We start from the raw sequence: 72089 nt of genomic DNA, 5'->3' as shown, positions 1-72089 counted from the left end.
CTTCTTCTTCATCCTTTCGGCAAATTGCTGAGAGGTATTTGCTTATGTGTTATAGTTGAATATAAAGTTAGTAAATGGTGATGGTTGAAAGTTTGGAATACATGCCGCCAATGATGCATTATATTGTTGCAAATATTCTTGCATTTGTTGTGCATCAAATTGGGATTAAGAGTGGGGTTGAGATTGGGATGATTTAGAAGTGGAAGGTCGTTCATTTGGAATTAAACCGAAGTTGGCAGTTGGTCTCCTACCCACCCCGCGAGCATGTCAACGTCTTGTCCCAAGGTCATGTTCTAAACATTCTTCATCGTTTACTTCTCCTCCTTCCCCAACCTCATTTTTCATTTTCTCATATTCCTCTTGAATTTTCTCCTAAATAAAAAAAACAATTAACATACGTTTATTAAAACAAACAACTAAACTTAAACATTAAAATAATAATAATATTCCTTAAACAGTAAACTATAATTAATAATAATATATTTAAATAACACATTCATTTCGTTTATCACTTACCCAATCTTCTTCTGCTCGACTTGTACACCAACCCGAACCTTCTTTGTAGCGCATTTGTCCCTAACCCTCAATATGTAGCGGCTTGATTCCCATTTTATCCTATAATAAGTGAAAAAACAATAAATATATTTCTACAAATGTTAATAACAATTTTAAATAATACTAATGTATTTTATTACCTCTAAATAACAGCGTTGAGCATAGGATCTATATATGTGAGCACTTGTGTGCGGAAGAGAGACTTCTTTGATCTTTTACCTTATTATAGTAATTCAGTGCTACCGAATCACCTTCTAGACAAGGATAGTGAAATAGGATCCATCGCCTTGGAATAGGATCAAAGAGGATAGAGTGAGTGGAATATGTAGGCGGTGGTAAACTCCTCTTTTCGGTAATAGAAGGGAAGCTCGTCCTCTTATTGTTTGTGTCAATACTCAACTTCGTCAGTCTGGTTGAACAACCTCCCAATGAGAGCGAGCCAAGACTTTGCTTGCTGTTTGTGTTTTTCACCACGACTGCTCAACCAACTGCATTTCAACCTAGTAACTTTATTTTTGACTGGCGTGCATATGTATTTCTCAGTCAAGAACAACAAATCAATCATATCATTTCAAGCTTCGGTGTTCCAATCAGACGGTGGATATCTTCTTGCCATTTCCACATTATGATATCCACAAACTCTATCAAAATGTTTTTTTATCGGATACTTGCACTCTAGATAAGCTCTTTGCGTATCTGCTTGGATACCCACTCGAAGGGGTTCCCACAAGTTTGTGCCCCGATACCTATTAATATCAAAATAAGTCTGCAAAAGGAAAAACATATTTGATTAGTAAATAATATTCAATAAGTGTACAATTCAATACATATAAAATATATTGTATACTTACTTCTAGCTTAGGATATAAATCATCTTTGTACTTGGTAGGAACACGACGCGAAGTATGATAATGCAATGGTACCTGTGATCCCACCAGATTTGAGATCAGTCTGACAAACATTTTCCCGTTGTCCCCTATAAATCGATACATCCGCCAGGAGGTATCAATTCTCAAATCCAAAGGCCTACACTTGTTTTTTTCATACTCATCGTACAAATTTAAGTTCCTCCCTTTGCCACGCACATTCACATTCACATTCTTCGCTTGTGCTATATTTACATATACAATTGGAAACTTAGAAATTTAAAACTTTAATATATCTAATACTTAAAAATTTCATATAACTTAAAAGATTGGCAACCCGATGGTACACCGTGTACGACCTCGTGTGGAGGTCTATCCCCACGGTCTCCTCCATGTCCCCTCGCGACTTCTACCATTTGTTTAACAAATATTATAAACATTCATAATATATAATAAAGCTACAACTAAGCAACATTTCAAAATTTAACAAATATTATAAGCAATCAGGATATATAATAACAATACCATACCATCAATCAGATTCATCACTAGAACAATATACATGTACAACATCATCATCACTATCATACTTTTCATTATTTATTTCTTCATCTGAAGAGTACGTATCATCATCGTCATCGTCATCGTCATCGTTTATAGTAGGAGCAACATTCCTCCTAGCAACCACACTTGATTCACCAACTTCACCTAAAGTCGTCTGCATAGGCAAGGTGCCTAAGTCGACAACCAAGTTAAAATCAGTTGATTGAGTGTTGTTCATGAAATCTATCTCATTCAAAACACCGATACTTGGATGATAACAAAGTTTTCAATGATGAACCTCTTCCGCAACTCTCCAGTTATTGTTTTGAGTGGGATCTTGGAGATAAAATACTTGTTTAACTTATGTGGCTAAGATGTATTGTTGATCACCATACCATGTTTTACCGACATACCATTCATGACTGGTATCGATAAGAATCATATTATTTATAGTCTTTAAACGTCCATTACATAATGACACATGAAACTGTTTACCATGAAATAGTACAACTCATTTATCATATGAATAATGCAACTCTATGATCTCCTCTAATTTACCATAGAATGGCGTACCATCTTCTCCGAATGTAACAACACCACTATTTTAAGTAGTGTGTTGGAGATCACATCTATTCACGAAAAATCAGACACCGTTTACTATGCATGTAGTGTAAGAATATGCATGCAACGGACCATATGCCAACACCTTTAATTCGCTAGTACAGTGTGAAGGCATATCTTTTTGGAGACAATAAATTTGTAAGGAAATATAAGATTGTATGTTTAAGTAATAAATTAGTTTTACATTATAAATATATAACATACTTACCTTTTCTTTGAACCATGAAGGAAATTCCTTTTTGAAATCACTTTCAGGCAATTCTGATTTGAATTCACTGAATATGGGACAAAATAATTAGAATAGTTAAAACACTATCGAAAAGGTAGTTAATAGATCAGAAACTTACGATTTGTAGTTTCTCATCTCATCCTCATTGCAATTGTTTAGTACAAACCAATGCAATGATTTTTTTGGCTTCTTTACAAAGTTTATTGATTTTCTTACCCGACATTTTCGACATTGTGATGAGAACACAGAAAATTGCCTTTTTGGATGGCCGGGATCTTCATTTCTATCAGCACGGTTGAATTTAGTTTGCATACCCTCAAGATACATAGAGCAGAATGTCAAAGCTTCGTTTGCAACATAACCCTATGCTATTGAACCTTCTGGTTTGGCTTTGTTTCTGACATAATTTTTAAGTTTTTTCATATATATTTCAAAAGGATACATTCATCTCATGTGTACAGGCCCTCCAAGAATGGCTTCATCAAGTAAATGAAGAATAAGATGAATCATTATTTCGAAAAATGCTAGAGGATATATCAACTAAAGATTGCATAAGATATCCACCACTTCTGTTATGGCATTTCTCATGCCGTTAAGATCCAATGACCGTGCACAAATTTTTTTAAAGAATGTACACAGGTCAATGATTGTTCTTGAAACATTTGGTGGGAGACATGCTCAAACCCCTATAGGTAGAAATCGTTGCATTAGGATGTGATGATCGTGAGACTTCAACCCAACTAAGTTTGATTCAGTATTATTAACCTTCTTCTTAAAGTTCGATCAAAACCATCGGGTAGTCTCACTCCTTTAATGAATTGACAGAAACATTGTTAATCAATTGGTTTGAAAGAGTCAAAAGCATGTGGGAGTATTTCTTTCTTCTTGTTTTCTTCCTTGTTTTGTTTCTTCATCTTCTTGACTTTCTGTTTTAGCCATTGATCTGGTCTAATGCCCATATTTTTCAATTCAATTCTTGCTTCTTTTTTTGTCTTTGCTTTTATCGTTCATCAGTGCAGTATTCAACACACTCTCATTCACATTCTTTGAAACATGCATAACATCGAAATTGTGTTTTAGGTCGAGGGAATACCAATACTCAAGCTCAAAGAAGATACTTCATTTCGTCCAATTTAACTCTATCTTTTTTCCTTCATCGACACACTTTCTTTTTTTGCCCCATAATAAGGATGTTTCCCTGGAATTTGATCAGATAGACAATTTACTTGCTTTAATATAGTTGCATTACTGAATCATCTAGGATGCGGTCTTGTCTCAGGTTAACCATCAAACAATAGACTCTCCCTCCAACTATGGTTTATATTCAAGAATCGTTTGTGACCAACATAAGACATCTTAGTGGTCACATAAATGGAAGATGTGTCTTCGTTAAAAGTAGGGCATACTGAATAACCTTGATCACTCCATCCAGACAGACTGCTACGTGCTGGGAAATCATTGATAGTCCATAACAACATCACATGCATATTGAATACAGTGTTGGTTGATGCATCTCTCGTTTGGACTCCTTTGGCCCACAACATTTTCAACTCATCCACCAAAGGCCTTAAGTAAACATCAATGTCCTTTGCAGGTGATCTAGGGTCAGGATTCATCAAAGTTAGCATGAAATAAGACTCTTTCATACATATCCATGGTGGTGTATTGTAGGTAATCAATATAACGCCAAATACTATAATTCTTATTAAAGTTACCGAATGGATTAAAGCTATCAACAACTAAACCTTGACGAACATTTCTACGTTCTTTGGCAAACTCTAGATATCTCTTATCAAATTCTTATCATGACTTCCCATCTACCGAATGATACATCATACCATCAATTGATATTCAAGTATTATGTCAAATCATATCTTTAGTTGTGAATATGGAACTATACACCCGTCGAAGTCTTGGAGTTAAAGGAAAGTAACACAACACTTTTTGTGGTACTCGCTTCCCCTTTGTGGTCGTGTCCACCCATCTACTCCCGTTACAAATCGGGCAATTCTGCATGGAATCATTCTCCTTCCGAAACAAAACACAATCATATTTGCAAGCATGGATGGACTCATATCCTAACCCTATCTTTCTCAACTTTTTCTTAGCTTCATAGTGTGAAGTTGGAATCTTGCTCTTCGGGAAAGCAACTCTTAACAACTCTACAAGTTGGTCAAATGAACTATTTGTCCATTTATTAATCACTTTAATATGCAACAACTTCGCCAAAAAGTTTAAAGAAGACATCTCACAATCAGAGTATAACTCGGTATTGGGTCCATGCCTCGTCCTTCATCATCTATATTTTGTTCATTTGTATTTTGTTCCGCCATAACATCATCAGTTACATCAAACATCTCATTAGTTGTTCGAATGTTTATTGGAGTCGAATTGTAGCCCAAATCCAAAACATGACGCTTCTCACTGTGATAAATCCATATAGTATATGATTTTAGAAACCCACAGTCATGTTTGTGGGCATAAACCGTACTCAACAATTGTCGATACATATTCACACACTTTACGCACGGACAACGCAGTTTGCCTTCAAATTCAACATGTTTCCTAGGAATCTCCTTAAAGTTTTTAAGACCTTCCAAGAATTTTGGGGATGTTCGGTTTTCACAAATCCAACTCTTATCGATCGTCATTACTGTTTCATTATTAAAAATTACATTGTATACATAGTTAAATTGTATTTTGGCTATATGTGAATGTGTATTGCATGACTTTTTGTTTAAGAAAAAACGGACGGAATGGATAGACTATTCATAAGTATATTAAGAAATATATACCTTAGAAGTAGAAATCGGACAGAATTGATAGAGTATTCATTTCGGTAGGCTTCTAAACCCACAATGAGTCAATGTAATTTTATAGCAATGTACTTTTATTAGTTTGTTTAAAGTATATATACATCTTATTTTTTTTCAATTACAGCATTGTACTTTTAATATTATTTTGTTTTTTTTTGTTTTATTATAGCACCATACTATCAAATAGAAATGAAAATAAAATAATTCGATAAACAAGCCAAAAAAAAAGTATGTTGCTATAAATAACCTTTATAGTTTAAATATTTTTTACTTAGTAAACTATATTCTCAATAAACATACTTTTATTTGTTTAAATAAATTTATATTTTGTTTTATGTTGCGATTAGTAACGTTTGTTCTTAATGACAAACATTTTAACTTAAAAATTAAACACTTTATCACTTCATTCACTCAAGCTAATAAACTAAACAAGTAGCACAGTCATACATATTTTACATTTTATATATAAAATTTCATATCAACCAAAACAAAGAACACAATCATACATTATGTTATAACTATCAAATAGAAATAAAAATAAAATACTTCGACAAACAAGCCAAAAAAGTATGTTGCTATTAATAACCTTTGTAGTTTAAATATTTTTTACTTAGTAAACTTTATTCTCAATAAACATACTTTTATTTGTTTAAATATATTTATATTTTGTTTATGTTGCTATTAGTAACGTTTGTTCTTAATGACAAACATTTTAACTTAAAAATTAAACACTTTATCGCTTCATTCACTCAAGCTAATAAACTAAACAAGTAGCACAACCATACATATTTTACATTTTATACATAAAATTCAATATCAACCAAAACAAAGATCACAATCATACATATTTCACAAAAATATAAAATTTTGATTTCATATAAACCTAAAAAAGTAAATTAACATTGTATACATACAATTTCAATTTCATATGTACGTAAACAAATTTGAATTTCATATAATATTTTAACCACAATTTCAATTTCATATAACATTAACCAACTAAATTAACATTTTATACATACAACTTGAATTTCATATAAACCTAAACAAACAACATACATATACCATACAAACAACACAATCATACACATACCAAACAAACAACACAATTCTATAATCATAAGAGGATTAATTTCGATTTCAATTTCATATAAACTTATACATATATACAATTTCAATTTCAATAAAAATTAGAAAAAAATATACTAACTTTTTCGTTTTTCTTGTTGTGATAGCGGGAATCTAATTGTCCAAATTGATAATGATCCTCCAATGGTGGCTGGTGGTCACCCGGAGAACTCAAAATCATAAAAAAAAACACACACACACACAAAACCCACCAGATTACTTACTTACATACTGTGGCAGTGAAGGAGAAGCTAGAAAGAGATTGGATTCGTCGGTGGGAGGCTGAGGGTGGTGGAAGACGGTTGCGGAAGACGGTGGTGAAGCAAAACCTCTTCACCACCAGTGGACAACTATAACACCAAAAAAAATCCCAAATTTTGGGTAAAAATCTTTATAACACAACAATAAACAACAAATTATGAGTAGAAAACATGTTACCCGGAGCAAATCATCGGTTATGGAAGGTAGAATACGATTTTTGTCTGAGAGAAGAGAGAGAGTTGTGTCTATGCGAATGAACGGACTGAATGCGTCTTTCTTAGGGTAAATCCCTATGCCGACGACTTGTCGTCGAGATAGGGTCCATACAAACGATGTCGTTTCAAATATGCTGAAACAAAAAAAAAAATTAAAACCATATACAGACGGCTTGTCATGGGGATAGATTTTTCATGCGGATTTCCATGTGGCTAGCCCACGACATGTCGTCGACATAGCTTACATAAAACGACGACGTACTGTATTTATGGAACATGTATTTAAAAATAAATAGAAAATCTATTTTTCGATACCTATCCCAACGACAAGTCGTCGGTATAGAATTTCAATCTACCGTGAAAATTTTTGTCGTTCCTGCCAGACGTGTAGCGACGACTTGTCGTGGGCATAGATGTCCTGGTCAAAAAAATTTAGTCAAAGTTTGCAAAGAGTGTGCAGACGATTTGTCGTCGGCATAGATTGACTTTTAGCGACGACAACCGTCATCGGCATAGGTATCGTCGGCATAGATTCGTATTCTTGTAGTGTTTTAAAACAATATATCAAATAAGAAACACGTACTTGACTTGTTTGTAGCGAAAACGAAGGAATCTTTGTGTCCCTAACTCGTATTCTGTCTTTTTAGACATATTTATAAACTACATCCATAACAATTTTACTACATATACGATAATAATTGTAATAGTTACATGCCACCGTCATACTATTGTCAAATTTCACAATTCCCATATATTTTGTTTAAAATATGAATTTATTTTTTTTATACTTATTAGGGCATCCACAATGCATTGAAATCCATATAGTTCAATGGATTGTCACATCATCATTCTACAATCCATACAACTTTATAATATTTTTCTTTATGGTGCATTGAACTCTATAAAGTTCAACAGAATGTTACAAAATACAATTTATAATAAATATTTAAGAATTAAAACTTTATTTTTTCCCATTGAAGAGTTTAATGGTCATTGAACTCCAAATCCATTGAATGCCAAGGTGGCATCTCACAATGGATGAGTTTCATCCATTGAATGACGCATCGATTTGTCGTCTCATTCAACTTTCCCATTAAACTCACAATTGTGGATGTTTTTAATGGCAAATTAATATAGTCCTAACTACTATTTTATATGATGTGTAGAAACTAGGCAATCTCATAATCGATTTATTTTTTATATGTTTTTTTTATTCAGTTAAGTTCCAAAAATCGAAAATTGTATTCATTTTAACTATTTACAAAGTTAAAAGGTCATCACACTTTTCAAATTTATATTTTTGGACAATATTTTAAAATTTATTTCAAATTTGGTTTAAATTTTACACATTTCACCCAAACTTCAAAAAGATTAGTTACAAATTCATCTTAAATTTAGTGCTTTTACATCATTGTTCATTTTAAGTTTGTTTTGAATATATTTTTTTCTGTATAAAATCATATTTATATAAAAAAAAAGCATATATTCACATAAAAATCTTTTTTTCTATATAAAACTTTTTTTTAAAATCAATTTTGAATGAGAGATACCTATTAATGATAAAAAACTTTTCTTATTTTAAATAATTGTCTATAAAAACATAGTTACGTGAAAATGTTTGAAATAAACTTATGTAAAATAAGTTACTATACACATATACATCTTTAAAAACTTTTAAAATATAGGTATTTATTAAGTAAGTAAACAACATTTTATGTGCATATAAATACATAAATATATACCAATCTATTTTTATAAAATAAAATATAAACACGTATTATATATATATATATATATATATATATATATATATATATATATATATATATATATATATATATATATATATAGGATATAGATCCGGTAAGAAATTTTTTTTGGTAGGAAGGTAAGAAGTTTTTTTTCTACATATTTTTTTGACGAACAAAATAAATGAATCACTAGATGATTCATTTCTAAGATGATTCACAAGAAAAAATTCTCAAAAAAACATCTTTATGATTCATTTTTAAGTAAATTAAGAAAAAATTCATTTTTATGATAATTTTAGTGAATAACAACAAAATCATTGTATAAATGAATCATAAAGATGTTTTTTTGAGAATTTTTTCTTGTGAATCATCTTAGAAACGAATCATCTAGTGATTCATTTATTTTGTTCGTCAAAAAAATATGTAGAAAAAAAACTTCTTACCTTCCTACCAAAAATTTCCTTCTTATTTGATCTTGACTATATATATATATATATATATATATATATATATATATATATATATATATATATATATATATATATATATGTATGTATGTATGTATACACACACAAACACCTATTTTATAATAAATGCATTTGTATATAAACACATGTTTTTATAAAAATGTGTACAAATGTGTTTTTATTATATATATATATATATATATATATATATATATATATATATATATATATATATATATATATATATATATATATATATATATATATGAACAAAAATAAGACACTACTAGAATATATGTCCTTAATGACATGCAAACTATGACACGCACTGATTTTAAGATACGCAAAAATGTGTATCCTAAAAATAATGTCATCTCTCACAAAAATTAAAGGATTTAAGACACACATCTTTATGTGTCCTAAAATTAGTGTTAAAAAAACTTAGGCATCAATAATAAAGCGAGTGTCGTGTAAGCATGTCGTTTTATATTTATTTTAAAAAAAATGTGTGTCCATGAATTCAACAGCACAAAATTGCTACTCTAAGGCTTCTTCATACATCTCTGGTTCGAGACTATCTCCGTTTATCCATTAATGCTATCTTTTAAAACATCAAACAACTAGAAAATATTCGAGATGGTGGCTTGAGGGAAGGTAGAGAGCAGAGATGGTGGCTCCAAAGAAGGAAGACGCCACGACGGTGGCTTCAATGAAGGAAGATGGCATTGATGGGTGGGTTTTGCCCCTTATATACGCTTCTAATCCCTCCTCCTTGTCATTTAAGCATTGCTTCAGATCGATCATTTTAGGTGCGTTTTTTCTTCAAATCGATTGTTTCCTCTTATTATGACTTTATAGGTTTTCAAACCGATTGTTTTCAAGTCGTAAAGTTTAGAGGTTTTCATCCAACACGTGCTAGGGTTTTATTTTCTTCTAAGATTATGCTTTTCTCTTTGTCTCACAACTGAGTACGTACGAGGGTTTTTGGTGGTGATTGATCAGCAGTGAAATGATTCAGGCCTTGCTCCCTCTCCATTCCCTCACTTCTCATCAAAATCGAATGGTGTTGTGCTTATAGGGGAGAATGACTGTAACATCCCAAATTCCGAGGCCAAAAATTTCATTTTTTTAATTACGAGATTCATAACATAGTTTACCAAACATTGCCAATGTCATGTCAATTTAAAAAAAAAAACCCATAACAAGATGTCTAAAAACCATATCATCAAAAGTAATAAAAATCAGAGTACAATCCCAGAAATCTCCATGCAGAAACCATATATGTGTGTGATGCGTTGCTACACCGCCGGCTCCTTCCCCTTAGACGAAGAGGTACCTTAAACCAAAACTGAAACGGTAAGCACAAAGCTTTGTGAGTTCCTCCATCATACCCATACCAAATAATGCATAATTATCGGTATCTTTCAACCGATAACTGGGAACTACCCTCCCCTTCGGTATCTTTCAACCGGTAACTGGGAGCTACCATCCCTTTTGGTATCTTTCAACCGGTAACTGGGAACTACCCTCCCTTTCGGTATCTTTCAACCGGTAACCGGGAGCTAACCTCCCCTTCAGTATCTTTCAACCAGTATCTAGGGACTATTCCATCCTTGCTATAACTAATAAATATCAAGCACAACAAGCATATCAGATACAATGATCATATCAAGCACAGTAGTCATATCGCACATCAATCCTAGATTATTATCACAAAGACAACCATCTACGCAACACCCTTGCTGGTGGGTCGGCATTGTGGCCATAGGCCCACCCTACTAGAAGGAAACTCACCTCCAAGTCGTGTAGTGTCTGCACTGTCCTCAGTGTGAAAGTCGGCTCTCCTCGACTCCTCAATCCCTACAAAACAACCTTCATCCACATAATACTACAAACACGTCCCCACTCGTCGAATCTAGCAAGAGCTCGATGAATTTGCCTTCAACAACACTTCAGTCAATCTTCAACCAACTCGGCGAGTTCTTCCTTGAACTCGTCGAGTTCATCTTCAGCATATGAATGCGCTATGACTCGTCGAGTTGAGTTCATCTTCAAAAATTAGGAGATTGCCTTGGAATCATCGAGTTTTCTCGAGCACTCGTCGAGTCCCATGATTCCCAGGTCCCTTATGAGCCTAAACAACCAAGGGACCTTCCACACTATCATCTGGTCCATCATCGGAAAGGATTTGGTGGTCATTACACCCCGACTCGCCGAGTCCATCCTTGATAATTACTATACAATCGATTTAAATGGGTCTTAACGCATCAAAACCATAGATCTGGCCTCCTAATGTCCATTTTACACGTAAAGTTCCAAGCTTGGTGCACATGTAGGGGGTATTTGGCTCAAAAAGCCATAAAAGATGTTCAACAAAGTACATGGGGCTCTCATGGCCATAGATTTGGCACCTTTATGCCATGAGACCCCTCCAATGACCCATATCTAAAGTCAAAACTCCATATAACCCTTCACAAATCCGAAAATGGCTTAGAAATCCCTAAAGATACTCAAAATCCAATCCCTAGGGATAAATAAACACATGAAAGACCAAGACAGTGGCATTTTACCTTGAATGAGATGGAAATGGAACAAAATATCTAGATCTCCAAGCCCAACTTGAATCCCAAGCTTCCATCCTCTTTTCAAACTTTACAATCCACCAAAATGCACCAAAATGGCCCTAGGACACTCACACAAGGCTAGGGTTTCGAGATAATGCTTTATGGGAGTAATAGGGACTTTAGAGGCTGAGATAAGTTGTTTAAATAGTGCACATATCCTCAAAATTAGAGTTTCACCCAAACAGCACCTACTTGCCGAGTCAGTCTCCCAACTCGTCGAGTAGGTCATTTAAACTCCCTGCGGGTCACGACTCTACTCGACGAGTTAGGCCACCAGCTCGACGAGTCCCAGAGAAAAACATAAGAAGTACTTGAAAGGAAGTATACCAGGAGCGGGTGTTACAATGACTATATTGCCACGCATAGTGTGTATAAGGAACGAATCATGAAGTCCTACCATAATTCATTGCCAAAAAAGGAAGCGGCTATCCGTTCTCTTCTCGATTGAGGTTTCAAAGGATTAACATCAGTATCTCAAATGATTTCTCCCCTTCTCATGGATTTCTTCCCATATGATTTTATGATTTTTGATATCTTCTATCCCACCACCTGATTTTGATTTTAGATTGAGATTTCTATAATCCAGTCTCCATCGGCTCATCGCCGAAACCAAACTGAAACTCGTTCAACCACGAATAACATGAAATTTTCTAAAACGCTATTACTCGAATGTGTAATTGACTGAAAATATATAACTCGTTGAAACTCGAATGTCTGATTTCGATTGAGATTTCTTATTTTTGGAATCCGAGTCCTTGATTAATGAATTAGATTTCCCTTAACCCCCTTTACAGATCCAAGTAATTTTTTTTTATAAATTCTTGAATCTTGGTTTCTTATAAGGTTATTTTCTTTCAAAGATCATTGTCTATGATTAATAGTTTTTATTTAATTCTTAAATCTCTATTTCTTTTCTTTTTTCTTGTTAATTGTAGAATCGTAGATGAGTGGAGTTTTTGATTGCTTATTTGCTTTCAACAATCACGTTAGCCCACAGACAAGTACTTTCACCCCTTAAAAAATTTATAATTTTGGTTCTTGTTTCGTTTGTGTTTGTAGGTGTTTTTATTATAGGCAAATTGAAAAGAAAGTAACATGAAAAAAAAAGTATTTAATGACAAAATCAGACAAAGCAGAGACAGATAGAAGAAATGACATACTATTAAGCTTCATGTATGTTTAAGTATGTTTCTAATTCTTTATTTGTTGGTGGTGAATTTTTATAATCTAATTTGAGGTTTTCGGTTCTTGGTTTGCAATATGTTCTTAGTTCTCTGTTGTGCTTTTTAATTAGGTGAAACACATATGTCTCATTTTTAATTAGAAGAAACACATGTCAAGAGTGTTTTTTTAACTTCAATTTGCTTATACAAGTAATGTTCTTCTATTTTTTGTTGATATCCTCGACAATTAAGTATAAGGAAGAAGGATACCGTGCTTACCTAGCTCAAATGTCTCTATACAAATTTTCATTTGAGTTTCAGCCTTCTCTCATGTGCTATCAATCTACTTTCTTTATTTAAGTTATTTTGATTTTATTCAACTTGACTTGTTTTGTATTGTATAATGATATGTATGTTTTCTCAATGCTTGATACATATAGTGTGTGCTATGTTGTTAAGTTTTCATATTTTCAATAGTATGTTATTGAACCTTTGTGTTTTGCCAACATTGACTTGCCTATAATGGTCCCTAAAGTGAATTGTTAAAAATGATGAGTGAATCAGTTGATTAAGAAAAAGTACAAGACACCTAAATCTAAATAAAATTTGTTTGGCTTAATTTCATGTCTGAAGAGTACAAGAGAGAGAGAGAGAGAGAGAGAGAGTACAAAATGTGATTTGAGAATGTTCCAATCGACACTCTAACCTAACTACTTACCCTATTTATAGGGTACATCAGTCGTACAAAATTACAAGGACAATACATGACATATCGAAACTACAATTCCTTGTAACTAGATACAATATTAAAAGTACTAAGTTGTAGATACTCACAGACACTTAACGAAATATACAACTTTTGACTCTCACTATCTACTTTCTACCCTACACAAAGTCAACAATGGTGTGTTGTCTACTATGATTCATTGAGTTGTAGGTGCTCTTAGGTAAGATATTCGATGTGAGACCATGTGTATTAGACCAATGTAATCTTAAAACTAACATCACCCGATAGAATAAATTTGTGAAATGATTTAATAATTGATATGGTTTTGGTGTTAAACGCTTCAAAAACAATTTTTTAGTAGATAACTTTGTAAATATTTAATTATGTATATTTTTTGTAGGGGGCATTTTGTCTTAGTTAATAGTATTCATAGTTTTACCACATACATAACAAACAATTGGGGTATAATTCAAAATCTAGTGAATCATAAAATAATTATTGTTCACAAAAAGTGTTTTTGTGGTTTTCTTTTCTTGAGAAAGAGCCAAGAGAAAATTTCTTAAGATATGTAGCTTTTGGAGCAACGTTACTCCCAAACACTCATCTTTTTTTCTATTCTTAAGATGAGTGACTTTTATTATTACTAGTTGAAGCTTTTACTCTTCGAAGTGGATGTTACAGCCTCTGAGTTGGATTCTTTCTAGGTGGGAATGGCCAAAATATGTGCTCTATTCTATGATAAGAGTAAGATTATCAACTTTTCCTTAAATAAATAAGCCATATTCACTTGAAAACATCCTATTTTGATAATACAAAAAACAAGTCATTCGAATTAATCTATAGACAATGTTGATAGTATTTAAAAAGCATGACAAATATCCGCCCCCAAAATTGATGGAAGATTTCTAAATTCAGAAAAAACTAAAAGTACATCACAATTTCATGAATTGATGACAAATTTATAAATGAAAGTACATTGCCTGAATCACTAAAATTTTCAATGCGAATGTTGTGATATTCTAATACAAAGAAATGAATGTATGATGCTATAATGCACGAATAAATGAAAGTGGAATGTTATTTCTTGGATCTAAGCCTAGATAATATTATATTATTGAAACATCCCGGAATATCAAGAGTAGAGTTGAAGGACTAAAAGTGTAAATTTGAAGGGCAACTCGGCGAGTCCATGGGTGGACTCGGCGAGTAGAGTCGCGACTCAGGTCGTGTGTTAATGGCCAACTCGGCGAGTCCAGAGCTGGACTCGGTGAGTAGGCGCTGAGTGGAGAAAACCCTAAATCCGGAGGATGAGTCCTATTTAAAGGACATTATACCCTCTCCCCAGCCTCCTTGATCTCCCTTGAAGTCCAGAAACCCTAGATACGTGATTGTGGAGGATTGGAGTGCATTTGGAGCTTGGGGAAGTGCTTGTTGAAGAAATCTTGAAGGAGAAGAGACTTGGATCAAAGGGCTTCAAGGATTCGGATTAATCTTCTCTTGGAGCTTCCTTTTGAGGTATTATTTCATTGTTTGAGTTGCTATTATCTAGATTCATCATTGTTGGAGGTGTTAGAGATCATATCTTTTGATGTATTGGAGTTTAGAGGTTGGATCTGAGGTTGCTACCTTAGATCTAGAATGGAGAAGGGGTTTGAATGCATAAAGGTCCCTGTTGTTGAGAGATTGATGGAGCTATCTTGTCCCAAACCCAAACCCTAGAGTGAAAATGCCTAGATCTTCTTGGATTCACTTAAAGATTGCCACTTTACGTGATGGATGGCCTAAAGAGGGGTAGATCTATGGTTTGGATCATCTGCATGGCTTGGAAAGCCGGTATGGATTCAGACCCGGTGGTACTCAGCGAGTCACATGGGTGGACTCAGCGAGTTGTTTGAAGAAAGACTGGAACTCGGCGAGTTGAAAGAACAACTCGGCGAGTAGGTTGAAGATAGTCGTAGACTCGGCGAGTCTGTTCTTGGACTCGGCGAGTCTGGTCGTAGGGTCTAAGTTTATTTTAGGAAGGCTGTGACTCAGTGAGTCAAGAGATGACTCGGTGAGATAAGTCGCGAATTGAAGGAGGTTCTGTGTATGGGGACTCGGCGAGTCATCGGGTTGACTCGGCGAGTAGAGTCAGTCAGGGGCAAACTTTGACTTTTGACTTTGACCAAGGGTTGACCAGTTGACTTCCAGGGGTAATTTGGTAATTTTTGGTATTTATTGGATTCAGTCTTTTGGGTATTGACAGTGTTGGAGTTCGGGTCGGAGGTTGCAACAGCGTGATCTTATCCTTTCAGTCAGCAGTTGCAAGGTGAGTTATCCTCACTATATCGACAAGGTCTAAGGCACCAAGGCCGACCCTTTTATTGGATTGAGATTCGGATATGGTTGTTATGTTATTGCTTTGATATGTTTGCATCCTGGTAGCTAGGATGGTATATGCTAGAGACCTGGTTAAGGTCGATTTCCCGATATGTGGAGTGATGCTATGCTAATGACCGGTTAGGTCGGTATCCCGGTTAGGGTAATGATATGTTATGTGATCTGTTTGATCGGTTTGTGGATTATGAATTGTTATATGATTGTATGTTATGTGCACATGGTTGTTGAACTGGAGTTGGGTTGAGGCGGGTCCCGCTTTGTGCTGTAGGCCAAGATACCTAGGGCGGACCGGTTGTTCCAAAGGCCCAGCGAGCGGTACGGATAAGCTGTAGGCCCCACGAGGGCGGACCAGACGTGCCGAGGCTCGGAGAGTAGACCAGGCCGACTGAAGGCTCAATGCGGGCGGACTAGTCATACTGTAGATTCAGAGAGTGGACCAGGTGGGTTGAAGGCCCGACGCGGGCGGACCAACCACACTGCAGACTCGAGGGACATGACTGGACTCGGAGGGTGGACCAGGTGGACTGAAGGCCCGACACGGTGGACCAGTCCCACAGTAGATCCGATATGCATGGTTGTTCTGCGATTCGTTATGATATAGCATGTTATGTGTATGCTATATGTGGTTGGTATTATGGGGCGTATCTCACTAAGCTTTCGGGCTTACCGTTGTGGTTTAATGTTTTTTAGGTTCTTCAGGAGACCGTGGTAAGGCGAAGGTGTGATCGTATCGCTCCTCGCGTTTATGTTTTATGATATGGACCTGGGAATGCTCTGATAATAAATGTATTGAAAACCTTTTTGTAATAACTTAATGAATTGGCATGTTTTGAAAAGTTTAAATTTTGTTGAAATTTTGGTCGTTACAAGTTGGTATCAGAGCCTTGGTTTGAGTGAATTGAAGGAACACTTGTGTGACTCCAGTCTCAAATCGAGGAGGGTTTTCAAAAGAGAATTTAAAATGGTTTTGAAAATAACTAAAGGAGGACGCGGAGGTACGATCAGCCGGAGCCAGTAAGTAACCCCAAAATACCATACATGATATTTGTTTTATTGAGCTTTGATAGAACAACATGCTAGTGTTAGGCTAGGGATCTTCAGGATTTCGTGATGTGTTGCCTGATTTATGATGCCTGTTAGCCTAGGGTTTCCTTGTGAGAGATTTCCAGTGTTCCTCTAGTAGTGAGGGTAGAGCGTTGTTATGTATGTTTTCACTAGGGTGTTGTGGTAGTACTTCATATAGATATGGGTAGGTGTGGAAGGTAGTATGGGCCCGTACTACTGAAAGCACATGACCCATACGCGTATAAGGGAAACCATGACCTCTAGGGTTGGTCCCCGGAGTAGTGGGAAGTGTCTGAGATTTTGTGGTTTATTTTTAGTATGGAGATTTCAAGGCATGCTGGGAGTGGATCTGGGTCAGGATCGGGAGCAGGAGAGGGAGCTTTGGGCGGGTCCGTACCGCCCGAGGTTGTTGGTCAGATGAGCACAGGCGATTTGGATGCGAGGATTCGTGAGATCCTGCATGATGAGGTTGCTACGTTGTTCCGGGTCGAGCTGCCGGAACTATTTGGGTCGATCAAGACCGCCATGGTGGAGTATTTTGATGAGCGATATGCGGCTCTCTCTGAGACGGTTGCCGCGGCGGCTACAGCGGTTGTAGCAGCGGCAGGGGGAGGAGCTAGTAGAGGTTTTCAGTATCGGGAATTCGATAATACGAAGCCTCCCACCTTTGATGGAGTTCAGGATCCGATCGTTGCTATGAGATGGTTATCAGACGTGGAGGGGTGTTTCTTCACGTGTTCATGCCCTGCTGATTAGAGGGTGAGGTGTGCTCTGAACCTGTTAAGGCTCGGGGCGAAGGATTGGTGGAGATTGACCACGGGGTCGTATTCGGATGCTTAGAGGGCTTCTGTTTCATGGGATCAGTTCCGAGAGATGTTTAGCACTCGTTATGTTTCGTGGGTTGAGAGAGAGAGGTTGGCTTAAGAGTTCCTTGAGCTGAAGCAGGATTCAGAGTCGGTGACGGAGATCACCAGGATGTTCACTGAGAGGGCGATGTTCTGCCCTGAGTTCGCTTCGGAGCAGGCTCAGATGTCCTGATATCTGAGTATGCTCAAGAGGGATATCAGACAGTTTGTGTTTATGCAGAGGTGCGAGACTTTGTTGGACTTGCAGGAGGCCGCCAGGCGGCACGAGTTAGAGATTGAGTTGCAGTTGCGTGAGCTAAGGCAGTCTCCGGTGCAGTCGCAACCGGCACCAAAACGGTTCAAGACCGTTAATTCTAGGGTGGGAGATCAGAGCAGCCACGCTTGTGGGAAGTGTGGGAGGGGTCACACCGGAGTTTGTAGGTCCGTTGGGGCATGCCGCAAGTGCGGAAAGGAGGGGCACTATGCGAGGGACTGTCGGCAGTCAGCGCCGGTTCGGGATTTGAGGATATGTTATCATTATCATCAGGTTGGGCACTTGAGGGTCAACTGTCCACAGCTTGCTGCAGGACCGGTGCAGGCTCCAGCACCGGCCACGTTGAGGATCACAGGTGGAGGTCAGGGTGGAGCGGAGCCCCCAAGGGCTCAGGGTCATGCTTTTCAGCTTGCAGCAAAGGAGGTCAGAGCAGTGCCGGATGTAGCTGCGGGTATGTTTCTTTCTTGTTGTCTCGTTTATTTATGATTATTGTGGAGTATCATTTATCTGCTAGTCTTGTTGCACGGTTTTCAGTGTGGTATTCTTTGATTTTGAGGGTTATGGCTTGGTTATGGGCTTAGTGTTAGAAATTTTGTTAGTTATCTTTCATGAGGGTTGTTCGTGGGAATCGGGTATTGGTCTGGATATCGGGTAGCATTTGCAGTCTGAGGAGTGGTTAGCTGAGGATCGAGTTCTTTCGTGCCGGGATCATCAATATTGTTATGCGATTGGTGAAGGTTGTTCGGGTAAGTGGGAAACGGTTCGCGTGAAAAAGTATGTGTCGTGAATGGTTGTTGAGGGAGGTCGGTGATGGCGATCGGTGGTTGATAGTCAGTGCTCTAAGTGGGGGAGAATTGGAGAATTCTTTGGAGGATCGACGAGTATGAAAGGTTGTTTAGCTGCATGGGATTCAATAGTGTCTCGGTCAGCCAAAGGCATTGGCTGGTATGAGTCAATGGCAGGCGTGCGGGGCGGGATACAGACGAAGAGCGATTGATTGTGGGAGGCCTAGGATCGGGCCGGGACTGAGTATATGGGATGGAAGTAGAGTTCGGAACCCCTATAGGGCTAGAACAGTATGCATGGAAGGAGTTTCCTGAAGGAGTAACTTGGAATGTTGATTGCTAGTCGAGCGGTCTGGATAGACTGAAGGCCGGTAGGCGTACCAGTCAGGCCGAAGGCTCGGGGAACGGTCCAGCCAGACTGAAGGCCCTGGAGGGCGATCCAGGTCTGCTAAAGGTTATGAGAGTGGTCCAGTTTGGCTGAAGGCCTGGTAAGGTGGTCCAGTCATGCTGAAGACTCTGCATGTGTCGTTAGATCGGTGCGAGAAAATGGAGTAAGTATGTAGCGATATGTTAGCATTGCAAGGTCTGGCCCCGAATATTGATCACGATCAGTGGAGGTAGTGCGTGGACTTGAGAGTCTTCATGAAGTGGATTCAGAGTATGTATGGTGCATGGGATGACGGTTATGCCATAAGGAAATGGTGTAGTATTAGGTGAGCACCGTAGCACTTGTCATGGTGACAAGCCAGCTAAGTGGATCTCCTTGGTAAGGAAAGAAAAGGAATGTAGCTCCAAGGGGGAGTGTAAGTCACAGAAGTGAAATCAGTAGTGCAAAGTTATGACTAAGGTGTCAATTATGGTTATTGCGCAGTTTGTGCGGCGGTGATATGGAATCACGTCCGTTTTGGATGTCTGCCGAGGTCACAGAAGGAAATTCCGAGGGTGTAAAGTCAAGAGGCTCGTAAGGGATGCAGGGATGAAGTTTTGGATTCCCAGCTTGATTTCGGTGAAGGAATTGTGTAGCAGTGGTTCATCCTGAGGGATGTTTTGAGGGTCGTCGGTGGATGGGTTTTCCTAACCCGAGGGTGCCAGAGCTAGTTCAACACGTGCATGTGATTGCAAGAGGAGAACTCATGGGAGTTGCCCTGAAGAATGTGTTTTTCTGTCAGCTTGGAATGGATAAAGTTGGACTCGGATCGGGAATCCGGTGGTGCATAGTTACTTATAGCTCATATGGGTCAAGTGATGGTTGTGATTTGGAGCAGTGTTGCATCATGGGTGGTGCTCAGTTGTTATGTGTGGTTATCATAGGGTAAAGTCGGTGGCCGGCTTGGGACGGTGGTCAGGACACCGCGAGAAAAGAGGAAGTGAGTTTCTGGTTTCCATGGTTGTGCCTTGAGGAGCCTGGTTGGGTTAATGCCAGGAGTTGTCATGCAAGAAAATTTCTAGAGTTGGGATGCCGCAAGCTTCCAGGGCGAAGCCTAATTTAAGTGGGGGAGAATTGTAACATCCCGGAATATCAAGAGCAGAGTTGAAGGACTAAAAGTGTAAATTTGAAGGGCAACTCGGCGAGTCCATGGGTGGACTCGGCGAGTAGAGTCGCGACTCAGGTCGCGTGTTAAGTGGCCAACTCGGTGAGTCGAGAGCTGGACTCGGCGAGTAGGCGCTGAGTGGAGAAAACCCTAAATCCGAAGGATGAGCCCTATTTAAAGGACATTATACCCTCTCCCCAGCCTCCTTGATCTCCCTTGAAGTCTAGAAACCCTAGATACGTGATTGTGGAGGATTGGAGTGCATTTGGAGCTTGGGGAAGTGCTTGTTGAAGAAATCTTGAAGGAGAAGAGACTTGGATCAAAGGGCTTCAAGGATTCGGATTAATCTTCTCTTGGAGCTTCCTTTTGAGGTATTATTTCATTGTTTGAGCTGCTATTATCTAGATTCATCATTGTTGGAGGTGTTAGAGATCATATCTTTTGATGTATTGGAGTTTAGAGGTTAGATCTGAGGTTGCTACCTTAGATCTAGAATGGAGAAGGGGTTTGAATGCATAAAGGTCCCTGTTGTTGAGAGATTGATGGAGCTATCTTGTCCCAAACCCAAACCCTAGAGTGAAAATGCCTAGATCTTCTTGGATTCACTTAAAGATTGCCACTTTACGTGATGGATGGCCTCAAGAGGGGTAGATCTACGGTTTGGATCATCTGCATGGCTTGGAAAGCCTCGTATGGATTCAGACCCGGTGGTACTCGGCGAGTCACATGGGTGGACTCAGCGAGTTGTTTGAAGAAAGACTGGAACTCGGCGAGTTGAAAGAACAACTCGGCGAGTAGGTTGAAGATAGTCGTAGACTCGGCGAGTCTGTTCTTGGACTCGGCGAGTCTGGTCGTAGGGTCCAAGTTTATTTTAGGAAGGCTGTGACTCGGTGAGTCAAGAGATGACTCGGCGAGATAAGTCGCGAATTGAAGGAGGTTTTGTGTATGGGGACTCGGCGAGTCATCGGGTTGACTCGGCGAGTAGAGTCAGTCAGGGGCAAACTTTGACTTTGACTTTGACCAAGGGTTGACCAGTTGACTTCCAGGGGTAATTTGGTAATTTTTGGTATTTATTGGATTCAGTCTTTTGGGTATTGACAGTGTTGGAGTTCGGGTCGGAGGTTGCAACAGCGTGATCTTATCCTTTCAGTCAGCAGTTGCAAGGTGAGTTATCCTCACTATATCGACAGGGTCTAAGGCACCAAGGCCGGCCCTTTTATTGGATTAAGATTCGGATATGGTTGTTATGTTATTGCTTTGATATGTCTGCATCCTGGTAGCTAGGATGGTATATGCTAGAGACCTGGTTAAGGTCGATTTCCCGATATATGGAGTGATGCTATGCTAATGACCGGTTAGGTCGGTATCCCGGTTAGGGTAATGATATGTTATGTGATCTGTTTGATCGGTTTGTGGATTATGAATTGTTATATGATTGTATATTATGTGCACATGGTTGTTGAACTGGAGTTGGGTTGAGGCGGGTCCTGCTTTGTGATGTAGGCCAAGATACCCAGGGCGGACCGGTTGTTCCAAAGGCCCAGCGAGCGGTCCGGATAAGCTGTAGGCCCCACGATGGCGGACCAGACGTGTCGAGGCTTGGAGAGTGGACCAGGCTGACAGAAGGCCCAATGTGGGCGGACCAGTCATACTGTAGACTCAGAGAGTGGACCAGGTGGGTTGAAGGCCCGACGCGGGCGGACCAACCACACTGCAGACTCGAGGGACATGACTGGACTCGGAGGGTGGACCAGGTGGACTGAAGGCCCGACACGGCGGACCAGTCCCACAGTAGACCCGATATGCATGGTTGTTCTGCGATTCGTTATGATATAGCATGTTATGTGTATGGTATATGTGGTTGGTATTTTGGGGGTATCTCACTAAGCTTTCGGGCTTACAATTGTGGTTTAATGTTTTTCAGGTTCTTCAGGAGACCGTGGCAAGGCGAAGGCGTGATCGTACCGCTCCTCGCGTTTATGTTTTATGATATGGACCTGGGAATGCTCTGATAATAAATGTATTGAAAACCTTTTTGTAATAACTTAATGAATTGGCATGTTTTTGAAAGGTTTAAATTTTGTTGAAATTTTGGTCGTTACAATTATGATACTATGTCTTTTTGACTTATTTAATGGACTTAATGATGAAATAACTTAATCATGTAAGTTGTATATTAGTATTTTTAAGTTAGGGGGTATTTGGATAAATAGTTTTTAGCTTATTAGTTTATTGCTTATTTGATTATTGTGGTGAGAATAAACATTTTTTTTAAAATGTGTTTGGATTAGCTTATTGCGATGAGAATAAGCAATAAGCAATAATCATTTAAGTGTTTGGCAAAATAAAACAGCTTATATGAGTAAAATGACCAATAAACAATTAGCAATAAACATTCCCCCCTTACTTATTAAAGTTAGCTTATTTTGCTTATTTCTACCGCAATAAGTTGATTTTTAAAGACTCATATCCAAACACTTAAATTTGCTTATTGCGGTGAGATTAAGTAATAAGCAATAAGGAGCCTATTTTTTCCCTATCCAAACACCCCTTTAATGTATAAGTAAGATAGAGAAAGTTAAGGAAAAGAAGTTTAAATTTTTTACAAATTTACCCTTATTTACTCGAATATTTTTCAAAAAGTATGTACACCATTAACACCTCATTCCAATGTTAACAAGGCCTAGTTCTTGTTTCCTTCAAAAGAAATTCGCCTCTTTCATCCCAAATATTAAAATGGTGAAAAATGATTCTTTTAGAAATTGCATTCACATGAAGTAGTGCCACAGGAAGCAAGGTCATGACTATTGTTGCTCAAAATGTTAAGGTATTAATTAATATCCCATAATTTCTGCTTTAGTTCATTTTTTAATGAGAAGAGGAAAGAGGACAAGAAAATTAAGAACATTATATTAAACTCTTATTTGCATGTCATTTTTTTGGTAATCATCACTTTTCATCCTATTACACTTGAACTTGGTGGAATAAAAATCCAATAATGGCGTTTGATAATGTCGACATTGATAAAGGTTTCTTATTTCTGGATTTTTTATTTTTATTTTAGTCAATTATTATAATGAAAAAAGTAATTTTTTTTTCTTGATTGGCATATTAACAGCTGCTGAGTGGAAAATGTTTGGTTGCTTTGAACAAATGGTTAAATATGCAACACAACATCTCGCCTTCTAGTACATGTAATTCATAAAATAATTTGAAAGTGTATGTTTTTACCATAGTTAAATAGCATTTGGTGGAATAAAATAATTTTGATATTTCTTTCAGGAAAGTATTCTTGAGGAGTTTTTAGAGAAGCTTGTTAAGTGGGCTAAAAACATTAAGATTGCTGACCCTTTAAGGTTGTAGGCTTGGCTCTATAGTTAGTGTTGGATAGGTAAAAATTTAAATAGATTCCCTTTTATGGGTTTTTAAATTTTTATAAGTCAGTAGGAAGATTATATTGGCTTATTTATATAAGTCGATGTTTTTTGGGGGACGAATTCATCCATTTCATGCCCATTGTAAGTCACTGTTCTCGATACCTTACGTAATGTATAACTATAGTGTTTTCAGTTTCAAAATTTAGCATGCAGCATTATCAATTCAATTTTAGATTATGAAATATTAATAGGCTTTGAAGCTTGAAGAGTTTGGTGTTAATAGATTGATGTTGTAAATGTATGTTATTTATGTGACATGGCTAGGCAACGAGACCAGGTAGATTGATCTTTATATAGATGAATACATCTTCAAGTCGTGAAGTTGCAAGGCTTAAAGGTGTCATGGAGACTACCAAATGAGAACTTGCTCACATGTTCCTCTAATGTTGTAACACCCCATTTATTAAATAAATATATATACAATTCATGAATAATAATAGTAGCCCCAAAATCAATAATAATATAGCAAAGTGTTGGTCTCGAGTGTTAATTGTCACGATTTTAGAAGTTGGGGGGGTTAAGAGAGTAAAATATGGGCTTAATTTGTAAGTAATATTGAAGGCATGGACTAAATGGTAATTTCTGGGACATCAATTGAAGAGATTTGGAGGCTAAGGGGTTGTTTGATAAATTAGGGATCGAATTTGAGAGGAATTATGAAAGCAATGGTGTAATTGGTAAATTTTATACCTAAATTGTAATGGATTTTAATGCTGAGGGTTTAAATGGTAAATATTGGGCTCAGATTGAAAGAAGAAGGGAAGGGAGGGACTATTGTTGTCATTATGGCAAACTTTTAGAATGGAGACGGGTATTTAAATGTCCCGCAAACCCTAACCCTAGCGGCCTTTTATCAGTTGCCACCCTCTCCACCTTCAAACTCTGGTCGTCGCTGCCTAGTCGAGTTCCACCACCCACTGCCATTGAAGACGGGAATACAAGGACCCGACGTTGTAGTCGGGAATGATAGGGTGAACAAGCTCGCGAATGTTGCCGCTCGCTGACTGTCTTTCACAGCGAAGCTCTACCACCGCTGCTACAACTTTTTATTCCTTCCTCTGTTTCTCTCGCTGCTACACCGCAGTTCACAACCGTTGGTGCCATCCCAAGCGTTCATCACAACCAGACTGCATTCGGCCATCTCTTACCGTCAGAAAAGAATGTCGTCGCTGGTGGAGACTCAGTCGCCATAAGCCTCATTGTAGCACTGTCGTTCCAGCTGTCACCACCGCCGGTGCAATCCCCTTGATGCTCCGGTCATTGTTTACCACCCCGAAGGACTATTGTGGTTGTATTTGCGAAGTGTGAGCATATGGTTGCTCGATTGGAAATCAAAAGAACCACCACCACCACCGTGAGGTGGTGGTTGTCATCGCAATCGGTTGCATGAGCCACCAGGTGGGTGGTTGGGGTGCATCTCGTAAATCAAAAGCATCTATGTCTGTGTTTATTTCAGTGGAAAGGTGTGTGGGAGCTTATTTGACCGAAAAAAGCCACCGCCACCACCTACCACCACCGGCCACCATAATGGTGGTTCTCTGTGTGTGATTATTTTGAGTGCGTTTATTTTGGGTTATTTCATTGTAAAATTGTAAGAGTGTCTAGAATAATGAAAAGAAAACTCAAAACCACCACCTCCTGCCGCCACCAGCCGTCGTGTTGGGTAACGGTGTGCTTGTTGTGTTTTGATTCGTTGGGATGTTTGGAGAAATGGACTGAAACCCTAATGGGCCTAGTAAATCCCTAATGGGCCTAATAAACCCTAATGGATCTAAGGACTTGACTTTTTGGGTCTTTTGGGTTATGATTGGCTTGGAAACCCTAATTAGGGTTTAGAAAACCCTAATTTTGGAATTATGGGCTTAGACTTATCGGGACCCACATTTGGGCCATTGGAATGGAATTGTGAATTACAACCAATCACACCATATGACTTTTCTAGTAGAGTGATGGACTTAATGGATTAAGGACGTAATGGATTAAGGACTTAATGGGTTAAGTGAGAAACACTTAACCTTGATCATCATTTTATGTGAAAACACTAATTTCACTTGGGCTTTGTGTTAGGCCGTTCTATTGGGCTTTGGTGTTTGGGCCAATAATGGGTCATCCAAGAACAATCATATGGACTAGAATAATTGAATGGGCTTTAGGGTAAGGCCCATATGAGGGTTTGGGCCCAATTTGAAAATTTAGGCCATAGGTGGGCCATAATTGGACCTTCATGATTATGAGATATTGGGTCATTGTAAATGCTAAATGTTGGACTGGACTAAATGGTTGGGCCTTAGAATAAGACCACGTAAAGGTTTAAGTTCAATTTGGAAAATTAGGCCATATGTTGGGCTTTGATTCATAGTTTAACTTTTGGGCCTTTGGATTGGGCCTTGAGTTGAATAAAGCTAATATAGAGGTAAAGCGGTCTTTTACCCCAAGCATGGACTTATGATTTTTGTGTTGAAACCCAATTATTAATTGGGTGTTGTTTTGATATTGACAGTTCGGGAACTTGTCATCTAGCAGCTAGAGTTTTGTCTACGGGACTTCAGCAGTGTGAGGTGAGTTACCTTCTAGTAGCGGTGAGTCTAAGGCACCAATGTCGACCCACCAGTATGTGACTATGTATGAAATGATTGTCTTTGTGATAATTGTCTGGTTTGCAACCATCTGATATACTATATGTGCTAGGATGCTTTGATATATGTGTTAATAGTAGTAGGGGTAAAATAGTCCCCAGATACCGATTGAAATATACCGAAAGGGTCGTTAGTACCCATGCATGCCTAGAAGTATGTTCATGATATGTTGTTATGTGAGAGTGATAGTAGGGGGAATAGTCCCCATACCTGGTCGATAGGGCCAATGGGTAGGCCAGACACCCTAGTATGTCTGACAGTATGATTATGTTATGTTTCTATGTGGTAGTACTAGGGGTGAGATATTCCCCATAACTGGTTGAGATTAACCGGAGGGGTAGGTCGGATACCCCACTATGTCTGGCAGGCGTAGGTTAGGCACCCCGGTATGCCTAGCATGGGTAGGTTGAGCACCCTGGTATGCTCGGCAGGGTAGGTTGGGCACCCAGACATGCCTAGCATGGGGTCAGGAACCCCAGTACGCCTCACAGTATGTGATTGTATGGTATGTGGTATGATGGGGGAACTCACTAAGCTTCGTGCTTACGGTTTTCAGTCTGTGTTTCAGTTACTTCGTTTTCGAAGGAAAGGATTCGGCTCAATCACAACGCATCACACTATGTTTTCCGCACAAGATATCTATGGGATTATACTCTAATATTGTCTTATGATGACATGATTTGATTATTGATGTCTTGGTTTTGATATGATATGTTATCATGGATGTTTTCTTATAGTGTTGGTTTTATAATAACTTATTTAAAAATGAAATTTTTGGCCTTGAATTTTGGGATGTTACAAGTTGGTATCAGAGCCTTGGTTTGAGGGATTCGGACACACTCTCGGGTGTGTCTGAACTAAAACTAAGGACTTGGTTAGAAAATTTTCAAAAGAAAAATCATTTTATAAAAAGAAGTTTGAAAAGAATTTAAAAAGAAAAAATGACTTTGAGAAGAACAAGGTGTGTGATGCGTGCAATCAGCCGAGCTCAAGTAAGTTTTCCCCAAGATACACATACATGTTATGATATGTTATGTTATGATATGGTTATGAGAACTGCATGCTAGATTAGGGCTAAAGATTTAGGAGAATGCCTTATATGCGTGTTATACGTGCTTGTAGACTTGTATGCTAGTACTGATCAGTCAGTGATAGGATAACATGTTTAGGTTATGCCTGATTGTATGAGCCTTTGAATTGCATGTATAGATTCCTGATTAGAGGACAAAATGGTTTGATTGGATTATGATGGTTAGATTTTCCATCGTCTGAATGTTGTTTGCTTTGTGCTTTTTGGGACTTTTAGTGATGTGAGTAAGATACTAAGAGAATATGCTAAGTCACATGGGACACACGTCGTATAATCTCAGAGTGATGGACTTGACCCTATTGTGCAACTCTTGTTTGAGTCTAACCGTTCTAGGGATGAGTCTTTTAGTCGAAGGATTATCTGATCTCTGTTGCATGTGGCTATATTCATGAGGTAGCTAGTTGACATTACTGGGAATCTTTCAGCAGCTGAGGACTGGGTGAGTTCGGGAACCTAGGAAAGCCTAGGATATGCTTCAGTGGGTTAGTAGTGAGGATTGGTGAGACTTGGGTACATCAGTTTGAGGAAGTGACTTGGAGGATTCAGGAGGATTGCTAAGTAAAGTATGGATAAGTGTGGAAGGTAGTATTGGGCCCGTACTACTGAAAGCACAAGATCCATACTCGAATCAGTAAGAGTCTTGGAGAATCTGAGAAGCTTTGGGGAGGAGTTTGAGACCCGGTTTGGGGATAGAGGATGTTCCATTTGTTGCAGCTTAGCCATTAGCAAGTGAGCTAGTGAGCTTGACAGGGTGTCAGACCCTGGAGGATATGACTTTTAAGTCCAAGGATGCGAGATCGATTTGGAACACTTTGAGAAAAGAGGGTCATGCCAAGTGTATATTTTAGAGGGTCCCGGGAAGAGATCCATGACTTCTGATGATCTAGTAAAGGGCCAGTAGGGCCGAAGTCAGTGCAGCACGTACGGGTAAGTGCACAAGAGAGTTTGTCGCTCCAAGGTTTTAGGTTGCTACAGGTGTGGCATGGTTGATCATGTCAGGTGAAGGTGATCAGTGTTCCTCCAAATGTTGCGAGTATGTCATCTTCTACTGCTACTAAATGGATGTTGGAATTTTGATTGTGTTTGGACAAGTTAGATCTCTGGTCGGTTCTCTACTAGTGTCTGGGTTATTAAGGGTCATCTATGCCATCTTGCATGCCGAAAAGGCCTTGATGAACCCACAGAAGGACTCATCTTGCATAGTGGGTTCCGCGTGTATCGTTATCATTCTGGATCGTTGTCGGGATCTGTGCAAGAGTATTATTTAGATGATAGTCGGCAAGGGTTAGAGCGATAGTTCTCTAGTGAAGTCAGCGTTCAGTGGTTCTATCATATGTTCGTATATGGTCGACATTTGCCTATGGAAGAACTTTGGAGTTCAAGGCACTACTATTGCTAGGAAAGGACTGGTAGCATGAAGATGGTGATGTCAGTTGCGGGTATTAGATGCATAAGTGGTTTGTCATTGGATGTTCAAGGGAATTGTATTTTCGCATGGGCTGTGTTCAGGTAGAGTTCAGTGGTGCTGCAAGATTGGAAGTGGGAACGAGGATTCGTCAGCCAGAGTGAAGATTAAGTCCTTTAGTTGACAACATGGGAGATGGACTGAGGTGTCAGACTGTACCAGAATTCAAGAGTACTCTTCAATATTTCAGAGGATGGGTGATCTTAAGGTTTGAATGGTAATTGATCGTTAGCATTGGTAAGATCAGATTGTCGGTAGTGGACTATTAGAAAGTAATAAGGATTGAGAATCCTTCAATTCTCACGTACCATGAAGACTTAGTCAAATCTAAGTGGGGGGATACTTTTTGTAAAGTTCTCCAAATGTGAGTTCTAGTTGTGCGAGGTGCAATCTCTTGGGCACTTTGTCAACAAGAAGGGTATTCTGGTCGATCCGTCCAAGATAGAGGTCATGATGCAGTGGGAGATTCGAAGGTCTCCAACTGAGATTTGGTGTTTCCTGGGTCTAGCAGGTTAATACCTGAGATTTATACAGGACTTCTCCGATTTTACGGTTCCTTTGACCCGACTAACCAAGAAGTCGGTGGCATTTTGTTGGGGGCCTAAACAGCAGGCAGCCTTCGAGACTCTCAGACAACAGGTTTCGGGAACTAGGTTAGAGCTCCAATTAGGACTCAAGTTCAGTTGTATGTTAGGTCGAGTGCGTGTTTGACCGGTATGGAAAGTGTTGTAAGACTGCGGGGGTAGCCGTAGCATTCACTAGCGATCAGATAGTATGGAGAGTGTTGTCAGACTACGGATGTAGCCGTAGCATTCACTAGCATTCAGGTAGTATGGGAAGTGTCGTAAGTCTACGGGTGTAACCATAGCATTCACAAGGGTCGGTAGATAGTTCTAGAGTGTTGTAAGTCTGTGGATGTAGCTGTAGCATTCACTAGGTTGGTAGATAGCATGAGCGCGTTGTTAGGACGCGGAAGGAACATGAGTACCCACTAGTTCGGGTGCAACAATGAGGATATGGAAATCCACAGATTGGATTACGGAATTACCCAGATGGGTTAGATCGGGTTGAGTCATCAATACGATTGTAGGAACGCCACTATAGTTATGTGAACAGGGAAGCAGTTGACCGTATAAGGTCGTTTGTGATATAAGGCTACCATTTTTCTGGTAGCAATCACTTTTAGCCTTGGATTTGGTGACGTCAGGATCCGACGCATGGGCCCGATCGGTTGGATTAGGAGGTCTTTATAACCATAGTGGCAAGATAATTAATGGAAGCTATTGACAGACAAGGATTTCGTTTGGAATTCGTGTGAGGCGACTATGTGGGAGTCCTTTGGTTCTGAAGCAGGGCCAGAACCCGGTATCTTAGGTGACCATAAAACAAATTGAGACCATGGAGGTCTCGATAGATTTTGGAAAGCAACCATGTGGTAGTATACTGCTTCAGGCAATTCAATGTTCGAACTGTTTTAGCGATTGGCGGTATTAGTATTTGTGTTTTAGGTTGCAAGTACAGAAGGAACAACTGATTGATTGGGAAGTGACAAGCCACTCACAGTAGAATTAGTTGAGCCTTGGCGAAGTATAAGTGATCTGTAGGGAAAATTAGGTATGTGATCCTGTTTTATAGTGGGAACCTCGAGCTATTAGAAGTTAAGTAGTTAGTTATGGGATAAACGGACAGGATTCAACAATAATGATTCAGTATGAGTGGTCTGTCAGGGATTTAGACCATCTCGAGATAGCAGATTTCAGAGGGAGTAGATGTGATTGCTGGCGAGGAATTCGTTCACCTACGGATTTTAGGGCTTTACGAAGATTGGTCACGGTTACCCTAGGAAGGCTAGGGTGTGCCCAGGATGGTGACCATGTTACTAGAATGGTTTAGCGTGTAAGGAACGGTAAGAAATGATTTTAAGGATGAGATCTAATTTAAGTGGGGGAGAGTTGTAACTCCCCGTTTATTAAATAAATAAATATACAATTCATGTATAATAATAGTAGCCCCAAAATCAATAATAATATAGCAAGGTGTTGGTCTTGAGGTTTAATTGTCAAGATTTTAGAAGTTGGGGTTAAAAAATTAAAATCCAGACTTAATTTGCAAGTAATATTAAAGGCATGGACTAAATGGTAATTTCTAGGACATCAATTGAAGAGATTTTGGAGGCTAAGGGGTTGTTTGATAAATTAGAGATCAAATTTGAGAGGAATTATGGAAGCAGCGATGTAATTGGTAAATTTTGTACCTAAATTGTAATGGATTTTAATGTTGAGGGTTTAAATGGTACATCTTGGGATAAGATTGAAAGGAGAGAAGGGAGGGACTTTTGTTGTCATTATGGCAAACTTTTAGAATGGAGATGGGTATTTAAATGTCCCACAAACCCTAACCCTAGCGGCCTTTTATCAGCCGCCACCCACTCCACCTTCAACCTCCGGCCACCGCTGTCTAGTCGAGTTCCACCACCCACTGCCATTGAAGACGGGAAGACAAGGACCTGACGTTGTAGCCAGGAATGATAGGGTGAACAAGCTCGCGAGTGTTGCCGCTCACCGACTATCTTTCACAGCGAAGCTCAACCGCCTCTGCTACTGCTGTTTGTTCCTTCCTCCGTTTCTCCTGCCGCTACACCGCAGTTCATGACCGTCAGCGTCATCCCAAGCGTTCGTCACGACCGGACTGCATCCAACCATCTCTTACCGTAAAAAAAGAATGTCGTCGTCGGTGGAGACTCAGTCGCCATAATCCCCATTGTAGCGCTGCTGTTCCAGCCGCCGCCATTTCCGGTGCAATACCATTGATGCTCCGGTCACTGTTTACCACCCCGAAGGGCTGCTGTGGTCGTATTTGCGAAGTGTGAGCATATGGTTGCTCGATTGGGAATCAAAAGAACCGCCGCCACCACCGTGAGGTGGTGGCTGTCATCGCAATCGGTTGTTGTCGTCGCCATGAGCCACCAGGTGGGTGGTTGGGGTGCATCTTGTAAATCAACAGCATGTATGTGTGTGTTTATTTTAGTGGAAAGGTGTGTGGGAGCTTATTTGGCCGAAAAAAACAACGCCACCACCTACCACCACCGGCCACCACAAAGCGGTTGTGTATGTGTGTTTATTTTGAGTGTGTGTGTTTATTTTGGGTTATTTCATTGTAAAATTGTAATAGTTGCTAGAATAATGAAAAGAAAACTCAAAACCACCACCGTGAGGTGGTGGCTGCCGCCACTAGCCGCCGTGTTGGGTGGCGGTATGCTTGTTGTGTTTTGATTCGTTGGGATTTTGGATAAATGGACTAAAACCCTAATAGGCCTAATGAAACCCTAATGGGCCTAATAAACCCTAATGGATCTAAGGACTTGACTTTTTGGTCCTATTGGGTTATGATTGGGTTGGAAACCCTAATTAGGGTTTAGAAACCCCTAATTTTGGAATTATAGGCTAGGATTTATTGTAATTAGGGTTTAGAAACCCCTAATTTTGGAATTATAGGCTAGGATTTATTGAGACCCACATTTAGGCCATTAGAATGGAATTGAGAATTACACCCAATCACACCATATGACTTATCCAGTAGAGTGATGGACTTAATGGATTAAGTCCTTAATGGGTTAAGTAAGAAACACTTAATCCTAATCATCATTTTTTGTGAAAATCCTAATTTCACTTGGGCTTTGTGTTGGGCCTTTCTATTGGCCTCTGGTGTTTGGGCCAATAATAGGTCATCCAAGAACAATCATATGGACTAGAATAATTGGATGGGCTTCAGGGTATGGCCTATATGAGGGTTTAGGCCTAATTTGGAAAAATGGGTCATAGGTGGGCCATAATTGGACCTTCATGATTATGAGATATTGGGCCATTAGAAATGTCAAATGTTGGACTGGACTAAATGGTTGGGCCTTAGAATAAGACCACGTAAAGGTTTAAGTCCAATTTGGAAAATTAGGCCATATGTTGGGCTTTGATTCATAGTTTAACTTTTGGGCCTTTGGATTGGGCCTTGAGTTGAATCAAGCAAAGATAAGGGTAAAGCGATCTTTTACCCCAAGCATGGACTTGTGATTTTTGTGTTGGGACTTCAGCAGTGTGAGGTGAGTTACCTTCTAGTAGCGGTGGGTCTAAGGCACCAATGCCGACCCACCAGTAGGTGATTATGTATGAGATGATTGTCTTTGTGATAATTATCTGGTTTGCAACCATCTGATATAGTGTGTTGGGATGCTCAGATATATGTGTTAATAGTAGTAGGGGTGAAATAGTCCTCAGATACCGATTGAAAGATACTGAAGGGGTAGTTAGTACCCATGCATGTGTAGTAGTATGGTCATGATATGATGTTATGTGATAGTGGTAAATAGTCCCCATACCTGGTTGATAGGGCCAAGGGGTAGACCAGATACCCTGGTATGTATGAAAGTATGATTATATTATGTTTTTATGTGGTATTAGTAGGGGTGAAATAGTCCCCATAACCGGTTGAGATTAACCGGAGGGGTAGGTCGGACACCCCGGTATGTCTGACATGGGTAGGTTAGGCATCACAGTACGCCTAGCATGGGTAGGTTGATCACCTCGGTATGCTCAGTAGGGTAGGTCGGGCACCCAGATATGCATGTCATGGAGTAGGTCGGGCACCCCGGTATGCTTGACAATATGTGATTGTATGGTACATGGTAGGATGGGGGAACTCACTAAGATTTTTGTTTATAGTTTTCAGTTTTGGTTTCAGGTACTTCGTTTTCAAAGGAAAGGAACCGGCTCGATCGCAGCCTATCACACTATGTTTTCCTCACATGAGATCTATGAGATTATACTCTGATTATGTCTTATGATGACATGCATTGATTATTTACGTATTGGTTTTGACATGATATGTTATTATGGATGTTTTCTTATACTGTTGGTTTTATAATAACTTGTTTAAAAATGAAATTTTTGGCCTTGAATTTTGGGATGTTACAAATATATATATATATATAATAAAATTGTGTGCAATATTAGCAATTTAGTACATTTATTTACCATTAGAATTATCATTTGTATTTGACATATTATATTTTGTGCAATGAATTATCTTTCTTGTGTATAATATTTTATTTTGTATTATGATATATTAAATGTGTTATTTAATTTGTAAATTACTAGATCTATGACTTTTTTTAAAACACTTAAAATTATGAAACGCATAATTGTTTGTCGTCTTCCTTTATAACATGGGCTTTAATGAGATACAATGCGTATCATAATATGTTGTAAATGCTTGTCGTAAGCTTATGATACGCAAATACTTGTCGTCTTTCATTTTTGACATAGGCTTTAATGATACACATTTGCTTGTCATCTATACCTTTTTATGACATGCAATGCGCGACATAAAATGTAGTTTTTCTAATAGTGATGTGTTTGTATACGTTTTTTTTTATAAAAATGTACATGTATATATTTTTTTATAAACGTCTATTTATAATAACGCATCTGTATACAAACATATTTCTATAAAAAGAAATGTATACAAATACGTATTTTATGAAAATATATACAAACACATTTTTATGAAAAAAAAAATGTATACAACAATGTTTTTATTCAAAAACTATATAAAAACACCTATCTGTGTGCATATAAATACATAAATATATACAAATAAGTTTACTAAGAAATATGTATTTGTATATATTTTTATTTATAAAAATGTGTTTGTATATATTATTTTTCTTTAAAAAAGTGTTTGTATATATTTTTAAAAATATGTGTTTGTATATTTTTTTTGGGTATAATAACATATTTTATATGTGCATTTCACACATTTTCACATAAATACGTTTTTATAAATAGTTTTTTAAAACATAAACTATTTTTATAAATATGTATTTTGCATATAAAAATATTTTAAGTTTTTTTTATATATATAAGTATTTTACATATGAAAATGCTTAAAAAAAGTTGTTATATATGTAATTTGCATACAAAAATATTTTTTTTAAAATTTTTATATAAAAAAGAATGTTTTTTATGTGAAAATATGTTTTTTTCTATAAATATGATTTTATATAGCACAAACAAAAATATTCGAAACAAAATTTAAAAAAAAAGGACGTAGAAAAACTAATTTTAAAATAAATTCGTAATAAAATTTTAAAATTTGAACCAAAGTGTAAATTTTTAAAATTGGATGACTTGTTAACCCGTTAAAATAGTCGAAATGAATACAATTATCGTTTTTTTAAACTTAATTAAATTAAATTATATATATATATATATATATATATATATATATATATATATATATATATATATATATATATATAATTGATTGTATCAATTATAAGAGTAAAATATAAAGATCTTTATAGAATTTTCTCCTTTTCTATATATATATAATTTGACTCCCGCTTTGTGAACAGTACTTTGCTGTCATTGGCTGGATTTTTTTCTTCTTCTTTGCTTTTTGATAATTATATATTTTTATCTATATATTATACAGGATAATGGATTACACATGCAACTTGCATCTTTCTCTACTATCTACATGGTGTCTGCTTCATCTTATCTGCGTGTTGCCCACCATCACTGTGACCCAATAAGAATAGGATTAGTGTAACTGACACTGGCTCACCCACCACTTATATATTTCTTCTCCTCCCATCGTTCCTTCTTCCACCGTTCCCTATTCTCAGTATCAATCATTCAATCTCTATCTTCTTTCAAATTCATCTGTGAAGGCGGCGATCCCACTTACCGCTGCCTTATTACCCTACGACCAAAAAATGCCCTCTTCCTTTCTATTTTTCAATTGTTGGTAGTGTCACTGTCGGACAGTCCATCGCTCCCCTTTGTTCTTCTCCTCTCTCGATTAGCTTTACATCCCATAAAGGTATCCTTTTGTTTCAACTTCGACCGATGGGCCGACGACGACCACACCATTCCGGCAGCAAGTCTCCTTTCACTGTCACAGACATGGACTTCGATTCTCACATCTCTGCTTCTGACTGCTCGCTTCTCCACCTGCTATTCTGTTAAAGGTATGTTTTGATTTCAGATGATCCTTCTTCCATTAAAGTTCCGATATTAGTTAATATCGTAGAATTCTGTTATAGATTACTTACTGTAATGAAATAATGCATAATTACTACAAAGCTTGAAATGGTATCTTGATGAAAATGAAAAGGAAACAAGCCCTAGGCGGAGACGGCGGAGAAGGTTATTCATCATCCGATACTATTTCTACCTCTTTTTGTGTCGTCAATTGAAGGGTTGATATGAAATCTTTATGATACCCAAGACACAATCCAGTATGTAGGAAATTTCTTTAGTCATTGACAAGTATGGTCAGCATGTTTCATATTATTCCATGAAACATCAAAGCCTTTTGAAAAAAATATTACCGTTTGATTAATATTCTTTGATCCGGTGTTGTTGAGTTATCGTCATCAGAGGTAAACCATATAATTTCCTCACTTTTCTAGAAAATTATCTTTGTAGATATGAAACTTTAATATATTGTTTTGCCCTTTATTATATGTGGTGCCACCTACCTGTGCAGATCAATGTGGTTGTTCCATGGAAAAATCTGAAACTGTAAGTTTTTATGTGGCTTTGGATGCTATTTTATTTTCTTGCTCTTCTTTGTATACCTTTTATTTTAACATGAGACTTTGATCAGGTAATTTGATCAACTGGTTTTCATTGCTTTAACACCAGATTAAGAGGCTAAAATGTTTGAATAGGGAGTTGAAATAGTAAAATAAGTTGTAGATGAGGCTAAAAGGTGTCATACCCCAAACCGGAATGGCGGAAATGTTCGGGGCGGAGGACGTCATGTATAGTATCACAACAATTGCTCCATAGTAATCAAGGTAAACACAACCATTACATTTAATAATTTAAGTATTTACATTTGTTCGATACATAATTTGTTTGACAACAAAATGAATAACAAAAGTATAAAAGACGTGACTCTATAAGCTCCATCTTCTCAAAACCTGCGGGTGTACCTGTCTACCAGTTCCCTAAGAATACAAGTGGTTCTGAAATTATATCAACATTTAAGTTGGTGAGTTCATAAGAATGTTTTTGTAATGAAAACTTGTCATTAAATCTGCGAAAATTTTTGTATGTTTCTCAAGAAAATACAATATTTTTTTAGTAATATAAAGTAGTCTTAAACCCTAAGACCCAAAATATATGTTCGTTACTGTATTCTGTAGTTGTGTATGAAAGTATTGGTATGTATGCTTGGTTACCACCAGTTGTATTGTATTGTATTGTATTGTATTGTATTGTATTGTATTGTATTGTTTTGTATGAAATCCCTAGATATCACCAGTAGTTATGTATAGTAATGTATTGTATGAAAACCCTGGCTACCACGAGTAGTGTATAGTATTGTTATGTATGGAAACCCAGGGTACCACCAGTATGTATAATATGTTATGTATGAAAATCCTGGCTACCACCAATATGTATAGTATGTTTTGTATGAAAACCCTGGCTACCACCAGTAACATATAGTATGTTCTGTATAAAAACTCTGGCTACCACCAGTAATGTATAATATGTTCTGTATGAAAACCCTGGCTACCACCAGTAATGTATAGTATGTTTTTGTATAAAAACCTTGGCTACCACTAATAATGTATAGTATGTTCTGTATGTAAACCCTGGCTACCACCAGTAATGTATAGTATGTTTTGTATGAAAACCCTATTTGCCACCAGTAATGTATAGCAATTTTATTACTTAAAATAAAACTAAGTGTATGTATTCCTTGGAATCCTCCTGTTATAGTGTATGGTAGTTCTATTAATTAAAATAAAACTATTTGAAGAATTGAAATCCCGTAAACGAAGGTTAGTTTACACTGTTGTGAGTTTGGTATAATCATGCTTGATATGACCTGGTAACCTCTACGACGCTCTTCAGGCGTTGGTACGATATGATATTTGTCACCCCAGGCATGCTTGCCTAACTGTAGCTAGCAGTTCAGGTTTGGGATTGTTAGTCCTGTATAGATCTATACAAAAATCTCACGCTCTCCCTCCAGGAGACTCTGGTTATACTGTGGTAAGATTTAGTTCCACACCCCGAAGGGTACAATTGAAGTAGTGCCTCACGACTCTATATTAACTAGTTTACGTGTAGTGTTGTAGTGTTCCTTTGCACTCAAAATCGTATGTATAACTTGTAGAGTAAAATAATTATACTTAAATAATTATTTATTAACGTACTCTTGTATTCAGAAAATAGTATTGTAAAATCATAAACTATATCTACCATAGTTTATATGTGTTCGTTTCTGTATAATGTTCTCGAAGTAGGAAAACAGTGTATTGTATCCCAAACTATACCTATTATAGTTTGAATGTATGTTCTTGTTTCGTGTAATGAATTCTATAAAGATTTGTAATGTTCCCAAACTATATCAACTATAGTTTGATTGTATGTATGTATTGTACTGAAAATTTTGCAATTATGGTTGTATGTTGAAAACTAGCCTTATGCTCAACATGTTACAAAAGGGATAAAAATATCTAAATATTTTTATAAAATGTTGTGGTTTCTTAGTTTGTATCAATTGCAAAAGTTTTTAATCTGTTGAAATCGTTTGCATAAAAACACAAAAATCATTGTTTTTACTTGTATTCCTCCTGAAAACATTAAAAACAGTGAAAATGTATAGGTATGAACTCACAGTTGTTTTAGTGTGTGTGCTGGACAGCGAGACTGGAAAGATAACTCTCGAGCTGATGTACACTGAATTAACGAAATCCTAATGATAATTAAACACATAATTGTATTTAAATTTGCGGAACCATTAATTTAAAGTGTTAGAAACACTTGTTTTTATGTTAGGAAATGTTACCGAGAATTGTTTGAAGTGGAAGGAAGGGTTTTCAATCAAAGCTAAATCCGAAAATCAAGTTCTCGGTTTGATGAGTTTTCGGTCAAACACTGGTTTTCGCCCGAAATCAGGTTTTCGATTCTGCTGGTGTTTTCATCCCTTTGAAAATATGAAGGCTGTTCTTGGTGTTCTTGAGGAAAAAAAATATGAAGATTTGAAGGTTTCTTTTTGAAGATATGAGTGTTCTTGGATGATCATTGGGAGCAAAATAAGAGAGTTTTCGGGTGGAAAGGGTGAGAAATGATCAAGTTTTCGGATGAAAACCTTTATAGCGGTTGGGTTTTCGGCCAGAGATGGGTTCTCGGCCAAAATCGGTTTTCGGTACGAGGGTTTTCGTCTGAAAATGAGGTGTTGAACGAGATCAACTGTTTTTCGAGGAAAAATCTTAGTTTTTGAGAGTTTGTGATTCCGAAACTTATATAAATTTTATTTATATAATTTAAATGGTTTTCTAACCCTTACGAACTTAACGGAATAAATAAAATTAGAAATTTTATTTAACGGAATTGACTTTTGTTGACTGGAAAAGTATCGGGTTGTCACAAAAGGAACCATGTTGTCGGGTCAGTAAGTTCAGGTATAACATCTATCGACTAAACTTTCATGATTTTATTTTTATTTTAGGATTATAAATGAATAAGAATACTAAATAATGAAAGAATGATTGCTAATTTGGATAAAACCTTATTACCAATCAAAACTCAAATGAAGAGTGTCGATATTCTCCTCCATTAACTTTGATATAGTTGTTTACTTTGAAAAAAAGTAACATGTTGGTGAAATCAAAAAGATAAACATTGTGGGATGGAATCTCTTTGAAAAGGTGAGAAAATTGATTCATGTTATCCAATATGTGTATACTGTAAAAAGATACTAACTAGATAAGCAACACTGGCAACACTCATTTACGAAACCAAAAAATGATATGTTTAAAAATCTCCAATTTCGATATGTCAGTGATAATGATCATATCTTTCAAAGGGTTTTCATAATTTTAACAGGTTTTCATGTTTATTGTTTTTGATATATTGGTCAATAGGGGAATATTGTTAACAGACTAGGCTGCAACTTATGACAAGTTTTGGTTGAGAAAAATAGAATTTTACTTAATTTTAAAAATGAGTGAAATTGTTTGCATGTCATAAAAGAACAAAAATGAAAAGATGTTGATATCTAAATATTTTTATAACTTTGAAAAGATGTTGGAACCAGAAACTTAATAACACGACATGTTAGAACCTGAGAAAACACATTTATGCAAAGTAGGATGCCTGAATGAGAAAATGGTCAGAATGTGTCGATATGAAAAGTAGTTTAAAAGGTTCCATGATTCTTTATCCGTATCTTAAACACTATCTTTACATTATTTAGTTAGATAACATTGACTAAACACAAGCATGCATTGTAATTGGAATAAGTTATAAAAATGGGACAAAAGGACAAAAATGTCCAAAATTGGCATTTTGCTTTTGTAAAGCTCACGTTTGGGCTAAATGTAATTTTTTTTTTTCAAAATCCATGATTTAGCTGAATGGAAGTATGTACCTATTTTTCGCTTTAACAATGTATTTTTAAAATTGTAGGCACAAGATTATGTACTACCACTTAGAGATCTTCAAGAAAGTTGATATCATAATTTCTCCAAGTCTCGGGTGGTATATTGTTGTTTTCTTTATGTTTCTTGAAATGACACATTGTCTTTGTAATGATTTATTATATATCCTTATTTTACCATTTTATAAAACTTTTGATCCCTCACAATTACATTATTAGTAATGCACCAAACAAAAAAAATATTCTTTGAATTGTACACTATGTATTTCTAGAAACACTTTCTAACTCTAACTCCCACAACGTGAGATCCTTCACTGGTTCTATAAGTCAAAAAAAAGATATAAAATATATCAAAAAATATAGGGTTTACTAACCTATGAATTCACTCGATAGAAAGCTAAGGTATAAAGCAATTAGGATTGTATTACGTGCTCACCTGGATATGTGGTATACACTGCCCATAAAAGAAATTATGTTTGTAAGGATTGTATATGACCATGGTTTAATTTATTTATTTATTTATTTTTTCTGAAATGTTTAACTAATCAACTCTAACTACCATGGTTTAATTGATTTACTATGACTAACAATAGCCTCATTGAATAACATCTCAGTTTGAATGAATTAAATACTAACAAAACAATAAATGTATTTGACTAAGGCAGACGATACTCATATTGATATAAAAATTAATTTGTGTCTTTAATGATTGTATGATCATGATTTTAATGATTATTTGTTACTAAAAGGTAAATAGTTGCTACGTTGAAACAATCATCTGTTCAGATGAGAGAAAATGATACGTTAAAAATATATCCATGTGATTGTATGCTATATAATAGTCATGATAACACAAAAATATGTATCTATAAGGAGTTTATAGTCACGTTTTAATTGGTACCATACGTCTAAAAGATAAACAATAACCATCTTTTATAAAATCTGCCGTTCAAAAAAAAAAAAGACAAAAAAGATAATAATAGGCATGTTAACGAGCTTATGGTCATGGTTTAAGAAATTATAGATGTCTAAAAGATAATAATAGGCATGTTAAAAATTGTTTATGTTTGAATGAAGGTTATTGTGAAAGTAAATCTATATAATTATCCTTCTTAATAAATATAAATGAAGGTCTTTTTTGCTACTTGTCAATTTCTCATGAGTTTTGATACTTATCATTTTGTGGTAATTTTAAAATAAATATTATCCACTTATTAATTTTTGGTTTGTTTTAATTTTTAATTAAAATCATATACTTATATATGTAAAGTATTAAAAATCATATATATGATATTAAATTGTAATAAATACGTTTCTTTCTTTCTTATTTTAAAGTTGTATATTAAAAAATATTTCATTTTTATATTTTAAGTTTAATTATTTTTTAAATCAACTCGTATAATATACGAGTCTCACACCTAGTTAAGTAAATATTAGTCAATATGAAAAAATAAGTTATGTGTGTGTAGAAATCTTATGGCCGTAGTTTAACTGGTTATATGCATCTAAACAATAATGTTTCGGTCACATTGAATACATTTTTTACTATAATAAATGTATGACCATAGTTTAAATAACAGAAAATATCAATGAGGGAAATAAATATATATGGTTATAGGGTACATAATAGTCACAACAAAACAAAATTGTGTATCTATAAAGGCTTCATTTCAATGTTTATAACTTATTCCATGTTTTTAAAAAGTAAACAAGGTCATATTAAAATGTGTGTATCCAAATGATAACTAAGGTCACGGTGAGTAAATCCAGATATCTATAACTTTCGGGCTATAAATTAAATGTTTTTATGTGTTTATAAGATAAACATTAGGCATACGAAACAATATTTGTATGTGTGAATGATAGTAAAGACCACGCCGAAAGCAAATTCATGTGTTACAAGGTAAATGTTAAATGTGATTTGAGTATCTGGAGCATTTGTATGGAGTATTTGAGTTTAATGGAGCACTTGAAACTCGATGAAACATTTGGGGTTCATGGATCATGTGACAAATGCACAGGTCATTTGAGAACGGGACAAATGAACGGGTCATTTGAGAACGGAATGAATCATTTGAAAAAGGAATGAATCTTCTAAAATGGGGGTATGAAGCATATGGGAGTGGAATATAGCATCATTGTGCATTGATGTGCCATCTTGAAGAGTCAAGAATTCAATCAAGTATCGATTTTATAAAGATATATGAACACAAGAAGTAAATAACTCTAGTTTCAGCTCAGATTATCTGGAAAGCAATAAAGGTTACAAGAGTTTTTGTGAAGTGCGACAAGTAACCTATGCTACAACACTTTTTATAGTGCTATCAACAAAGTATACTAGGAGACTTCGACATCAAGTACACAGATTACAAATGCTCCTAGAAATAAATAGATATATCTAAGTTACGTAAACTTCGATATAGACAACAATAAGAATGGAAACAGGGAGGGGCATGTTTCCCCCCCCCCCCCCCTCCGATACCTTTCGGTTATCTTATCGGGGGATCCTATCAAGTTTCAGGTTTTTCCATCGGGTTTCGAGTATCTAATCGGGTTTACAACAATTCATAACGAATCTTTATTCCAATTTCAGGTACCCCGATGTCCTATAAAAAATATAAAACAAAAAATCACATAAAAACATACATGTTCTAGCCTCCGTTCTAAATTTAAAATATGATGCATCACTTTAATAAAATAAACTTATCATTACTATATTAAAAATTATTTGATTTAATTTTAGTGTAATATATCAAAACATAAAAAAAGATTATTACACCAGATTGTTCATAATTAAAAATATTGTCCACGATAAATATTGTATCTTTGAATGCGTGCAATTGATATCAAAAAGATTCGAACATATATATATATATATATATATATATATATATATATATATATATATATATATATATATATATATAATCGGGGTCGGGTGGGTCAGGGTGAGGATAATCCATATACTATCCCGAACCTGATAAAAAACCCGATAACGACCCATTATCTGACCCGAAATGCTCAGGTTTTGGGTTTCCCTGTTGGGTTCAGGTGTTTTTTTTTTTTTTGCCATCCCAAGACAACAACACTACCTTTGACTATATGATTCTAAGACTTCGCATCTGAATATCTTCGCAACGTATAAACTCAACATTCTCCCCTTTTGCGAAGAATATTCAAGTCTTCAAACAGATGGTAGTGTCTTCACTGTTTCCATTATCATCTTCCCGATTTCCAAATACCAGAAAACATTCTTTTGAATCTCCTGTCTATCAGCATCAGGATTTTTCTTGCATTTAGCAATTTTGAATGAAAGGTTGGTCAAGTTTGCTATTGAATACATGTTCTTCACATTTTTATAGAAGAAATGCTTCCTTTGTTTTCCCTTATTTTCTTTCCTTGAAATACCAATCCCAAAGGTTTCAAGCGTATCTCTCCATCTTCATGTTGCTCCAAATCTACATCGTCAATTGTAGTCTTTGGATATTTTCATGCTTGTTGTATGTCTTGGCTATCTTGAAGTCAGATAAACCAAGATGTGTTGAATAATAATCAATATAGTTCTTGAGATAAGCATATCCCACAACATACACCCTTTTAGCTGTCACATGCTTATCATCCTATGTTTTGATCATATAAGCCATTGTGATCCATGTAACATCCATAAAATTTCAGTAACATTTAAACTTTTCAAAACAACCCTTTTCTATAGAAGTGTTTACAAAAACCGTGGTTCCCAAACATTATTTAAAAATCAGAATCCCTTTCAACAAAGTTTTCAAAACATTCACATTATCAGAGTTTTCCAGAAATCATAAGTCTAAAATTCGAAGATGTGTATGGTCACGCCTTCACCTTGCCACGATCCACTGAAGTACCTGAAACTATAACCAAAACTGTAAGCATGAAGCTTAGTGAGATCCCCCAAAATACCAACACACAAACAGTAGCACATAAACAAATAACAGCATGTATCGGGTCCACAACTAAAAGATTGGATTACCCCTGAGCCCACAACATAAGTCTGGATTGCCCCCTAAGGCCCACAGCTTATGGCTGGCTTGCTCCCCGACCCACAGTACGAGTCTGGCATGCCCTACTCGACCATCAGTTCATATATGGAATGCTAATGTGTCCTCAGTATGAGTCTGGCATGCCCTCCCTAGCCCTCAACTCATAACTAGAATGTTAATGAGTCCTCAATATGAGTTTGGGATGCCCTCCCTGGCCCTTAGCTCATATCTGGAATTCTCCAGGGTTTATTGGCTACAACACAAAGCAGTATAGCCTCAACCCATCAGACACAATATGTGAAACATATAACAGATAATATCCTATGCAGATAATCAGACAGTATCACAGGCAGTCCTACGGATCTACCATACTAGCATATCAATAACTAGCATACTCATGCATATCTACTATGTACTTGGCATATCAATAATATCATGAATCAATCAAAAGTGCCGACAGTGGTTCCTTCGACTCTTGGGTATAGTGAGGAAAATTCACCTCATAAGTAGCACTGGATGGTAATGTCAACCTCCTGAAATACAGCTCCAACCTCAAACACCTACAACCACCATAAAACCAATTATATCAAGACCCAATTTACCAAAATACCCTCGGAAGTCAAACTTGGTCAACTTTAGTCAAAGTGAATGGTCAACAGGCAAGGTCAACAGTCCATGTTGACCCAACTCGTCGAGTGCATCTAGCAACTTGTCGAGTCCTTCTAGAACTTAGAAAAACCATGAAAAACTGAGTCGACTTGTCGAGTTGCAAATCAACTTGTCAAGTCCATGTAGTGTCCAAAATATCGGGGAAAGCCCTAACCATTTGTCGAGTCACCTCATTAACTTGTCGAGTTCATGCAACATCCAGAAAATGGAAAAACTCGTCTCAACTCGTCGAGTTCCTTCAACCAAATCGCATTCAGCTCATTCAAGTCGAGTCCAAAGCTCCAAACTCCAGATCTAGCTTACTAGGTTGAAGCTACCACGTAAAGTTGCCAACTTTACGTGCATGCAAGGCCTTAAAATGCTTAAAACACCAAAACCAAGTCTAAGATGAGGTTTAAGGCATGGACAAGGGACAAATCTTGCTAAAGTTGAGAACTTTATGGCTATGAGGGCCTAGAGGGGTCCAGATCTAAAACTATGTCCTTGTGACAAGCTCAAACCCGAAAGCGTCTCCATTTTGCACTAGAAGTGACCATTTTCTTTCACAATGGAAAATCTAAACAATGAAATGTTAAGGTGGTAGCTTTAAACCTCAAGATGGCTGCTACAACAATGCAAAGGCCGAATCTATAGACTCTTCCTTGTTCCAAGCTCTTAACTCTTCAAGAAATGCTCCAAACACACACTCTTTTAACCTTACACACTCAAAATGGAGGGTTAGCTTGCTAGGGTTTGCTTCTAGACGATAAGGTGGTAAAGGAGGCTGGAGAGGGGAGTTAAGGTTCTTTAAATAGGGTGCAAACCCTAAAAATTAGGGTTTTCATTTCAAGCTCCAACTCGTCGAGTTGGGTCCTTCAACTCATCGATTCGGGTCCTCCAACTCGTCGAGTTGATCCTATTATCCATGCGGTCATATGAGTTCCTACACGACGAGTTGGGGCCTTCCAACTCGTCAAGTATGCTTTCTAAAATGCCCAAAATCCCTAGAATTTCATTCCTGGAAATCGGGATCTCCCCCAATTAAAATAGGTTTCGTCTTCGAAGCCTGCCGTGGCGAACAACTCCGGATAATGCTCCTACCTCTCGGTCTCCGGCTCCCAAGTCTACTCGGATCCCCTCCGTTGCTGCCATTTGTACCTTTACTAAAGGTATCTCCTTGCTACGCAAAACCTTTACCTTTTTTTCCAAGATGGCCACCGGCCTCTCGACGTAGTTCATGCGCTCATCGTCCTGAAGATCACCCAATGATACCACGACATTCTCGTCAGACATGCACTTTCGCAAATGTTAAACATGGAAAGTGCCATGAATCTAAATGAGCTCCTCCGGAAGACCCAGTTGATACGCCGCCTTGCCAACCTTGGCAAAACCTGAAATGGCCAATATATCAGGAACCCAATTTCCCTTCTTCCTGAAGAGGATCACAACCTAAAAACTTGAAGTTCTCACCAGAACAAAATCATGGATCATATGCGGTTGCCGATAATTCTCTACCGAAAAAGAGATTATATATCCTTTCAAGAGACAGCTAATTCAATGACCGAATTTCCAGGGACAAAATGAACAACAGAAGGCAAATTGGGTAATGAACCCTTCTTGTGTTGATAGGATAAGACTTCCTTTAGCTCCCGAACCAACATACATAAAACAACTAACTAACAAGCGCAAACACTTATACTTGGCCCAATCAGCCTCGGGTTGGAATACCAGGCATGCCTACGACGGGTTCAGTCATCCCTAGGATGGAATACCCTCGTACTATGCACATGTTTGGCCCAATCAACCCTCAGGTTGGAATACCAAACATGTCAGGTCCAATCAATCATAGGGTCCGGTCATCCTCGGGATGGAATACCCTAGATTGGAATACCAATATACACATAACTCGGGACCAACTCATAACTTGAGATCCAAGGCCCTACCCTTGCATTTCACCCAAAATCTTATGATTCATTGTAACCCCTCACTAAACCTGGATACAAAGATTTTCTCCCTGCCACTAAGACTATAGGTCTCACACTTGATCCAGCCACCCGGTACCCAAAACCTGAAAGACAGGTACATCCTAACCCCCAACAATCTTCGATTACACCATTGATGATGACATTACACCTTCCTCCTGGAACTCACGACTTTACACCACAAACCTAAAGATTCTCCACTTACTTCACCGTCTCCCAGAACACTGACCTTGCACGGATACACTCGCGATTTCCAACGAGAGTTTCCACTAAAGGCCATCCCAAAATGGCCATCCATGGATCCAATGGAAATAATATGCATACACCCCACAACTCTTACTGCTCCCTTTACAAACCAACTGATTTATGGGTCTTCCGATCCCTATCAACATGTCAATACTGAGAGTATCACAAATACATTAAACGAATAGTCATGACCACTAGACTCACATCCTATGACTGGAATATCCCTACCAGGTCCTCAACATAAGTCTGGATTGCCTCCGAGCCTATATCATGAGTCTGGAATGCCATCCATGACCCTCATCCCATGACTGGAATGATCCTACTCTCATACCGATCTTATCGGCATTACATCGCTTACCCAATATTCGGGGCCTGAAGATACTCACCTCTTTCCATTTTCCTAAGGGGACCTAATCATTATCCCACACAACACTATACGTGCATCACCATGTTTGAAACTTTACCATGTACGATTCACCTATAGAACAAGCTGATACCCAAGCAAAACCTTACTAACCTATAGTCGCACACAACTCGAAGATAGGACAATGGTCGAACTCTTGACCCAACTCAATGGCCATAACCCAACAGAACCATGCATATTCTTATGGAAATCCAAACCTCGTCTAAAAGGAAAGACTTTCCGAGGTAAATCAACACACCACCTCCATCAATAACGGAGAACATCCATATCACTGATCGAAACAAGATCCCATACTTGATTGAGACTGCATGGATCCTACCAACACGAAACTCTCTCGAGAAGACTTCCAAGCCTGCCAAACCCAAGTATGCTATGACTATGAAATTCCACTTTACCACTGAGGGCGAACTTACCTAAGGACCAAGGGAAACATAAACACACTGCACTAGAGGGTGGATGACACATTCCTTGCTCTTAACTGTAGCCTCCTGAATCCTCCGAAGAATTCCCGCTGAAAGGCGAACTCAATCTAAGACACCCTGAAAACTAAACCAGAAACCCACAAACCCACCAGGAGCTGAACACACCCACTTTTGAAAGGTTCACTGACCAACATCTGCCCAACAATCTGAAAGCAGTAATCCGAACATCAACTGACAAAACCATCAATGACTGACGCTCAACCTGAAAATTCCCAATTCTCCCCCACTTATGGTTCTAAATACTATCCATTGGCTCAAAACTAACCCATAACTCAAACCGGCTCAACCAGGTATGATCATTCCTGACCTTGGAATGAATGACACACGCTGAATGATCCTCCCGATCTGGATCAATTGAATTCCAAGATAACCCTGAATTTCGGCTTGAAGACTCCCATCATGCGGAATGACATATAACAACCCTCAATAACCCAAAAATGGTAGAATGTCAACCCGTGATACAACTTACCCAATCCAGAAAAATTCTAACACAATACAATTCTCGATACTATCCCGAAGAATACATGAGATGTCACACTCTCAAAGTCATTCAAAGAAATCCTGACTTCTTCCTCCTTAGTTACCCTGACCAACCTGAGGGAACGCAGGTTAACTCCTCTTTGATCCCATGTGACATAAACTAATCCCTGTTTGCAACCCAATGACAATCCAACACCCGACATACCTGAGAATATGGTACCTAACTTTCCTCGCAAGATACTAATGCCAAATCGATCCACCTGCGCTCGTCGGTGCTGGAATACTACCGCCAACCCGTGCAACCAACTGACCCCGAGTTGGAAATACAACTTAACCCTGGGGTGTAGCACCTGGTTTCCGGTATGTGAATTTTATTTGAGCATTGCCCTAATTTAGCCTTGGACTCGGCGAGTCATAGGGTCCGACTCGTCGAGTAGGGACGAGACTCAGGACACGTTTTAAGTAGGCGACTCGGCGAGTCCACATCCTGGACTCGGCGAGTCACCGCTGCTGGATGAAACCCTAAGTTTCAAGGGTTTGCACCCTATTTAAACTCTCATTCCGCCCCAACTCGTCCCCATTCACCCCCAGAACTCCCCCTACATCGTTTTCCCTTGCTTCCTTGAGAGTTTGAGGTGTTCTTGGTGTGTTCTTGATGGTTTTGAGGAGTAAGAGGAGTAGATCAAGAAGAGGAGAAGGAGTTCAGCCATCTTTGTGTCATTTCAACATTTCCTTTGAGGTATAACCCGTTTTCCCCTTGATTCTATGCTTAAAACTTCATTTGGGTCCTTCTTGGTCAATTCCCCAAGTTTGTATGTACATTATATGTCGTAATAAGGCGTTTGGCCTTTGGATCTATGCAAGATTGAGCTCCAGGAGCTCAGATCTGTTAGCTTTTTGGCCCCATGAGGCTTGTTAGCCCTAGATCTACCCTTTTGAGACATTTTGAGCCCTATAATCCATATTGGTGAATATCCACACGTAAAGTTGGAAACTTTACGTGTGATTCGTGTCCTAGAAGTCCAGATCTATGAATGGCAAGGACTGGAATCGAGCAAATCGGTATATTTAAGGAGTGCATGGCGACGACTCGGCGAGTCGCATAGGTGACTCGGCGAGTTTGGTCGCGAGTCACCGATTTGGTCCCTTCATCATGTGTCGAGTTGAGCCATGAGTCACAGGGGGTGACTCGGTGAGTTGGGAGCTGAACTCACCCATGTTAGGACTCGGCGAGTCAATGCCCTGACTCGGCGAGTCCAAGGCAATCTTCATAGATCAAGAACAGACTTGGCGAGTTGTTCATACAACTCGGCGAGTCTTAGCATAAAGTGTTCATCGGATGAAGATGAACTCGACGAGTTGTTCATACAACTCGGCGAGTAGGATGAAGGAGTTGAATGACAGTTAGAAGGTGAACTCGTCGAGTCATAGCCCGACTCGACGAGTAGAACCAGGGACCCAGGACATTGGTTTGCTAGGGACTCGGCGAGTGGTGATCCACTCGGCGAGTCGGGTCAACTGAAAGTTGACTCTAGCTTTGGCTTAGAGCTAGACCGGGGGCAAAATGGTCATTTTACCTGAAGGTCAGTTAGCAGTGTTTGATTGAGTATGACGTGGGAATTGCAGCCGGAGGACTCCCGGAGCAGCAGAAGTCAGTTAGTTCCCGATCAGTTCAGCAGCTACTTTGAGGTGAGTTACCTTCCAGTAGCAGTGGGTCTAAGGCCACAATGCCGACCCACCAGTAGGAGTTGTATGATAGATGATTGTCTTTGTGATATCATCTAAGTTTGCTATTATCTAACCTGTTATATGCAAGCATGATATGTTGTGTGTGACAGTAGTAGAGTTTGGTTGTTAGGACCGAAGGGTAGTCAGACACCCCAGATACGTCTGACAGTATGTAATGATATGTATGCATGCTGGCTTGTTATGTTACATGTGATCGTAGTAGTAGGGGGGTGAAATAGTCCCCGAGAATCGGTTGTTAGGGCCGATGGGTAGTCAGCACCCCAGAATGGCTTGACATGGGTAGTCAGCACCCCAGAATGGCTTGACACGGGTAAGACAGCACCCCAGAATGGCCGTATGGGTAGGTCGGCACCCCAGAATGGCCGTACCGGGTAGTCAGGCACCCCAGAATAGCCTGGCAGTACGTATGTTATGTGTTTGTATGGTATGCGGTACGTTGGGGGAACTCACTAAGCTTTGTGCTTACGTTTACAGTTTTGTTTTCAGGTACCTCTGCATCGAAGGGGAAGGAGCCGGCGCGGTAGCGACACGTTATACACACACTCTTCGGTTTCCGCATTCATGAGATTTACTGGGATTGTACTCTGATATTTTGATGGGATGTACGGTTTGGCTTTTTAGAACATGGTTGCAATATGTTATGGTGCGAACAAACAATGTTTTTATTTATTAATGTTTTCTAAAGTAATACCTTAAAATGAAATTTTCGGACGTAAAAATTGGGTCGTTACATGGGGTCTCAAGCCTGCTCACTCCTTTGAACTCGAAAAACTGAACGAGCACAACCCTTGCCAAAGATAATGAAATTCCAATCCCTCAATCAGTCCTTCAAATTCCCGCTGCAAAACTCAGCCGATCATAATCATCGCTCCCTTCCTGGGTCCTGCGACTCGCATCCTAGCTTCGAGAAAAACCCCCGAAGCTACAAATCAAAACTCACTAGGTCTGCACCAGACAACCGAAATCAATAACGCCAATGGGCTCACACTAAATACTAGGACTATCCTTATGGCTGAGTAGCCATAACCAAAAGATTGGAAGGATTAGAACCACTACCACGAACCATGGTATCCAACCATGCTACCTTTCCTAACCAGCCCTTAGAATTCCCGAGATCTTCCTTGATTCAAGTATGGATCCTGTGTTTTTAGTAGTATGGGCTCAATACTAACTTCCACACATATCCATACTTTCCTCAAGAATTATATCAGGTCCTCTAAGTCCTAGTCACAAAATACTTCTGAAACATGCTCCTTGGCGAAATAACCGCACTAAATACTCCCTAGGCTATCTTAGGACTCATCTACAACCCTTCTGCCATCAGCTGTTGAAGAACTCCTCACAATATCAATTAGCCATTCTATGAATATAATCACATGCGACAAAGCTCAGATAATCCTTCGAGTAACAGATTCATCCTTACAACGGTTGGACTCAATAAGAATTGTGAAGCAGGGTCAAATATGTCACCCTGAGCTTATCCAACCTTTTCCACATGTGACTTGACATATTCACTTAATGGCTAACTCACATCACTTATGAGTCTATATATAGAGATCCTAAAAAATTAGCTTCTGACTTCGAAAACTTAAGCCTAAACCAAGTTCCCAAAGAAGAAAACATAGAAGCAGATGCATTAGCCAATTTAGGATCCTCCCTTAGGATCCCACCAGAGATGAAGATTTATATAACCCATATAATAACCCCAGCCATAGAAACCCTCTCCAAAAAATTAGAAGATCCTAAACATCCGACAAGCGTAGCAGTTATTGAAGATCCTAACTCTAGGATCCTTCCTCAAAGAGATCCTGACGAACAGGATCCTCGAAGAAGTCCATGATCATGGACCCAAACCATTGTGGAGTATCTCCAAAATGGCACAATCCCGACAGAGTAAAAAAAATGAAAAAGCATTCAAGACAAGAGTCTCGAGATTCTTGTTAATCCAAGGTAAACTTTACAAAAAATCTATGGCATGTCCATACCTTAGATGCTTGGAAGATCCTGAAGCTACAGAAGTCTTGAAGGATATACACAAAGGAGATTGTGGCAATCACACAAGGGGAAAATCCTTATGCTCCAAAATACTAAGAATAGGATACTACTGGCCAACCATGAAGAAAGACTTCTTTCTGCATGCTCAAAAGTGTGATGCTTGCCAAAGACACAACAACATCCTGTATCAACCGACAGAACCTCTATATCCTATTATCTCCTTATAGCCATTCATGAAATGGGAAATTGATATAGTAGGGAAATTACCAGTGGCCCCAGGAGGAAAAGTCTTCATGCTAGTGATGATCGATTACTTCTCTAAATGGATCAAAGCTGAAGCTTTTGTTCGGGTAAGAGACAAAGAGGTAGTATCATTTATTAAACATAATATCTTGAACAGGTTCGGGATCCCGACTGAAATCATATGCGACAACGGATCCCAATTTATAAGCAAAAGGACAAGAGAATTTTGCACAAGCTGGGGAATCAAAATGATAATGTTCACTCCTGTCCATCCCTAAGCAAATGGAAAAGCGGAATCTAACAACAAAATCTTAGTAAAACAATTTAAAGAAAAGGCAGGACAAAAGGAAAGGAAGATGGGCAGAAGAGCTTCCTTTCGTTTTATGGGCATATAGGACCACTTCCAAATTAGCCATAGGTCAGATCCCCTATTCTTTACTGAAGTAGTGATCCCAACAACAAGATACTTGTTGCAAGACCAAGAGAATAACAATAGGATCCTAGCACGGGATCTTGACACTATTGATGAACTTAGGGGTCTTGCCAAAATACACATTGCTGCCCATCAGCAAAGGATCACCAACGCCTACAATAGGAACATAAGATTCAGAAGGTTTCAAATAAGAGATTTGGTATTAAGGAAAACATTCTAAAACACTAAGGATCCCAGTGCAGGACAACTGGCTCTTAAATGGGAAGGACCATATCTTATAGATGCTGAAGCAGGAAAAAGAGCATATTGGCTAGCAACGCTCAAAAGAGACATTTTGCCAAGATCTTGGAATGTTATACACCTCAAACCATACTACATGTAAGTAGGGTCGAATGATTTGCAACAAAACCAAGGTACACATGTTCTTTACCTTAAAAAATTATCATTGATTTTCTCTTCGAATACGTTACTAACTTAAGCATCGGAGGGGCGTTAGCTAGACTAACGCACACCCCTAACTAATGTTTTCTATGCAGAACAACGTACAGTTAAGGATCCTTAAGATTGATGATCCTAAAGCATCAGGATCCTCACAATCGAAGATCCTGGAACATCAAGATCCTCAAGTTTGAACACCCTGAAACACAAGGATCTTGACACATGAAGATCTCAATACTTGGTAAACTCCATTATATTTAACAATGTAATCTCTAAATTATCATGTACACAAGCTAGAGATTGATCATCTTTCCCACGCTTAATGGTACTTAATCCCTTCTATGGTTTAAAGATCTAATTACCTTTTTCACACGAACTAAGGTTTACACACCTCGCCTGGACACATAATATCTAACTATGGGATACGGGTAAGGGGATCATTTTACGATTCAGTGGCTTGGCAACCCTCTTATCTTTGAACACAAGTTGAGATCCTTAAGGGTTATAACATTTTTATGTTATCCAAAAATTGGGATCAAACTCCAGTGATTACTTAAGGTTTATAACATTTTCATGTTATACAGAAATCGGGATCCTACCCTAGTGATTACTTAAGGTTTATAACATTTTCATGCTATCCAGAAATCGGGATCTTTATAACATTTTCATATTATCAAAGATTAGGATCTTACACCAGAAATTACATAAGATCTTCATGTTATCACACGTTGGGAATTTTCCCCAGAGAATACAATCAAATTGTAACATTTTCATGTTGTTTAAAATGAGGATCTCTCCCATGAATAATATCACAGGTTGGGATCCTCCCCAGAATATAACATTAACATGTTATCTGTTTTGTCAAAGTTTATAATCTAAACAGGTTATCCTTAAGGGAAAATTTCCCATATGAGATCTAAGATCCTTATTTTTAAGGATCCCTGACAGTAAGGATCCTTGCCCTTAAGGATCCTTATCGACTTTCGATTGGTAAGGAACCTCATTCTCAACAATGAATCAGAGTTCTCTCCTAAGTTGGAATTTATCCCTAGTAAGTTCTAAAATTCAAAGACTCATGAAGCTTAAAGAGAAAATCGGAGACAATTAGCCTTGCAGAAAAACCATGAAAGAGATGTAAAAGGAAAATGCTACTAAATCATTCAAAAGAAGAAAAGGGTTGCATGTCAATCCAACCAAAAGGTTAATTATCTTACATCACTAACAAAAACAAAAACTACTTAAAGCAATTTTTTGCAGGCCTAGACCTTAGTTTGGTCATCATTGGTCGTGTCCTTCTCCTCTCTTCTGGTCAACATCAACACAGGATCCTGACTGATGACAACATGCTTATCGATTAGATTGGCCAATGACTCACGCCATCCATCCATGTCCCAGGAACTCATGTTTTCCAGATCCTCAGCCAACTTGATCTTAGCTTGCAGAATAGCTATCACAACACTTGTCTTGGCATCAACAATCACCTCCTCAAGATCCGCAAGATGCTCTTCTTCCTTTTTGACTTTCTGTTTGCTCAACAACTCCACCCTTTGGAAAAGATCCTCATTGGTGACCCTCCATGTCTTCTAATGCTCTTTTAGAACAAACTTGGCTTTATCGACACGGACCTTGATGTCGTTGGTAACATGGGAAACGTGAGTGAAGACCTGGAATAAACATAAACATCAGCATGAAAAATTCCAAGTATGATAGATTAATATGAATAATGCCTATGCAGAATTCTTACAACTTGTGAAAATGAAGACAACTTCCCAAGAGCATCCTCGATGATGAGGTTCTCTAAGCTGAAATCTACATCCTCATAAGTCTTTCGTTTTCGGGATCCTGAAGCCTTAACCGTAAGATCTATATAAGATCCCTTGGGAAAAGGAAGAATGACACCTTTTCATTATTTAGCTTTGATTGAACCACTGGTTATATCATCTTCAAGATCTGCCAAACCAAAGCGGGCCTTGGACCGGGTAGTCTTAGAACCTGCCAGAGATCCCTATCAAGTTAGGATCCTCTAAAAAGACATCTAAGAACAATAATGTTACCAATGGCCATAGAAGCAGTAGTGGAGGAACCCTCTTAAAGACTGGAATATTCAAGCCTGAATGACCTCTCAACTGCATGAAGTGTGAGGAATTTGGAAATCTTGTCCTTAGAGTCACCGGTGACATGAATAAGCTCCTCAAACCTAAACTTTGCACCAAAACAAACAAAATAAGGGAACTAAATTTCAGGATCCTTGATATCTAAACTTGTTTCCTACCCTTTTTAATTCATGATCTTAGCAGGGAATCCCCCTCAGGAATCAAGTCGCGTCTCACGAAGAAATATTTTTCTTTCCAAGCGCCATCATTTTGTTTGGATTTCAAAATGAGGTGGGGTTTTTTTGTATTAACTCTTAACAGGAAACGAGAAGAACCGAAATTAGAAAGATCATAGATGAAGGCCAATTCAGGTAATCCAATGTCCATATTTTTGGATTGATTCAGACGATCAATCCAAAAGAGGATCCTCCAAACTACATGCATTATTTTGGATGTAGGAGATTTGGGTACACAAAAAGAAATCACGAATAATACCAGTAAAAGGATAAGTTAAACATAGAGTGAATGGGTATTTAGGAAAACAAATCCATGTCGGAGACACAAAACCGGGTTGAACGGTAGCCTCGAAAGGATGAAAAACCACATCAGAAGGGAAAGCCCTGATAGCTTTCAACGATTCCATGTCTTCATTATCAAAAGAACAAAACTCTTTATAGCTTAAGATTCCTTGATCATTAAAATCATTCTCAGAAGGAATAACAATGCCAACTTGAGTACGACTAGTTTTCTTAGCCACGACAAGGAAAATCAAAACAACAGAAGAACAAATAAAAGGAAAAAGGACTACCTTCACAACGAGATGACTGCGACTTGGAAGAATAAAAAGAGGAGTTACTGAAAGCCCTCAGTTATAGCTAGAAAAAGATGACATAGATGATTTGACAATTTCTTGATTATCTTGATAAAGATAAGACCTATCCATTAAAGACTAATTTCAAATTCCTCTTTTCAATTTAATTAAAGTCATTCCTTTAATATTTGCGAAACTAATCCCTATATTTTTGGGAATAACTTGGGGGCAATTGTTAGGGTCGGGATCCTTACAATATTCAGGATCCTCAAATATCCAGGATCCTCAGCTACCTCAGGATCCCAGCTTATTACTGTTATTATTTTTATTAATATTTATAACGGTCATATTTTGTCTATAACTAACACGTGTGTAGAAGTAGTCAAGGAAAGACCAATTCTAAACGAAGAATCATCTTAACTATGCTAAAGACCCGAAATACTTGGTCAAATAACGTTCATGAAGCTGGTCATGGAGGATCCTGGAAATATCAGACATCTTATTGGCTAGTTTAGACTATAAAATGACACTTGTAATCTGCACACGACACACTGTTTTTTAGTCTAAGCTTACTCTACGAAACTCTTTACTCATTCTTACTAAGAACTCACTGTAATCTTCATTTTATATCAATAAAATCATCAAGACAGATGATCATTATCACCTCCCAAGGTTTTATGCCGGAGATCCTAGCAAGGATCAATGGCTTTCCTTGTAAACCATTTTGTCACTTTCTTTTACCATTTGCTATTACACAATTTGAAGATCACAACCTCTCATTCAATTTGGTTGATTAGTACTTGTGTAATTTTTGACCAAAACACATTCTATCTCTTGATTCCCTTAAGAAATCTTCTACTATCAATATAGTACTTAATTCATTAGACACTTAATCTAAATCTTCATCTAATAACATGTAGGTATTTACCATAATACCATTAGCATCTAGCCATACATTCATACCCTATCTTCATTTAATATAATGTGGGTATTTAACACAATATCATGGACATGTGCTGTGTATACATACTCGTCAAATATATTATAATTCATATAATCATACTTTATCTTCATCAAACATATTATAATTGTACATTCATGGTCTATATGCTTCTAATGTCTTGTGGGTATTTAACATAATCCTACTTGTATTAAAACATGGATACATAAGATTATAAAAAATATAATCATAATCTAGTAAGAGAGAGTTATAACTCACCATGTTAGTTAGTGAAAACTAACTATCCTTGGCTTCAAAACTTCAAGTGATGCAACTTGATCCATCTTTTTTGCTCATGGCCTATTCATACAACATGTCAAGTTCCTTAGAATTTGTCTTAGCCCATTAATAAATTAATTACTCTCCATATCAAAATGATCACTCAATTGATCATAATTCTAACTTCTTGTTTTCTATTTCTAAATCTACTACACCCCATGAATTAATCATCCCATACTACCTAATTCATTACACTCTAAACTTTAATGCATCAACTCTTATTCCTCACTAGTTAGGGTTTGAAACCCTAACTTATACATATATGGATTTCACATTGGAAATCACATATAAAGCTTGTTCAAAGCTTCTCAACACTCTCAATAACATAAAAATCGAGATAAAAGTCAATTAATTCAAACAATATAATCAATTTAACAATTTCACTGTGAAGCTTAAAGCTTCATAAAAGGAAGAAATCATTACCATAAGAGGGAAAGGATGTTAATCCTTGCAACCCTCTATCTCTAGCTCATATTATCTCATATGGAAATGAACCCTTAACATATTTAAATATGTTATCTGATTTGCATAAACGAGTCGCGATTGCATGTCTACCGCATCATGGTGCACCTAATTAGATTATGGTCTCCCTCTAACTGAGTCACTATGCTTTTCCCTTATAACATCCTAATTTCGTCACCATGCTGCGGTAACCCATGTTACCACATCGCAATAGCCCATATTATTATGCACCAGTAACCCATATTACCACGCCGCGGTGCAAAGTACATTGCCTTTTGCTTACGACGGGACTTTTTGTCCATTTTACGACTTCGCCCATTGTGCTATGGTAAACCCCTTACTGCGGCACAGTGCCTGTAAGCAATTTAGCAGCTCCTTAGCCGATTTATTTCCAGTTTTGGGACAGTTTTTTTCTAACTTCTGACACTCATAACTTCTTCATTTAAACCCATTTTTAATGATCTTTATATCCACATGAATGTGAGTATGAGCTCTACAACTCCATTAAGTCACCTCAAATTAACTACTTACATGTATTAAACTATTAAGTCACAAACTTGGCTTAAAAAGCATAAAATTCCCATTTTACCCTTTATGGTCTAACTGCACAATCTCTTGCATTTATCCTCGTGAACTCATTTATGTGATCTTATAAAAGCGACTTAGACTTATATCGACTCATTTCATGAGGTTACATTTTCTCAATTTATGAAATTCCTCTAAATGACCAAATTGCCCTTTTGGTCAATTATTCACCTAAAGTCAAATATTTCTAATTTTTGGGTTCTTACAACTACATTGGACTCTTGTTCATTAAGAATCGTAACGACACTCGTCAAATGAAAGATATTTCGTTACACCTCGATCCATGGTTGTTTTAGTTGTTTGTAATGCTAGATCCATGCTCCTCAATTCAGTCTTGGTTATCAAAGTTGTTTTGACACTGATATACAACACTTACAACTAACCAATGGCTAGACTTTAAGAGGTGGAGTGGGTTCACTAACCTCTTGAATGCACATAGTCACGCGTACCACACGCTTCAAAATGATATTCATGAAGATACCAACTATACCTCATCTATCTATCTCTTCATGTCCCTCGACCCTTATAATCTTTACAATCTAGCATTATGAGAAAAGAACTGAGTCATTTTAAAATAAAGTTTTAGCATCACCCTTTAGCATATGCAAAGAGAGTAGAATAAGTAATACCCTTAACTAATCTATAAAGATATACTCAAAACCTTCACCGCCAAATAAAATAAAGGAAAAGCTAAGAAAAACCGCAAAAGTCACGCGTTGATTCCAAATCTATAACCTTCAACGATGGGAAAAAGTCGCACATACATACCTCACCCAGAAGCTCCAAAGAACTTTCTTGCTGATTTCACAAAAAACCCCCTCCACATACGTACATATCGAGATGATTTTTGATTGATCGCCAGAATTAGGGCAAATCGAGGGCGAATTTGAGGTTCTTTGGATTTTTCGTTTATAGAAGTAGGGGGATTTCAAGTGATAACAATCATAACTTTAAGTATTATTGTATCACTAACAACCGCGGAAAAATTAGGGTTTTGAAGGATTGCATGATTTTGGGGTTGTGATGATGATGACAAACGGCGGTACCCCCTTTGAATGGCATGATGATGATGATACTGAATTAGGCGCGGATGATGGTGCGCTGAGCATGGACATTGAATCGTTTTTAAGTATTCTTGATGAAGACCGTCCCGATGATTCTTCCCAGGTGAGTTTCATTCGTTGATTTATTTTATGAAATTAAGTGATTTGGAGTGTAATCGTTTGAATCATTTTTAGCATGTAAGTTAGTCTATTTTGCATATGTATGATTTTGTAAATTTGTGTCGATAAACTAGATATCATTCTAACGTGTTGCTGTAACATTGTCTGATTATGAATCGACTGATATGGTCATGTTCATTAAGGCTTTCTACGATTGGAATTAGTACGCTACTGATTTCAGATATGGGGAGTTTCTTTAGGGGGTTATTTGTCTCTTGTACAGTTTCAAACTTATCATCTGATAAATATTTTTCAGAGTGGATTGGTGGATCCTTCTTTAAGCATTGCACTCTGTAACGAGTCAGCTTCAAATGTTGGTGCTAATGAGCAATCCCAAATCCATGATGGTAATCTTTTCTCCTCATGAACAAACTTATGATTTCATTTGACATGTGAAGTGTTTTCTAGATTTTTGTCTTCAAAATATGTGTTATAACTTATAACTCAGTCATTAATCCCTTGCTCTTTTCCCTTCAGATCACTCGGAAGCTTCAGCTTCTAGAACTGTTTGTTCAAGTGGCTCATCTGATTGTGAGAGGCAGACTGTTAATTATGGGTTGACAAAAGTGGAGCCTTTGCCAGCTGTCTCCTCCATGCACTTTCTCCCTGCTGATTGGGGGATGCCAGTTCCACCAGGTGATTTTTCATCATCTAGGTATTATGACAATAGGGAAGCTAACTTTGAGAGAGCTACTGAAGGTGGGAGCTTTGGTATTAGTGATGATGATGGTAATCACCAACTAATGGATAATTCTGGGATAACTAGTTTTGCAAACCTTTCTACAACACCAGAGGTCCCATTTATTGATGTAAGTGGATATTCTGACCTTCTCTGCAGCCCTGATGGTGAATCTTCAAGGCCATACAGAAACGACCCATCTGCGATTTATAATAATGGAATGTATTTTAGTGATAAGATTGCATCTAATGAGTATCAAAACTCTGGTATTGAGCAATATGCAAGTGCCAAAGGTGGTATTGCTTTTTTACCAAGCAGTGAAAGCTCATCAGACACACCTGCTAAACTGTCTACAAATGGAAATCATTTCTCTGGTAAGTTGCTAAATAGAAGACAAATTGTTTCTATAATGGAGAGGACAAATGATGGGCCCTTCTCAATGAACAACCGATCAGCAACATCACATGATTTTTCACTACCCAGATTACCCCCTGTTGTGCCTTTTTTAAGAAAGGATCATGTTATGCAAACACCTTCACAATCTTTTATCCATCATGATACTTCAATCAAGAAAGAGAGTAAATTTGCTGCATTTAGTAGTATGGGTCCTATGCCCCCAAAAATGGGTCATGTTACATACATTGATGTTGATGATCCTGACATATGTATTCTAGAAGATATGAGTGAACCTGCACCTAGGAAACCTTCTCCAGTGGATTTGAGACCACCTATCCATAGGTCTTCAATTGGTGTTCCTCCAACCCACATGGGATTTAACAATGCAAGGATCAAGGCAAATGATGAGCAGGTTATTTATCGGGTTGCATTGCAGGTGAGTAGTAATTCATGATCATATTCATGAATTATGCCATCTTAAAATTTGAAATTGCTTTTTCTTTAAGAGTTAATAGTGTTATTTTGATGAATTCGGTGTTGTCCAATTGCAGGATCTTTCCCAGCCAAAGTCAGAGGCATCTGCACCAGATGGTTCATTGGTGGTTTCACTTTTGAGACATCAGGTTTGGAGCTATGTATATAGTTTTAATTTAGTGTGAAGACTTCATATAAATGTCTGGTCACATAAAAATATACTTGTAGTTGTTGATTTTTGTTATAACATTATATTTTGGAAAAGACACAACTTCATTAGAACTGCAGCGGAAAATCCCAAATAATTCAAAATCATTAAAACTTCAAAAACGATTATCAATGTTGGATATCAATCATCAAACATTCAAACCATAGGTAAGCATACTGTAATATAATCCAAAGGCCCAAAAGTAAACAAACTCCAAATTGTCTTCTCAGTATTTTCGTGTCTCTAACAGGCAATCTAATCCTTGTTGCCTGAGACATAAATCAAATCAGGATGCAAAGCCTTGTGAGAAACATAGGGGTTATGACTCCATAATCATCATATATTAAACCCAATAGGGTAAATTTTGGTTTCAATACATAATCCCAATAGCAAACATGACAAGTTGAACTGAATGATGTCTCCTTTGGCATAGTATATGGTTCTTCTGTTTGTTAGAATAATGATTTGTAAACTGTAATTAGCTTCTTACAATTATCCTTGATTTTTATGAGTTTTATTGGTCATGAAGATTTAGAATTTTAACTTTACAATGAAATATTTGACAGCGAATTGCCTTGTCATGGATGGTACAGAAAGAGACTAAAAGCATGCACTGCTTTGGAGGAATCCTTGCTGATGACCAGGTGGCCTACCCTTATTGTCTTTTTACAATTTTAACCTTTTCAATTGCATTGAATCTAATTTGTTTCTACTGTATGATTGCTCTCTCACAGGGACTTGGTAAAACCATATCAACAATTGCTCTTATTCTAAAGGAAAGGTCTCCATCTTCTAGTCTCCGAACCACCGAAGTGAAAAAGATAGAAACAGAAACTTTAAACCTAGATGATGATGACGAGGACGATGATGTCACCGAGCTTGATAAATCCAAGAAAAAAAACAATTTGGAAATTAAAGGGAGTGAGACTCCAATCGATCTTAAAAACACATCTTCTTTGCATACAAAAAGTAGGCCAGCAGCAGGGACTCTTGTTGTATGCCCTACCAGTGTTCTTCGCCAATGGAATGATGAGTTGCATAACAAAGTAACAAGCCAAGCTAATCTCTCTGTTTTAGTCTACCATGGTGCAAACAGAACAAAAGATCCTTCTGAGTTAGCAAAGTACGATGTTGTCCTTACCACATATGCAATTGTAAGCATGGAGGTTCCAAAACAGCCACTTGTTGATGAAGAAGAAGATGAAACAAAGAGGCGAAGTGATTACCCTCCTGTTGGGCTTTCACCTAGCAAGAAAAGAAAATACCCTCCTAGCTCTAAAAAAGGTTCTAAAAAGGACAAAAAGGGTTGTATGGACAATGAGCTGTTTGAGTCTCTTGCACGTCCTCTTGCCAAGGTGAGGTGGTTTAGGGTGGTTTTAGATGAGGCACAGAGTATCAAGAATCACAGGACACAAGTAGCTAGGGCTTGTTGGGGACTTAGAGCTAAACGTAGGTGGTGTTTATCAGGGACTCCTATTCAGAATGCCATTGATGATCTTTATAGTTACTTTAGATTCTTGAGATATGATCCGTATGCTGTATATAAATCATTCTGCTCACAAATCAAAGGCCCTATTCAAAGAAGCCCTGGAACTGGTTACAGGAAGTTACAAGCTGTCTTGAAGACCATTATGCTTAGGCGCACAAAAGGTAACAGACATTCCTAAAACTTTCACTTTTGAAAGAATATGCTCTTAATCTGTTTCTTGGTTTATTATGTAATTGCATCAGCTACACTCCTTGATGGAGAACCAATTATCTCTCTTCCACCCAAGACCATTAATCTCAAGAAAGTGGAATTCACAGCTGAGGAACGAGATTTCTATTGCAGGCTGGAATCTGAATCCCGGGCTCAGTTTGCAGTATGTTTGTTTATATTTATCTTTTTTCTTCTCTATATTTATTAGGGTTATACTTTCATTTATTTGATAATTATATCCTTCCAATATTTGACATGAAGGTTTGTGTCAGGAATATGCAGCTGCTGGAACTGTGAAACAGAATTATGTAAACATATTGTTGATGTTATTGCGCCTCAGACAAGCTTGTGATCACCCTCTACTTGTTAGAGGATGCAGTTCAAACTCTGAGTGGAAGTCATCTCTTGATAAGGCCAAAAAACTTCCTCCTGAAAAACGAATTCGTCTCCTAAATTGTTTGGAAGCTTCATTAGCCATTTGTAGCATATGCAGTGTACGTACATTACATCTTTTTTTTTTTTTTTTTTTTTTTTTTGTTGGTGTTTCACTATTTTATTTCATGATATTCAAAATTATTATTTATGTTCCACAGGATCCACCTGAAGATGCTGTGGTGACAACTTGTGAGCATGTGTTCTGCAACCAATGCATTCTTGAGCATCTTTCAAGTGACGACAGTCAATGCCCATCTCCAAAATGCAAAGTCATCCTCAACACATCATCAGTATTTTCAAAATCCACCCTCAGGATTTCTCTGGGCGACCATAACACCCTTGATTCTTCTTCTTCTTCTACTTCTACTTGTTCTAGTTCAGTGAAACCCGAGCCTCTGGAGCAATGTTCATCAAGTGGATCAGTTAGTTCATCGAACATCGAGGCTGCTGAGGCACTCGATTCCTCAAAAATCAAGGCTGCAGTTGATGTCCTTACAAACATCGCTAAACCAAAAGAGATTAAAAAATCTTCAAATGATTTAGATCCTAATGAGAAAGAAACCGTGGTTGTGAGAGAAAAAGCAATAGTTTTCTCACAGTGGACAAGAATGCTGGATTTGCTTGAAGCTTGTTTGAAAGATTCCTCCATTGGTTACCGAAGACTCGATGGGACCATGTCTGTTCTTGCCCGAGATAAAGCAGTCAAGGATTTCAACACTCTTCCAGAGGTTTGTTGGGAAGAAACAGCAACCTACTTTTATATATATCTGATTTTTTTGAAAATAAGTTGAGAAAAACTGATGACTTTTGTAGGTTAGTGTTATGATCATGTCTTTGAAAGCTGCAAGTCTTGGATTAAACATGGTGGCAGCTTGTCATGTGCTTCTTTTGGATTTATGGTGGAACCCAACAACCGAAGACCAAGCAATTGATAGAGCTCACAGGATAGGCCAGACTCGTCCGGTTTCAGTTTTACGGTTGACTGTTAAAGATACGGTTGAAGACCGCATATTAGCTCTTCAGGTATTAATATTATACTTACTCTCTGATAGGTAAAATCTATTGAAATTACTAAAATACCCTTGGGTTTTTGCATTGCAGCAAAAAAAGAGAGAGATGGTCTCGTCTGCGTTTGGGGAGGATGAGACTGGTAGCAGTCAGACGCGGCTTACAGTGGATGACTTAAAATACCTATTCCAAGCATAATCAAAATCAAGGTTCTTTATGGTTTTGGTTTCCCTTGATAGATATATATGATATATCAACCTGAGTAAATACTGAATATAATCACTGCTTTCATGCCATCAATATATAATGTGGTACAACAAATACAAATGCAAATACAAATACAAAATACACATACAGCTTTGTTTTGTTGTACTGATTATATCAACATGGTTGATGACATGATGCAAGTGTTGTGTTGAGTATTTTCTCTTTATCTTGGAATTTGACTTACAGTATATTCTCTTTATTAACATAAGCAGAATTGATTACAGTTGAAAAAAGGTTTTTCTTGATAGTTGTTGGTTAGGAGGATTATAGAAAGATTGAATTCATTTTGGAAAGTGTTGCTAAGTTGTATAGAGATATGGATATTTGAACTCAAATGGTATATTACATCAGGTAAAGATAGCGGGTTTTTGGGTGAACGTCTTCAGTTTTCTTTTTCTTTTGTTTGTTTTTACTTATTTTATTATTATATTACGTTTCTTGATGTATTTTTCATAACTTAGGGGAAATATCATTTAAGTCTCGTTATGCAACACATGACATGGTTGTGTTTGTATTGAATATTGATGTTAATAGAATTAAAAATTGTAATTTTTTTTTTTGGTCATAACCAAGAAGGTGGAACATGTACACCGGCATATCATCCTTGGTAAATCATAAAAGTAAGTGGTTTGCAACTTGCGTAAAGATAAAAGGAAGATAGTTTCTTATGATTATATTTTATGAATAATAAAGTGTATCTTTGAGTTTGGGTAAAACTACAACACTTTTTATCAATGAAAAATTGAAAATGTAAATGTAACTCATGGAAGTTAGGGTTTACTTTATTTTATCCGACTGTATTCGGTGATTGATGTCACTCTAGGCTTTGTCTACGATAATTGCATCCAATATCGTTTCTAACATTGTATGATTGTATGTCTACCTAAGCATTCTCATTTCAACAACCTATATCTTCCTATCATGTGTCTTTTATCGACCAACATTCTGATCAGCATAACATAATGGACACCCTGTAAATATATCCCTTTAGTTTCAAGAATCAGATGACTATTTTGTCGCACATAACTCTTGTGGTAACCTTCCTGTTTTAATGCAATGAGTACATCGCCATATACATCTTATTCTGATCCCATGTACTTAAAACTTCCAATTAATTATATAGCACGTTCACTGCTGCATAGGGCCGGTCCTAGGGGAGTTCAAGATGTTTGACCGCACATGGACTAGAAAAAATATGGCCTGTAAATCATTCTATTAACCTAATAATATTATAGACAAAACTGCAAAAATGGATTCTATGGTATGTATTTTTTTTTTTCGGGTTTTGATCTAAACCCCAATTTTTTTGGATTGATGGTCATTCTAAGCATGTTTGTATGCGTTTTTTGGTCCCCTCAAAAACTGAACATACTAAGTTGCTTTCTTGATATATTTTTTAACGTTTTTTATTTAAATTAAAGTTTTATTAAAATAAATGTAAGTCTCTCTCTCTCTCTCTCTCTCTCTCTCTCTCTCTCTCTCTCTCTCTCTCTCTCTCTCCACACTTCCACTATATACACACCTTTTAAAGACTATCCATCAGACTAGCCACAAAATTCAATCCACCTTTGCACCGTTAGATATAGGTCAAAAAATGCTCCAACTTGAAATGGAGAAACCACACCCAAATTCCTGCAGCAAAAACATACTAGGGGGGTGTTTGAGATAGCTTTTTAAACTAAAAAGTCATTTTTAGAAAAAAAAATTTTGATTCATGTTTTTTCTAAAAGATAGTTTTGAAATGTGTTTGTTTAAACTTTTGAGGAGGCAAAGAAAAAAATGCAAAAGTTGCTAAAAGTCATAACCCTCTCATTTTTCTTCTTCTCAAAAAGACAATTTAAAAGATCTTTTCAAATTACCAAACAACTTTTTAAACTTTTGACTTTTTTGGAAAAACCAAATCTCAAAAGTCATTTAAAAAGCAAAGCCAAACACCCTCTAGAAACACATAATATAACGTTTAATATCAAGAAGCCCCTTGAGCACATACACTCCCCACACATATTAAATCGATTAAAGCATTACACTTACCGAAAACTCCATGGATGACTCCGTAACAATATATGCGAAAGGAAAGCTTCGATCAATTCCCTTCAAGATTCACCGAGTATTGGGTAGTTTGAGAAGTCTAAGAATCAATGAGTTTGTGATTCCATTCACAAGATCCATCCATTGGAAGAATTTGTGATTCCATTCACATGAAGATGCCTAATAAGAATAGTAGTGACGAGGTGTTGGCTGATGGTGGAAGATTGAGATTATAATGGGAGGTTGTGTTTGAGATCCGGGGTTGAGATCGATGTATCTTTGTGTGTGTATTTGGGTTCCATTCTAAACCACTGAACTTTCTGTATTTCTTTTTTGATCTTGGTTATTGCATATCTATGTTTTATGTGTGTGTATCTGGAGTTGTATGTACCTGCATTTGGATCTATATTTGTGTAGAGTGTTAAATCAAAAATTAGATGCACAAGAAAGACTAGAAAGCTCCATTGATTTTAGTTGCATGTTTATGAGAGAGAGAGAGAGAGAGAGAGAGAGAGAGAGAGAGAGAGAGAGAGAGAGAGAGAGAGAGAGAGAGAGAGAGAGAGAGAGAGAGAGAGAGAGACCTTCTATTATTTTTTAATTATTAAATTAAAAAAATGAAAGAAAAATAGAAAATAAATACACCAATGATATTATTGTCATTTCAATTTTCAATGGAACCAAATATACGATCAAACTAACTCAAAAGGATTACCAATCCAAAGAAATTGAGGTTTAGATAAAAACCCGAGAAAAATGCATACCATAGAGACTATTTTTGCAGCTTTTTCAATTCATATCATATACAGCTTATTAGAAACTTTTATCAAAAATATTCTGTTGTTGGTTACGGGCGGACCATTGACAATATATTCACATGTGTTCAATTCTTCCTATACTAGTCCATGAGTTTTTATTTATTTATTTCTATGAGTAATATATATTATACAAATTAAGAGGGGATTGTTTTTAGGGATGGCAACGGGGGTGAAGAATACAGGGACCCAATCCCATCCCCATTGAAGAATATATAAATAAACCTCCATACCCACCCCCAATTGGGACTGTGGATCCCCAACGGGATATCAAAGACTTATTTTCCTTTTTTAATATCAATACTTTTTGTAAAAAAAAACTAAAAATATCCTTAGAGTGCATAAAAAATATAAACAAAATTCCTACCAAATTTAAATATATACATGAAAATCAAGTAGAAAAAATTATCAAAGTAATATTTGAAATAAATAGATAAACCAAATAGAAAAAAAAAGTATACATGAGTTTAAGTTAGATAAAAGAAAAAAAAAAAGTATAATTTAACCACATAATTACTAATGAGTTAAGTTACTTGGATCATATTTCATGTATTGTAATTTTTACTATAAATATATTATATGTGTTTTGTTTTAACTTTATATATTAATATATATTGGGGACGGATCAAAATCGAAGATTAGAGGTATCCCCATCCCATCACCGGCCCCACGTTTTTATTCGGATATCCCCCATCGTTACCAATTTCTTTATATTTCTATTAAAGGTGTCGGAGGAGGCCTATCTAGTTGACCTCAAAGATATGAAGCCAAATTAGTTCACTTATATATATAGATTGTTGCACCTGAGTTTGTTGATGTTGGGTGTTGATATTGTGGGTATTGGAGATAATTTGAGATTTGGGTTTTTCAGGAATTGATCTTGGGTAACATTGCCAACCACCTTCCCCTCGACAATTTCTACTTTGGGTAGAACATTTATTTATTTTTTTAGATTTGCCACATCTATAATCTATCTAAAACTGAAGAGAAAAAAGATCGGAATAGAATTAGAGAGATTTGGAATGAAATTAAAGAGATTGTATAAAGTTGGCGTGGTTTATATAGAATAAAAGTTACTTGTGAAAATATAATTCTAGGGAACCCTCATCTTTTAGCAATTTAAGCACGACTCAATTCACCTTTAGATCCATTTGAATTTCTTTCATTATTTCCACACATTTCGCATGTTTTGCTGTTTGATTGCTCTCAATCTGCGTTAGGATTATCTTAACATTTTTAAATAGTTATAAGAATAAACACACATGGATAGTCCATCTAATGATATTCAAGTTACAGGTGTGGTAATTGCAGGGTGGAAGACTGGAAGTTATCTTCGTAAGTAATGAAAGAACAATGGTGAAGCAATCATCATCGACTTCCAACATTCTATTAAAACGCAGTTCCAGTGAATAATTTATTTTACAGATGGTGAACAAACATCTTCAATACACATTTGTTGATCAAAACAACAAAATCAAATCAAGTTTCTTCAATCTTCAACATCGATCATTCAACCACAACAAAATATCGCCACGAACAAGCTCAACATTCTCATCGGTTTCCCCAAACAACAGTGAATGCATCATCCCTTCGTAGATCTTCAAACTCTTATCCTTGCTCTTTGCCTTCTCGTACAGATCTTTACTCACTTCGGGATCTGTAACAACATCAGCGTTTCCATGTAACACGATGAATGGAATGCTCACATTGCTTAATTGACTGCTCAAATATTCCGTCACTCGTAGCAACTCCACCACTGTCCCCAATCTCGGTTTCCCTGTGTATCTCACTGGATTCATACCAGCGATGATTCTCTTTTCGGGAACTTTCACAGATTTATCGACTAAATCAGCCGTCGGAACGATCGCCAAACTTGGGGCGAACTTGGATACAAACATCAAAATCTCAGGAATCGGCCAACTAGGTCTTACTTTATCCGAGATCTTACACATCGGAGCGATCAGGATTGCGCCATCGAAGAATTTAGGTTTTTTGCATTCAATCAAGAGACAGATTGCGCCACCCATGGATTCACCGAATAAGAATTTAGGGAGGTTTTGATAATTGGCATCGGTTGAAGTAACGACCGATGAGAAGAACGCCAAGTAATCTGCAACGACATCGTCGACGTTGGGGACGAAAGCTTTGAGTCCTTCAGATCGGCCGTGGCCTTCCATATCAAGTGCGAAACAGGCATAACCGTTGCCGGCGAGGAAGATCGCGGTGGCTTGGAAGGTCCAGCTGATGTCGTTGCCGTAGCCGTGGACCATACAGATGATTCCACGTGGTGGGGTGAGAGGAAGCCATGATCTGGTGAATAAAGATAAGCCTCTTGGTGATTTGTAGAAAGAAGTAGTGGACTTGATGTTATGGAGTTTGTGGTATTCTTCTTCATCTGGTGTATTTCCCCAATAAAATTTTCGTTTCTGGAGAGCCTGTTCTTCCTCCATAGTAGTGGGGGTAAGCTTTTCTGATCTGTTTTGCATTATTATTCTACTGCGTTTTACTTAATGGGTTATGATTTATGATTATAGTATTCAAACGTGGCTTCGAGTTGCGTTCGTATGTAAGGAACATGATAATTGATACCTGTTCGTCTGCCTACCACCTGTTTGTCAAAATGGCACAACTAAATATGTTTTGGACGTACTTGTACATTCCATTTTTCTTGTTTTAAATTGATTTTGTTTGAAAATTGTAACATTATTTTTATCCGTTGTTAATTATTCTCTGTGACATGTTAATTGAGTTTGGTCTACTATATTTTTTTTTTTTTAATTTTTTAATTTTTATTTTTTATGTTCATATATTTGACTAATGATTAGAATTTTGTTGAACTATCATGAAATTGATATCGGAAATCAAATATAATCATATCTATCTTCTACTCACTACATAATTAAGAGAAATTGGCTTATAAGGAAATTGACTTGTAAAGTAATTGTCTTTTTTTTTTTTTGTTTTATTTATATTTAGGCAATATTTAATATATCTTCACATGTTTTTAATTTTTATTTTATTTTATTATAATTTGTTATAACATTTTCAAGATATTTTTTTTTTCTTAGTTTGTTTATAAGTTTTCCTAATATAATGTCTTACACTTTGCTTAAACCAAGCCTCTTTAAAAGTTTTAATTTTTTTCTTAAATTTTTTTTTCATACAACTTGTTTATAACTTTCACACAACCATTTCTAAACTTTATTTATAACATTTTTAAAACGTTTCATGAATTTCGTATAATTTTTTTTATATGTTTTTATAACATTTTAAAATATTTTTGTTAAAGACAAGTTTAAAACATTGTATATAAGAAAAAAGAAAATAAAAAGTTTATAAACTTCTAATTAAAAATATAAAAAATTGTATTAGTTTTAAACCATTTATAGAATACTTTCGTTTAAAAACAACTATATCAAAAAAGTTTTAGATTTTTTTAAAACTAATCCAAGAAAAAAATCTAAAAAATGTTGTCGAAAAATAAATTTATAAATTTGTAACAAATACAATATAAAATTTTATTATTTTTTTATTTACTATGTAAAATTTCTTTTTACCTTTTT

At 37.2% G+C, this 72089-nt stretch overlaps 2 protein-coding genes across 2 annotated transcripts; one reads left to right on the top strand and one right to left on the bottom strand.

Annotated features, from left to right (window-relative positions):
- The first annotated feature begins 59992 nt into the window (after positions 1-59992).
- LOC145042085 (helicase-like transcription factor CHR28) lies at positions 59993-66063 on the top strand. Its single transcript, XM_078990448.1, has 12 exons — positions 59993-60188; positions 60288-60464; positions 60777-60867; positions 60998-62031; positions 62147-62218; positions 62844-62921; positions 63012-63927; positions 64009-64139; positions 64249-64470; positions 64570-65139; positions 65225-65434; positions 65513-66063. The coding sequence occupies exons 2-12, from the start codon at positions 60321-60323 to the stop codon at positions 65615-65617; spliced, it is 3573 nt and encodes a 1190-aa protein (XP_078846574.1). The 5' UTR covers positions 59993-60188; positions 60288-60320; the 3' UTR covers positions 65618-66063.
- A 3820-nt stretch (positions 66064-69883) lies between these two features.
- Positions 69884-71139, bottom strand: LOC145042084 (alpha/beta-Hydrolases superfamily protein). The gene has a single exon (XM_078990447.1). It carries the CDS (start codon positions 71010-71012, stop codon positions 70023-70025), a length of 990 nt encoding a protein of 329 aa, XP_078846573.1. The 5' UTR covers positions 71013-71139; the 3' UTR covers positions 69884-70022.
- Between the last annotated feature and the right edge of the window lie 950 nt (positions 71140-72089).

This window comes from Lactuca saligna, chromosome 4 (assembly GCF_052625555.1).
Source record: "Lactuca saligna cultivar CGN05327 chromosome 4, ASM5262555v1, whole genome shotgun sequence".
In the NCBI taxonomy this organism is placed as follows: Eukaryota; Viridiplantae; Streptophyta; class Magnoliopsida; order Asterales; family Asteraceae; genus Lactuca; species Lactuca saligna.
The sequence above is the reverse complement of the archived record's forward strand: the minus strand, read 5'-3'. Positions and strand labels throughout refer to the sequence as shown.

Coding starts and splice junctions, on each gene's coding strand:
- LOC145042085 (XM_078990448.1), top strand. CDS start 60,321: ATGATGATGACAAACGGCGGTACCCCCTTTGAATGGCATGATGATGAT. Junction 64,471..64,569: donor CCATTTGTAGCATATGCAGT/GTACGTACATTA, acceptor TATGTTCCACAG/GATCCACCTGAAGATGCTGT. Junction 65,140..65,224: donor ATTTCAACACTCTTCCAGAG/GTTTGTTGGGAA, acceptor TGACTTTTGTAG/GTTAGTGTTATGATCATGTC.
- LOC145042084 (XM_078990447.1), bottom strand. CDS start 71,012: ATGCAAAACAGATCAGAAAAGCTTACCCCCACTACTATGGAGGAAGAA.